Source organism: Camelus ferus, chromosome 13 (genome assembly GCF_009834535.1).
Source record: "Camelus ferus isolate YT-003-E chromosome 13, BCGSAC_Cfer_1.0, whole genome shotgun sequence".
In the NCBI taxonomy this organism is placed as follows: domain Eukaryota; kingdom Metazoa; phylum Chordata; class Mammalia; order Artiodactyla; family Camelidae; genus Camelus; species Camelus ferus.
Genome location: NC_045708.1, coordinates 37,040,288 through 37,112,376, shown reverse-complemented (window position 1 = coordinate 37,112,376; position 72,089 = coordinate 37,040,288). Strand labels below are relative to the sequence as shown.

Genomic DNA, 72,089 nt, shown 5'->3' with positions numbered 1-72,089 from the left:
TGAGCTTAGAAGTGGATTCTCTCTTGGATTCTTCCTCAGAGCCTCCACATAAAAGCCCACCCTCGTCAATATCTTGATTTCAACCTTAAGGAGAGAAACTTTCTGAGATGTCTGATCTATAGAACTGTAAGATAATAAATAGTGGAGCTTTTAAAATTGTAGCAAAATACACATAACATAAAATTTACTGTTTAAACATTTTTACGCATTCAGTTTAGTACCATTAAGTACATTCACATTGATCTGCAACCATTATAACCATACATCTCCAGAATTTTTTCATCTTTCCAAATTGAAACTCTGTACTCAAAAACAAGAAATCCCCAATCCCCCTTTCCTCGGCTCCTGAAAACCACCATTCTACTTTCTATTTCCATGAATTTGACTATTCTAGGTAACTCATATACCTCATATAAGTAGAATCAAACAGTATCTGTCTTTTTGTCACTGGTTTATTTTACTCAGCATAATGTCCTTAAAGTTCATCCATGTCATAGCATGGGTCAAAATTTCCTTCCTTTTTAAAACTAAATAGTATTCCATTGTATGTGTATACCACATTTTGTTTATTCATTCATCCATTAAATGGACGCTAGGCTACTTCCACCTCTAGGCTATTGTGAATAATGCTTCTATGAACATGGGTATACAAATATCTGTTCAAGTCTCTGCTTTCAATTCTTTTGGAGATATATATATAAAAGCCCACGCTGGTCAATACCTTGATTTCAACCTTAAGGAGAGAAACTTTCTGAGATGTCCGATCTATAGAACTGTGTGTGTGTGTGTGTGTGTGTGTGTGTACGTTGTTTTGAGTCAATTCATTACCTTGAAAATTGGGTAAGTAAAAGGAAATAATCAAGTATTTATTTATCCTGTCTATTTGAACTGTACCACTGGGTAACCAAATAATAAATGAAGGGAAGTATCTCCTTATATAATTATTTCTGATAAAAATTAAAACAAAATGAGAAAATGTCATCATTTTGCAACCCCAAAATGGATCTAGATACTGAACATCAACAGCTGCTAATATCAATAAAGAGCAAAAACCAGACATTATGTGCCTCCTGATAAAAGAACACAACACTGCCTACAGTCTTGCCAAAGGGATCAAACCTACATCTGATCCAGTCTCTGGATCCAATTTGCAGGGAAAGCAGAGACAGAAGAACATGCTGAATTGTATCCATATGCAATTAGTAAAATCTGTACTATGGATAAACTCCTAGAGGTCAAAGGTCTGGATTCTTTGATAGATAAACTGCAAACAAAAGATGTCAAGTTTTTTAAAATAAGCAAGATGAAATATAGAATTTAGGACTGCAAATCCAAAAAGTGATTCCTATAAGAACGGTGGTTAATTTAGGAGACAGGGTTTAGGGTGTAATTTGAATGGGGCACATAGGCTTTTCAGGGTAACTGGCAAAACTCTATTTCTTAACCTGGATGGTAGTCATAAGGGTTAATAATTAATTAAGCTATATTTAAGAGAAAAACATACCACATTAAGTGTAACAATGAAGCAGTGGGTCAAATCCAAATTGAATTCAACTGAAGAGCTATCTCACTACAGCTCTGTCAAAGTCTCACTACTGAATCTATCTTAAGCCAAGAAAGCAGTTAATACCAGACTGAGTTGGTGACTGAGGTCAGTGACAAGTGCTTAGAAAAGTAATTAAACCAAGGAGGCAAAGAGAAACCAAAGGAGGGAAAAAAACAGTAAACACTATAATAAGCTGAATTTTCAAAAATCTTTATGCTATCACATATACACCATCTGTTCAAAACAAGCCTGTCTCACTTCCATCCTGCAAATTCGCCATACTTACTCCTTTCTTGGTGCCAACATTTTTCCATTAGAATTTGATTTCTTTCTCAGAGTTATTCCCCACTTCTAACAATTAATTACTGCTAATAAAGGCAATGATATGTTTATCAAATATATTCACATCTTCAAAAGTAAGGGTACAGAAAAAAGATGGTAGAAAGAAAGCAACAGGAGACTGAAGAAGAAAAGGCCACCAGAAGCGACTGATCTAGTTATGACAGAGATAGGCCCTTCTCTAGATACAATGGAGTACTAGAACTATATTCCCAACCTGCATTCTTTCTTGCCTTTAGCTATTTGGACAATGGTGGAAATTGAACAAGCAATTAAAAGCAGTTTAAAGCTATAGGCCTGCACTGTCCAGCTCATAACCACATGTGCCTTCTGGGCACCTGAAGCGCAGCTAGTCTGAACCAAGATGTCCCATAAATGCAAAAGATACACTAGATTTCAAAGACTTCATATGAAAAAAAGAATGTAAAAGATCTCATTAGCAATTTTTTATTAATTACATGTTGAAATAATATTCTGGATATACTGGCATAAACAAAATGTATTATTAAAATTAATTTTACCACCTTCTTTGTACTTTTTATATGTACTACAAAACTTTTAAATTATATATGTGGTTCACATTATATTACTGGACATCACTGCCACATAGGTTATTATTAAATAGTGTTGAACAGGAAGAACAAAATAGCCAAAAGTGTGGACTTTTCGGTGTTTTTCTCTACTGTCTGCTCTATCACTGACACTAGAACTCATTTAATTTCCAGTCCCTGTCCCTGGATGTAAAATAGAGGTTAAAAAAAATTAGTAGCTGTAGCAAGTCATGGATACAACATCAAATCATGGACCAAAAGAACTGAGTTCTAGTCCTGGTTCTGGAGTTACCATGGAGAAATCTTTTTTTTTTTTCCCTGAGTCTTAGTTGCCTGTCCCAACAATTAAGTAAGAAAGCTAAACCAAATTTAGATTTCCATGAATCTGTCAAAATATGTATTTCTTCTTTCTGTCAAAACTGGTTTTCATAAAAGTGAATGAACAAATACTTACTCTGAGTCTAACACATCCTCTGCGAGAGCCTCTCATCATTTTGTCCTTGGACTAAAAGAAAAACAAAAACATTCAATAAATAAAAGATTGACACACTGTTTTTAAAGTCATCTAGGGATAAAGAGACAAACTTTATAGTAACATTCCTCCCTTCTCCCAATCTCCTCCCATCTCTTAAGGATAGGAATTAGCAGGTTTAAAATGAAAATATTTTGTAGTCTATACAAATAAACCTAATCATAGAATTTTACGCATACCTTAAATGTAGCATATATTATACTATATCTTCCTTCATACTCCTTAACTCCAGCCCAATGTTTCTCATATTTAGTGAGATGGAGAATCACTTGGAAGGCTACAAATTACCTGGGGGTTTAACAATCACTCTCAGATGATTCTGACTCAAGGAGACAGAGGTCTACATTTTGAGAAACATTGCTTTAATTTCATCTCTTTGCAATTCTCCAAATGGGTCACATCTTTTGCCTCTGAAATTTCTCATCCAATGTTCCTCAGCTTGGAATATCCTTGACCTTGATTTTCTGCCTTGCTGTCACTCATCAAGTGCCCTACCTCTATGCGATCTGGATTCCCATCCCGGGACTCCTGGGTGTTCCCCTGTGGTGTCATGCACCACTTTCTGCTATAAAGCTGGTTACTTATCTGACTCACCACAAGACTGCGCATTCCATAGGGAGAAGAAATTGTATCTGACTTTTTCTTCAGAACAGTGTCTGGCACATATTAGGTGCTCAAAAAATATTTACTGATGAAACACTGCTTACCTTTATGTCTCCCCTATTAGACCGAGCCAAGCAAAGGCTATGTTCTGCACAATAAGCCCCATGTGGACATTCAGTAAATATTCCTAAAATTAAATTAGTCATGTGTAATAAAATGAAATAAAACTTTAAATAACTAAGGTTAAACATAGCCTATGTCATTGTTTTTACTGATTCTAAGTTTATCAATGTCACAATGATAAATCAAAGTAAACTTTCTTCCAAAAAAAAAAGAAACAAAAAAATAAAGTACTGAGCTATAAAAATTATGTTGATTGGGGGGGGCAGCAGTTTTGTTTTTGGGGGGGGCAGCAGTTTTTTTTTTTGTCATGTTAGATTATTGAGGTACTTTAGAGTCTTTTTTAAATTCTATTTACAAATATAAGAAGGACTCATATTTTTAAAAAAAAAAAATTCTCAACATCAAGCAGGGTTGAAAAGTTCTTCACTAACAATATAGTTGGCAAAAACACAGTTAACAAAAACATTCCCTAAGTGTTATAATAGCCCTCTTACCATACCCTATACTTACCTTCCCTTCGAAAGTGTCAAGGCAATACACTATAATAATAATTAGGTTTGAAAATACCCAACGAGAGTTTGAATACAACTCAAACAAGGTAACAACCAATAAATTCATCCTTGATCCTCTTCCACTTTTAAAAATAAGATTATAGTAAACAGAAAAAGGGCAAGACAGGTCCTAATAATGATGGGACCACTATTGAGGTTATGAATTAGAAAATACTCAGAGATAAGTGAAAGTAATTAAAACAAATCAGACAAATCCAGAATGTGGGATATCTTACAAAAATAATTGGCCTAGATTCTTTAAAAATGTCCAAAAAATAAGTCTAGCATGTAAACAACTGTAATACAGAGCAAAAATACGTTACGTGCATTTAGACACAAAGTGCTGCGAACTACAGAAGGCTCCCTGACATGGAAAAAGATTAGGAAAGGTGATAATGAAGTGACCAGGTTGCAAGCTTCAATCTGAGACTCGGGGAAAAAAAAAAAAGACTGGTAAAAGAGGGAAGGTAGGAAGAGGGCATTCCAAGCCATGGGAACAACATCAGAGTACACGGAGAGCCCCGAGCAGATAGCAGAGGAAGGTGGAGAGAGGTGAGGCTGAAGAGGAGATATGAGGACCAGGTCCTGAAGGGTCCAGGAAGAACAGTGAGAAGTCATGTGACAGAGCCTCGCAGCAGTGCCTCAGAGGCTGCCCCTGCCTTCTGAACTGTTACTGGCATGTAATAGCCTAAGTTCTGCAAATTACTTAAAGAGCGTTAATACACGCTGAACCTCAATGTATGTTTTCTATTTTTGTTTTGTTTCTCAAATACTGCCCAAAAACATTATTTCACAAAAAATAATGGAAGGAAAACATGGAGATGTGTTAAACTCCAGGTGGTTTGTGCTGTGTATTAGTGCTTCTCTCACCAAACTGTGCAGTGATGACCCATTATTATCACTCAACTTCACTTTTCTACCAAAAATTGCCCACAGATGTTTTTCTTTATTTGGAAAAGACTAAGTCAGGGCCCAAAATAATAAGATCATGAAAAGATGAATAGCACGAAGAGCACTATAAAAATTTAAAGATGGGAAAATTTGTACAACACACAAAATAATCTAGTCAGCAAGAACAATAGCCAGAACCATAGAGTTTGAACTCTTAGTCCTAATTCTAAGACTCATCCTATAGCTCCTAATTTAGAATGCAGCTATGCTCCAGAAGCTCCTTGTTCAAATTTTTGGAGTTTAGAACCCAGAACAAATTTTTGCAAAGAAACTGTTAAAAATGGTTCCCAGGTTAGCTAGGAAAAGCACTTCAAATAACAGCATGTGAATATGGAAAGACAGGGGAAAGGTTGTTGTAAATTTAAACACTGCCTAAGAATTGATTTTCTTAAAGAACTTCTCTTAGATGTTGGTGTTTAAGGGAAAGCAAAATTATGAGCAAGAATAAGGAAGTAGTTCAAGAATTCAAGATCTATGCCAAAGGGCTTAAGAAACTTTCAAGGACTTGAAAAGTTAATGATGTGCAATAAACATATTTTACTTTTACAATCGGGGGAAAAAATACTTTCTAAAAAGGCAATTTAAAAACCCTCATTCTTCATCAGGTCTAATTTTACTTCAGAATTTATGGATTTCCAAAAAAAAGAAAAAAGGCAGAAGAGTTAACATGCAAGCACAAAATGGTGGTTGGTCACACAGGATGTCACCTATCAGAAATGTACAACTTCATCCTCTTCTGGGTGACTAAAATTTCAAAGTAGAACTATCTTCAAGAATTTGCCACTACCTCTCCATGCTCACCTCTAATGAATATAAAAAACTCCTCACTCAACACACTCTTAAGACTTAGTATCTACTTCCCCTCCCCTTCTCCCTACCTAGTAAGCTTTCAGTGAATTAGAACAGGAAGAAGAATCTTTTGTTTATCCTTAGCATTTCAATAGAGATGATCTAAGTCCCTATCTTACAACTTAGAAATAAAAAGGTTCAGTACTTTTTAATGATTAATCAATGCAGTTTCCATTTAGAACAGCCTATGCAAAAGGTTTACTTCATTGTGATACTGTTGTAAATTAGTCATCACCTGTAATCAGACCAGTGGTAACTTGGGTTTACTGTCATTTTAAAATTTCACTGCTAATGTAATTCAGTCTCCACAGACAGAAAGAATTTTCTATCTGGAGTTAGAAGACTTGATCACGCACATAGAAACTACTGTATGATTTCTTAAGTCTCAATTTCTTCATGTGTAAAGGAAACAATATCAACTACTTCACTACTGTTCATTCCATAAATATTTACTGAATATTCATTAAGTGCCAGGCACTACTCTGGATGCTAAAGATAAAATGATGAAGCCTCTGTTCTCATGGAGCTTACATTCCAGAGAAGGAAAACAAACACTAACCAAGAAAAAAAAATTATAGGAGTTAACAATAAAATCCATGAAATAACAAAACAAGACCATTGTGACAGTGACTAACAGTGAGGTCTACTTGAGATGGGATGTTAAGGAAAGGCTTCTCTGAGCAGTGATGCCTTAATGAAAACCTGTATAACAAGAATGAATCAGCTGTGCTACAGACCTGGGGTACTATTAGTCCAAGAAGCCAGAAAATACATGCAAAGACCCTGAGGCAGGAACAAGTTTGAGGTGTTCTAAGAAGAGGAAAAAAAGCTAGACTGGTTAGAGTGATGAGCAAAAGGAATACTGTAGAAAGGTAAGTAAAGGCAGATTACAAAGTACCCCTAACTCATAGTAAAGAGTTTGGATTTTTTCCTAAAGTCACTAGAGAATTTAAGCAGGGGAGAAACATGATTTTTTTCCCCTTTTTTTCAAAGATCACTTGGGCTGCTGATAGAAAATAAATTTTAGAGAGTAAAAATAGAAGCAAAGAGAACACTTACAAGGTTTTTGTAACACCAAGTTAGACATGATGGTGGTTTATAACCTATAGTGGTAGCAAGGAAAAATGGGAGAGGTTGTAAGGCTTAACAATGCATTATATTTGACAATATTAGAAAATACCTAGAACAATGATTAATATAGTAGTAGCTTGTGGCAGACTGTATTTTCCAAAAATGGTCTAACAATATTTCCCATCCCACAAGCTCTTCTAGGAATATGCCACTCCTTCACTAAGTGGAGTCTTTTCTCTGTGGGTGGGTCTTTGTAAACTGCCTTAACTAAGTAGACTGAGTACTACCCCGCTAAGGAGAACTGTGAGAGATAATACAGATTACTATACCATCTCTTCCAGCATCACAAACAGCATAAGAATAGTAATCTTGCAAAGCCAGATGACTGAGATCTCACTAAGTTAAATTATATAGAAAACTTTTATTAAAATGCTATTAGGTTGTAGAATATCATGTATAAAATGACTCCACTTGTACAAAATATACATAAATGTGTATTTAAGTATAAAGAGTTGTTAGGAAAGCTTTACTCCAAAACACAGATATTAGGATTTCAGGTAAGGACTTTCCTTCCTTCTACTTTATATACTTTTCACTGTTGTTTCCATTTTTTAAAATTAAGAGCATGTTGTCGGGGGAGGGTATAGCTTATTGGTAGAGTGCATGCCTAGCATGCATGAGGTCCTGGGTTCAATCCCCAGTGCCTCCATTGAAATAAATAAATAAACCTAATTACCTCCCCCTTCAAAAAAAATTTTTTTTAAAGAGTATGTTGTCATCTCTTCAAGAATTGTTTTAAAACTTTAAAGAGTAATCAAAGTCAAATTCTGCAGAGACTATGCTATTAAAATTAAAAGTAAAAAGCATCCATTAAGTTTTGAAACAAAGCTATCATCAGAGACCTGTTCTAGGATTTTCAGTGAACTCTGGAGGTAAAAAAAGATTGCTGTAGAGGAAAAACAAGATGGATGAATAGAGACAGACAATGTACAAGACTCTTTCAATAGGTTCACCTATCTTAAAGAGAGGTTAGGATAGTATTTCCTGGGAGACACAGAATTAGCAGAGATATTTTTCACCTGGGGGAGATATAACCATGTTAATTTGTTAATGAAAAAGTCAAGAACGCAGAATGGCCAAAAAAATCCTGAAAAAGAACAAAGCTGAGGGCCTTACACTTCCCAATTTCAAAACTTACTATAAAGCTACAGTAACTGAAATAGTGTGACACTGGCATAAGGACAGACACAAAGATCAATGGAACAGAATTGAGAGTCCAGAAATAAACCCTCAGTTTATGGTCAATTGATTTTCAACAAGGGTGCCAAGACAATTCAACAAAGAAAAAATTGTGTGTTCAATATATGGTGCTAGAATAACTGGTTATGCACATGAAAAAGAATAATAAAATAAAGAATATAAAATTTTAAAAAACACTGTGACCTTTAGCTCACATCATGTACACAAATTAATTCCTAATGGATCAAAGACCTAAATGTAAGAGCTAAAACTATATAACCCTTAAAAGGAAACACAGGTATAAAACTCTGTGACCTTAGATTAAGAAATGGTTTTTCAGGTACACCACCAAAACCACAAGCAACAAAACAAAAAGATAAATTAGACATAATCAAATTAACATTTTTGTGTTTCAAAGGACACCGTCAAAGAAAGTAAAAAGACAAACCACAGAAAGGGAAAAATTTTTACAAATCATGTATTGCATAAGGGACTTGTATCTAGAATATGTTAAAAATTCCTACAACTCAACAACAAAAAAGACAAATAATTCAATTTAAAAATGGGCAAAGGATCCAAATAGATATTTCTCCAAAGATTTACAAATAGCCATTAAGGACATGAAAAGATGCTCAACATCAACAGTCACCAGGGAAACACAAATCAAAGCCATAATAAGGTACTACTTCACATCCACCAGGATGGCTATAATCAAAAGGACAGATAATAACAAATGTTGGCAAGGATATAGAGAAATTGGAGCCCCTATACCCGTTGTGGGAATGTAAAATGGTGCAGCTGCTTTGGAAAATAGTCTCGCAGTTCCTCAAAAAGTTAAATAAAGAGTTACCATATGATCCAGCAATTCTACTCCTAGATATATATCCAAGAAAATTGAAAACATATGTCCACACCAAAACTTATGTACACAAATGTTTATAGGAGCATTAGTCATAATAGCCAAAAAGTGGAAACAACTGAAATGTCCATCAACTGATGAATAAATAAAATGTGGAATATGCATACAACAAACTATGCAGCAATAAAAAGCATCGATATGTGCTACAACATCGATGAACCCTTGAAAACATTATGTTAAATGAAAGAATCTATATTAGAATTAAAGAAAACTTTTATAATATGATTCTATTTATATGAAGTGTCCAAAAGAGGCAAATCTATAGAGACTGAAAGTAGATTCGCGGTTGCCTAGGGCTAGGGGTGAAATACTAGGGAGTGATTGTTAATGGAAACAGGGTTTCTTTTAGGTGTAATGAAAATTTTCTAAAACTGATTATGGACAAGGTTACACAGTTCTGTGAATACACTAAAAAAAAAAAAACCCATTGAGTTGTATACTTCAAATAGATGGTATGCAAATTATATCTCAATAAAACCATTATACAAAAACAAAAAGCAACAGGCAACCCAAAAATTTACTAAAATTTTCCATATGAAATTATTACAACTAAGACATTTAGTTGTTATATTGCAAAATAAATATTTTTAAACAACAAATGTCTGTACATAGAAAGGAAGCAGTTGAAGACACAGGGGAAGAGAGAGAGGAAAGAAAGCAGACAAAGGAGAAAATCTGTAGACTGAGATCCTTGAAAAATTTGTGAGCAGATGGAATCCAGAACACTCAAAGATTACCTCTTCCACTATGAGGGGGAAGGATGCAGGGAAGGACAGGCAGGAAAGTAGGTATACCAACAGGTGGGGGTACAAGGAGTTGAGAGTATGCCCATCAAATAGACACTATTGTTTCGGGAAGCATGGCATCTTCTATGAGTGATGGAGGAAAGAGGAGGGTTGCGTGACTATAGAGAAAGCTGCCAGAGTAACAAAGCAAATATTCACCCAATATTTTATATACCCATCTGTACCATAACAATAATGCTAAAATAAAATAAAAGAAATTAAATAAGTGGACAATCTCAGCATGAAGGCTTAATGTGAACTAAACTCCCAGAAACAAAATATCAACTTTCACAATAATCTTAATATTATCATGTGAATGGGAAAAAATTAGTTATGAATACCTCAGAACACTTTCCTTGAATGTGATTCCACTTTTATGATTCCACGTATCATGTAAACTTAACTTTGGGGAAAAAAAGTAAAATTTTTTTTAAGGAAGTTTAAACTAGTCTAAGAAGATTATGCTTTACAATAAAGTAAACAAGAAGGTGAACAATTGGGCTGTACATTTGTTTTTCTCTATAAGAAGTAAGAGAAATTAAATCCTCAGTCTAAATCACTCGAGCATTGTTCTACCTGGTTTTTATTGGGAATATGTAACCAGTTGAATAGCTAGTCCTATGACAACTGCCACATATATGGGCATATTTAAGAACAGTTCTACTTTCTGTCCTTCTACAAATTATTACCATCAACAAAACTGCCTGCAACAGAAGCAAGAACTAACTGCTTGTCTGATATAGCACAGTAGAGAAAAAAACCCACACAGTTCTTCAGGCTCTGGATGATTAAACAAAAGCCACTGTTATTAATATAAGCTCAATCAGGTTATACATAAACCATGGAAACATACATATTTGCTTTTAGTATATTCTGCAAAACTTACAAGGCCATGTAAACAATTCCAAAACAGCCTTCTGCATCTCATCTCTAAGCCTAGTTTGAAGGACCTTGGACATTCCATTCACTATGAGACACCGTGCCACATTGTAGGACTTGAAGATTGTAATGCTCAGTACTGCCATCAAGGAGTTTACAAGCTTGCTGTACAGAAAAATAATGTACTAGAGTTATGATCAGAGTTAATTATAAGAGATGCAAAATGATTCAATGCCCAGAAGAGTTATATGAGCAAGGCTCAAGAGCACTAGAACAGGGAAAAATCAAGGCTGACTAGAGTATTCAAGGAAAGCAAAAGATAAAAAGTTTCCACATACTTCTTCCCATTGGTACTACTTAACCCTCTTAGGAGGTTTCTTTATTTTCTTTTCAGGGCATTTAGATTAGATACAAATTTTCTTCTGTTCCTTTTACAATTCTAAAGCTACTTTATTAGATTTGCACTATATGTATCATGTAAACTTAAAAAACACATTTGATAAACTCAAGAACTGTTTGTTTAGACTCACAGACAAAGAAAACAAACTTACGGTTACCAGAGGGGAAGGGGGTGGGAAGGGATAAATTGGGAGTTTGAGATTTGCAGATACTGACTGGTATATATAAAATAGATAAACAAGTTTATACGTATAGCACAGGGAACTATATTCAGTATCTTGTAGTAGCTTACAGTGAAAAAGAATATGAAAACGAATATATGTATGTTCATGTATGACTGAAGCATTGTGCTGTACACCAGAAATTGACACAACATTGTAAATTGACTATACTTCAATTAAAAAAAAAGTTAAAAAAGAAAAAAAGAACAGTTTATTTAGAAAAGTATAAATTCACTTTTAATTGTTTGATGGGCCTGGTGTTGATGTCTTTCTAGGAGTATCTGAGACTACCTCTTTTATGTCTTGGCAAAAGAAATACATAAACACTTCAAAAACCTAAAATCTAAGAATTAGGTGGCAGATTTTTAAAAGTCACCTTCTAGACTTTGCTGAGGACTGTCAGATAACAGTTAAACCTGTTTAGGCTACCAGTGGATTTGAAAGGCTATGAGTCTCCTCCAGTCAGCACATAATAGCAAAGAACACGTTATTTCTTTAATGATTCCTTTTACAAAGAATACCTTGAGTGGCCCTGATCATTTACTAGTTCACTGTTTCTTTCTCTCCAAAATATTATATTATAAAAATAATACAAATCAAGAAAGAGTGTTAAATAATTATGGGTAATGATTAAACAAATCATATTTTATAATCTCAACTAGTTCCTCATACAACCTGATTAATCTTTAACACGTCCCTAGTTATTCCTTTCTCCAGTTCCCATGGCTACTGACCTAGATCTTTACTACATCCCTTAAATCCTGACTCTACCCTCATTTTTAACATGGATCCTGCTTCCCACCCCTACAATATTTAAGCATATTCCTACCTTAGAAACCCCTTCCTCTCAAATCCATATTCCTCTCTGCCTCATTCACAATGAAACATCTTGAGTAATCTACACTCATTCTCTTTACTTCTTACCTCCTATTTACTCTTCAAACCATTCTACTCTGACTCCCACACCCACTACTCCATAGAAACTTCTGTTAGGGCACTAATGATGTCTAAATTGATCAATCCAATGGATATTTTTATGATTTCATCTATTCAGTCCTCTCACCAGTATTCAAGTCAATTCACTATTCCTGCCTTGATTTGATTGCCTCATTCTTCTGGTTCTTCTCTGATATCTCTGACTGTCCCTTTTTACTCTCTTGTACAAGCTTTTTTCTCTACCAGTCCCTTAATATGATCGTGATGGCTTAAAATCTCTCCACAAATTCCTTGACACGCCTTTCAAAAGGTAAAGCCTAATTTTCCTTCCCAGTCCTAAAATTCCCACCCCCATGAGAATGAACTGAACTTAATGATTCATTTCTAATGAACAGAATAAGGCAGAAGTTATGCTCTCAGCCTAGATCATAAAAGGCACTTGGGTTGCTCTCACTTGGATCACTCCTCCTGGATGAAGCCAGATGCCCTGTCACGATGACATTCATTAGCTCAGTGGAGAGACTAGCTGGTGAGGAACTGAGGCCACCTTCCAACAGCCAGCAAGAAGCTATGGCTTCCCGCCAACAGCTGTGAGAGTGAGTCATCTTGGAGGCAAATCCTCCAGCTTCAGTCAAGCCTTTCGGATGACTGCTACCCTAGCCAATGTCTTCATTGCAACTTCATGAGAGACCTTGAGCCCGAACCACCCAGTTAAGTCACTCCCAAAGTTCTGAGTCACAGAAACTATGTGATAATAAATTTTGTTGATAAAAAAATTTGTTGTTTTAAGTGGCTAAATCTGTGCGTAGTTTGTTACAAAGCAATAGATATCTAATCCAATGGTGTTTCTCAGTGTTCTATCCAAAGCTCTTTATTATTTCCAATCACTCTCAACTCTCCACATGTGTGAAGCTAATATTTATCTGTAACACAGATTCCTAAGTTCCAGACTATATGATACCTTTACATCAATTTCGACCAGCACTAAAACAACCTCTTTCTTCCTCCAACCTATTCTTACCTCACTTATCATCATTCATCCAGGAAAACTAAAAACCTGGATTTTATCACATTCTTCCTTTTCATTCATTGAACGTGATTTCATTCACATCCAATCACTAAAATCCTGTCAATATGACCTCATTATTTCTCTCTAACAATAGTTTCTATGAAACCGTCCCTAAGCTGAAATGGCACAAAGGAAAGAAGCAATTACCTTAGGACACATCTTGCACAAAATGAACTGATAAAGCACAGATGCTCAAAGACACAGTTCAAAGCTTTCTTGATTTGTATTATTTTTATAATATAATATTTTGGAGAGAAAGAAATAGTGAACTAGTAAATGATCAGGGCCACTCAAGGTATTCTTTGTAAAAGGAATCATTAAAGAAATCATTACGGCAACTTGATGCTGAGATGCTGTGCAGTTTCCAGGGAAGGAGCTTATCAGTGCCACCCCTGCTATTGGGGTGCACCCTGCCTTTATAACAGGTCGCTGCAAAACAAACTCTGAATGCTATTCTCACTTTTTGCCTATTTCCCATAAAAGCAAAAGTCCTCTTTGGATATCTTTCGGTTAGCAGAAACAGGTACTAATGTAGGCCTTTCCTAAAAGTGAAGTGGGGCAAAGTAAACTACCAAAAAGTGGGAGATATCTATAACATGTTTCACATATAAAGTGTTCTTGCCCAAAGGGGGAAAAAAAAGCTGAATTTGGTTAAGCTTCTAGCTCTAATTATCAGTTTATAAAAAAATGCAGAGGAACATACTTAAACATAACACAAGAATATTATCAGCAAAATCCAGAATGTGGAAAATCTACAGAACAAATGATCTACTTTCCTTAACAAATGAATGGCAAAGGAAAAAAGAGGGAAGGAAGACCTACAGAATAAAAAAGACACAGTTTTATATATGGATTGTATTTGGAATACTGACTCAAATAAACCAACTGGTGAGGGAGAGCTGTTTGAGAAAAATCAAGGAAACTGAACACTGACTGGATATTTGACAATAGTAATAAATAATAATAATGATTATTACTTAGTTGTAATAACAGTATTGTGATAACATTTTTTAAAAAGAGACACCTTAACTTTTAGTAATACATACTGAAATACTCACAAATGAAATGATAAGGGGTCTGGCATCTGCTTTAAAGTCATCCAATGGGTTAGAAAGGAGCTCATGGGAGTATTAATAAAACAAGGTTGATAATTTATACAAGGTGGATGACAGGAATTCATTTTACTATCCTCTTTTGCATATGTTTGAAAGAAATTTTCTATAATAAAAGTTTTTTCTACAACAAAAATTGCTTACAACACTTGAATAACTTTCCACTGCTCTAGGGGTAAGTTCAAATTCCTTAGCATGGTTGAAGAAAGCTTTTCATTATCTGGCCCCTGCTTCTCTCTCCAGCCCATCTCAGTATTTGTCCACCTGACAGCCCAAACTCCAGGCCTAACAAGCTCTTATTCCTATGTCCTCCAAAAATATTTATTCCCTCTCTCTCAAGCAGTTTTCTCTCTCTGCTCACATGGCCAATCTCTCTTCATCATTCAGGTATCATCAGCAAGCCTGCTTCTTCTAGGAAACTTTTTCTGACCCTCCACTTCAGAACCCACCTTTGTAACCCACCTCCCCAAATCTTATGCTTCCCCCATCACAGCTCTTACTTGATGTACACCCCTCCCCACTGCCCAGTAGATTTTAGGTATCATGTGAGCATGGACTATTTCCATCTTATTTACCATTTTAACCACCACCTTCCTACCATAGTGTCTGGCACATAGTAGGTACTCAATAAACATTTGATAACTTTACAAAAGGCATGACCTCTACCAACTTTCTAATTTTCCAACTCCTAACATATCTGTATCTCCCTCAATTTTCTTTCCTTTGTGATCATGATTCAATAAATGGTTGGCTGTTCAGTATTTCCAAATTTATATCATTAGCCTTCGCTGGTCATCTCATCTAATAAAAATTCAGCTAACAAATTCTGTGCCATAATCTAACAGATCTTCATCTCTAGGCCTGATCTATGGCTCCAAATACCTTCTGGACTCAATCTCCTGTTATCTCCCTACAAACCTTTTCACTAAAGCTGCTCAGAAATTCTCAATATCTTTTTAACGCATCTTATGTTCTCAAGTTTCCCAATTTGTGCGTATTTGCTATTGCCTGAATTGCCCTCTTCTCTTCTACCTTTAAGTCTCAGCTCAAATGTCTCTGTAGCCTTTTTGAGGCAATGTCCCTACAAACCTTTTCACTAAAGCTGCTCAGAAATTCTCAATATCTTTTTAACGCATCTTATGTTCTCAAGTTTCCCAATTTGTGCGTATTTGCTATTGCCTGAATTGCCCTCTTCTCTTCTACCTTTAAGTCTCAGCTCAAATGTCTCTGTAGCCTTTTTGAGGCAATGTTCCCTTATTTCTATTGTAGAATTTACCATCCTGTTTTGAAATTATGTTTAGGTGTCTGCTGTGCTAGATGGTGAGTTCCTAGATGGAAGAAACTCTCTCTCTCCTTCATGCTCATATCTCTAGCATATATATAGTAAAGTGCCTATTAAAAAGTTGGTCCCAAATAAACTACATTATATTGTTTCTAATAATTAAGAGGCTGAGCTTGAGCTGAAAAGGCTGCCTGAATCTACTTCTCTAAAGAAGGTAAACAGTTTCTCTGTTTTGTATTGGCCAGAATAATATACTAAACATTTTCAAAAACTGAAAATTTACATATTACGAAAATAAAAGAAATGTAAAATAAAAAGATCATCCATTCCCAGAGGACAGGTTTGGGTCTGGGCCCAGACTCAGAGGAGAAAATCCAGGCTGAGGTGGGGTACTATTCAGTTCAGAGCAATTCCAGTGATCCTATCCAACCCTGAGATATTCCAATATCAATTCCTGGCACGGGCTGACTCTAAAAGGCCAAACTAGTTTAGTTCAGAATTTTCATAGCCACCCTAGAATAGACCTCCAACCAAAGAGCCAGACCAGAGCCCAAGTCATCTTGGAAACAAGGAATAAATAGAGTGATTGTTATTTACTGCTCTGCTTAAAATGCTGTGCAACTAATGCAGATATTCTTCCTGGAAGATGTAGTTCCAAGTTATCAGCCACATGCAAACCATTAAGATGTACCTTCAAATCCTTCCAAATCCTAATGTACTCAAACAATATCCAAGTGCACGGAATTCACTGCCAACATTCAATGTGCCTCCTACTTTCTCTTTAAGTGAGTACCTACTCTTTTCCCATCTTTACTGGACCTCCTCTAATTTCGGATTGGGTATCATTTTATTTTACAATATTTCTCTGCTGTTTCTCTGCAAGCAAACACTTTAACACCAAAGAACAAGGGAAAAAAACTTCTACATATCCATTAGTGAGAAATATGATACTTCCTTCTGCTGGCAAGCATCATGTTTTATAGTCTAATCTCAGAAGGGAGGATAAGTAATGGGGAGTGGGGGAGAAGTATATTTTAAAAAACTATATTTAGCCAGTAAGACAAGGAGAGATTTGTCAAGATATTCAGAAACTAAAGGGGCAAGAAGGCAGGAAAAAGGATATGCTAAAAGAAGAAAAACAGCAAAGAAGGATGATTCTGTCTGGGCTAGAAGTTCCCAAGAACCCTAGTTTTGGGCCTCTCCAGAGTGGCCCTAGGTTCAGACCCACACAAATTTGGGGTTTGTGGAGTAATTTCATTCTGTGGTGCCACTCACTGCAGTTACTCTACTTTGACTATTATGGACCGGGTCCACAGGATTTGGGTTGGGTTTCAGTAGAAGTAATAATCAGAAATCACTTCTACTGAAACACAACATTACTCTTCATTTATCTGAACTATGGGATTTCATAATTCCAGACTTTTCAGGATATAATGTTCATTGCCTCTCTTTCATGGCTACCTAAAGATAATTTTGAACAATGTACTTAAATCTCATTCAGGTTTGGTCTTTTTTTCCCCTTTAAAAATTATGTAAAGGAAGTTGATGTTGAAAGTTATACTTTTTACTCCTGCAGGCTTGTCTTTAGTAACGCAAAGATTGCACTCTTCTCCTTCCTCTAGTGAAAATGAAGGGTAATGGAAAAAGTCAGAAAGCCAGATATTTGGAATCCTGATAAAACTGCTTACTGCTAGCTCTACAATCTTGAGCAAATTACTTAAAAGCCTGGAGCCTCAGATTCCAAAACTGTAAAATGGGGATAATGAATACCTTACTTTGCAGAGTTACTGTAAGTAAAAGGTTAAAGATTCATATCTGAAGAGAAACCAGAGTATGAGTTATTGTAAGTAAAATGAATTAAGGGAGCCACTAGACTAGAATATAAGCTCCAAAGAAAAGGAATGGTGACTATCTTGATCTCTGTTAATTCTTGCTCGCATGCACATGCACATGCACATGCACGTGCACACACACCCACACACACCTAGCCTAAAGCAATAATAACTAACATATGGTGGGCGCTCAATAAATTTTGTTTAAATGAACGAAAAAGTACTAGTGTCCCCATTCCTCTCACTAACCTTTCTTCCATAATCATAATTTTTTCCTGCGGTCCTCTATTATTTTCTAAAGCCTCCAGGACATTCTATTTTGTCCTTTTAAGAGCTTCCTCCCTCTCACTGGCTATTATTAACCATTCAGAGACAGTACCTTTGTTAAGTAATTTCTCTAATTCCACCCACCTTCCATTTTTAATGTGATGGGAGTGGAGGGAATAATCTGAACCTAAGATTCATAGCAATTCATGGACCTGCCCACGGCCACCGATTCATGTTTAATGACACTGAAGCCCTAAACTCAGCCCTCCCCAGAATATAACTTTCAGGAGACATCGCACTATCCAGTCTTGCTTCGCTAACAAGAGACTCCTGCGTAGAAATCCTCGGCTCTCAAAAGTTAAGGCGTGGGTTACGCTCGCCTCCCGCTGAGTGGAGGCGTGCGTCCCGCGAAAGAGACGCTCAACTTGGGCAGACGGGAGGGACTCCAGAATCCTTCGTGTTGCGCAATGGCCAGTCATTTCAGGACCTGGCCAAGCTCGTCTGACCACACTGCTCGAAAAAAGCCGCGCTCTTCAAGCCCTGGAGGGAAGCTAAGGGGCGCGGCCGTCTACAGGGCCTGGAAGGACAGTATCAAGTCCCTGACAACGTGAGGAAATCGCACGGACCGCGAGACCGGACCCTTTAAGCCACGATTATAACCATCCTTACCCACCTACAACCGCGCCCGAACCCCTCCACCAACAAATACCGGACCCTAAGAAAGAAACACGGCTCGCCCCCAGGCCATTAAACACAAAGCCGATGCCTGCTTATTGGCTGCGCTAGCATCTTCTTCACCCCTATTGGCTATCCGGTGCGTAAAACCCTCCCCCACAAGGGGACCCTCTCGTACGGCGGCACCCCCAGCCTAGCAACCTCAACCTAGCTACCAAAAAGCCCGGTCCCCACCTGCACCCAGGGATTACGACCCCCGAGGTGCTCGGAGCTTGGCCCCCGAGGACTTACAGTGTAGTAGGAGAGCAGCCCTGCGTTGTAGTCTAGCACGAACCAACGGTACTGCCAGCCTTTCATTACGTTAGTCCATTTACTCAGCGGCCCTTCCATAATGGACGCCATCTTGGGAGCCGCCAGTGACAACAAACGGCTTGACGTCACTCGCCTATAAGGCTTTCAGCATGGGGGCGTGGCCGCCGCGGTCAGGGGCGGGCCCGGGGCGGGGCCATCCCGACGGACTCTCCTACCCACGCCCCCAGCTCTCAAACTCAAAAACACTTTGGCAGCGGGCGGTGTATAAGACTCCGTGCCTGGGATGTGAGGAGTTCAAGCACGAATACTGCTATTAATATTATTTATTAACATAAATAATTTTACTACCCATGATAATACCTTACATGTCCAAGAGATCTCACATGATATTCATTTATACATTAGTTTCACAAATCCATTCACTTAATAACTGTTTGCTGTTTTGAGCTAGATGTATGCTCTTTTACGCTTTGGATGTTCAGCAGAGACTGCTGAACTGCTATTCAGGAGAATAGGCCATAAAATAAATAATAAATTATACAGTATATAAAAAGTTGCTAAGTGTTACGGAGAAAAAGCAGGGAATGAGGCAGAGAGTAGGGGCTGCAATTTTTAAGTACCAAATAGGGAAGGTCTGAATGAGAAGATAGCTTTTGGGCAAAGACCTAAAGAAAGTGAAGGAAGGAGTCTGGGGGAAGGAATAGCAAGTGCAAAGACCATGAGTCTGGCATACTGAAGGAACAGCAAGGAGTTCATTGTGAGCATACAGTGAGCAAGGGAGAAAGTAGCAGGAGACAAGGTCAGATAAGTAAGGGCAGATCACTTAGGGCCTGTAAGGACAATGGAAGTATTGTCCCACTATACTGAGGCGCTGTTTGAGGTCCTGGGAATGCAGCAGTGAAGGAGACAGGCTCCTTGCTTTCTAAGAGCTTAAATTCTGTGACAGAAGGCAAATACTAAACAAGTAAACAAGAAAAATATCTAAAAGTGATAAATGCCTTGCAGAGAATTTAAGTAAGTCTGTGTAACAGGACACCAAAGGGTATCTACTTTTATCAGGTGGTCAGAGTGGGGCCCCTCAGGAAATGACTTTTTTAAATTGAGGTGTGAAGGATAAGAAAGAGGTAGACATGCAAATAACAAGAGGAAGAGCGAAAAAAGGAACTAAGAAGTGAGGCATTAGCTACAAGTGGTTGTGAGGCCAAAGGAGAGTTTTTGTCTTTTAATTTTTAACTTTTTGGACTTAAAAGTATTTTGTTTATTCAGGTACTGTGCTGTGAAGCCCTCCTCTTTTGCTGATAACAGAAGCTCTAGGGAAAAGAATATCACTGAGGGAGCTAAACAGAACCGACTTCCTAGCAAGTCAAATTGGGTGAAGATCTAGAGTAAGATTAAATTGATTATACTTGATCTGCTCGATGTCTTTTTTTTTCTCAGTTCTATTGAGATAATTGACATATAACATTCTATAAGCTTAAGGTATAAAACATAATGATTTGAAATATGTGTATATTGTGAAATGATTACCATACTATGTTTAGTTAACATCAATCACCACCACCATTATTTTTTTTTCTTGTAATGAGAGCTTTTAAGACCTACTCTCTCAACAACTTGCAGATATACACGACAGTATGATTATTGTCACCATGCTTTACATTACATTCCCAGAATTTGTTTATCTTCTAACTAGAAGTTTTAATCTTTTGACCAACTTCTAGTTTAATGTAGTCCCACTTGTTTATTTTTGCTTTTGTTGCTTTGTACTTTGGTTGTCATATACAAAAAATAGTCATTGCCCAGACCAGTGTCAAGAAGGTTTTCCCCTATGTTTTCTTCTAGGAGTTTCATGATTTCAGGTCTCAAAATTAAGTCTTTAATCCATTTTGAGTTAATTGTTGTGAGTAATGTAAAAGAGGTGACTAGTTTCATTCTTTTACATATGAATATTCAATTTTCCTAGCACTATTTATTAGAAAGACTGCCTTTTTTCCAGTGAGTGAGTAGTTTTGGCTCCCATGTCAAATATCAGTTGACTGTATGTGCATGGGTTTATTTTTGGGCTTTTGATTCTGTTAATTGGTCTATGTATCTGTTTTCATGCTGGTGTCATATTGTTTTGATTACTATAGCTTTGTAATATAGTTTGAAATCAGGACACGTGATGCCATGCCTCCAGCTATGTTATTCTTTCTCAGGAGTGCTTTGGCTATTCAGAGACTTTTGTGGTGCCAAATGAATTTTAGAACTTTTTTTTTCTATTTCTGTAAAAAATGCCATAGGAATCTTGACAGGGATTGCATTGAATCTATAAGTAGCTTTGGGTAGTATAGACATTATAACACTGTTAATTCTTCCAATCTATGAACACAAAATATCTTTCCATTTATTTGTGCCTTCTTCAATTTCTTTCATTAATGTCTTATAGTTTGCAGTGTGCAGATCTTTCACTTTGTGAACAAAAAGTATTATAAGCCATATCAATAAACAAAGAATGCTGTGGCTATCAATTCATCCGCCACTACTGCCAACTCAGGATGCAGACAAGCAGGCAGCCCAGCCTCTGCAGCCACCCCAAAGGTCCCCCTGAGGAACATGAAAGAACAGGACACTGGCCCTAGATGCTAGGTGCATATCAAAGGAATGATTTCAATGAGCCCAGATGTTTGCACCTTTCCACGCACAGAAAAGCACTAAATTCTGTAACTTAAGATGTCTGATTTTCTTCAGTTACTAAATTCTTTAACTTGAGATGTCTGATTAACAGTAATCTTTTAATGTTCTGACTACATGGTCTTTGTTGTAAAAACTATATATCCTGGCCTCTCCCCTATCTCTTCAGAGCAGTCCCTCAGAGGGATCTGAGAGGCTGTTGCCGTGGGCTCTAAGGGGTTCAAGTCCTCAGAAGTGTCTGCTGAATAAAACATAGTTCTCAACTTTTAGATTGTACATTTTATTTCAGTTCACAACCTCCTAGGTTAGATTTTTTTGTAAGTATTTTACTGCTTTTGTTGCTATTGAAACCATGCCACATAGAGTTAACAGACGCTGGCACCTTAACAGAAATCCTTGAGTGGGTCTTACAGAACAGCAGATAAGAAAACAACTTGTTAGAAATTGCTCTGCTTGTAACCTGCCCTTACTGATTAAGCCTTCCTTGTTATTTTTCCCCCTTTCTCTAATTGCATACTCTTCAAGCTTCACGTAGCCTAGGTAATATATCACCAGACTTTTTAACCACCCTTCTGATATATGAGTCACTATAGAAACGGAGGCGTAAGTTGTTTTTCCAGAAATGCAGAGTCAGCTCCTGCCCAGTTCAGACTGTCTAAGACTTGTGGGGACCACCAACCCTAAAACAGGGACTGCTCAGAACATCAACTACCTCACCTTTTCCCTACCTCCAATCACCTTTCCCCACATCTAAGACTACCTTACTTCTTTATCCCATAAATATCTCAAGCCTCTCACCTTCAGGGAGGCAGATCTGAAATTTGTTCTGTCTCCTTACATGGCTGCCTCATGAATAAACCCTTTCTTGGCTGCAAACCTCGGTGTCTCAGAGTTTGACACGCTGTGAATTGGGCAAACAAAGCTGGTTCGGTAATGCTATTGTAAACAGAATTATCTTCTTTCTTTATTTTTTTTCCATGTAATTCATTGTTAGCGTACAGAAACACTACTGATTTTTGTATATTGATTGTATCCTGTAACTTTACTGAATTTGTTGATTAGATCTAACAGTTTCTTGGTGGAGTTTTCAGGATTTTCTATATATAAAAATGTCATCTGCAGGTAGAAAATTTTACTTTATTTCCAATTCAGATGACTTCTACTTCTTTTTCTTGCCTGACTTCTCTGGTTAGGACTACCAGTACTATGGTGACTAGGAGTGGTGAGAGTGAGCACCCTTGTATTGTTCCTGATCTCAGAGTAAAAACTTTTAACCTTTCACTGTTGAGTATGATGTTAACTGAAGGTTTGTCTTAGTTGACCTTTATTATGTTTAGGTATATTCTTTCTATAGCTGGTTGAGAGCTTTTAATCATGAATGAATGTTAAACCTTGTCAAATGCTTTTTTCTACATTTATTGAGATGATCATATAATTTTTATTTTTCATTCTATTAATGTGATTTGTCACATTTATTAATTTGCATGTTGAAACATCCTTGCATCCTAGGGATGAATCTCACTTGATTGTTGTATGTAATCATTTTAATATGCTGTTAAATTTTATTTCCTAGGATTTTGTTGAGAATTTTTGCATCTATATTCATGAGGGATATTGGCCTATAGTATTTTTTATTTTGTTTTGTTTTTTTTCCTTTAGGGTCTATGTCTTGCTTTGGCATCAAGATAATGCTGACCTCATAAAATGAGTCTTGAAGTGTTCCCTTCTCTTCAATTTTTTTGAGTTGAGAAGGATTTGCATTAATTTTTCTTTGAATGTTTGGTGAAATTCACCAGTGAAACCAGGAGCAGTGATACTTCATCCATAGTAACAAGAAGGAGAGCAGAGAGTACACATTCAAATGCCATGAGATGGTAGCTTGGTGACAGAGAGATGAATAAGTTTCTGTCTGCTTTTAGTTGAGAACAGGCTCAAAGCTTAGTGGTTAAGAATGTGGAATCTGGTGCTGCAGTACCTAAGGGTGACTCCTCAAGACCATTAGTCAGTAGCTGTATAATATTAGGCAAGTTTTCTAACTATTCTGTGCCTCAGTTTCTCCATCTTTAAAATGCAGATAATAAAAGTAGGTTGTCTTCAGGATTAAATGAGCTCATACATGTAAAGAGCTTAGAACAGTACCTGGTAGATACTAAGTTTTCAATAAATACTTGATCTTTGAATTTTCCCAAAGAAATTTGGCATGAAAAAAGAGTGAAAGGTTTGAAAGAGACATTCAGAGAGTGAGAAAGCAATGGAAGTGGAATAGGCTTGTTGGGCAGTGTTGCATGCCCATTGAAGATTTACGGTCATGAATTTAAAGTGAGACCAGTCAACAGGGATATCAGCTTTCCTTCAGCAATGTCACACTGTTCAGAAGTAAGCTCAGAGTATGCAGAAAGCTGGATTTATCCAAGTGAGCCAAATGAAGGGAGGGGACAATTAAGTTCATTATGCTATCCAGGGATGTGATTGTAATTACGGACTAGGAAACCTAGTTTGGGTAAGGAAGGGAGAACAGGAGGGGAAAGACTGAGGAACTGCAGATCTTACTAAGGTCAAGAAAGTGCTAAAAGTGGGAGTAGGTGACCTGGAAGAGTAAGAAGTGGTGGTCAAAAGATGGGACCCCTGAAGTCCAGATTTTGGAAGTGAAACAGTTGTTGATGAGGACAAAGACTGAGATATGACCACAGGCGTGGATGACTGAGGTCAGAGAGAGGAACAGATCTGAGGATGAAGAGGTCCAGGAACATAGAAGCAAAATGTTCTAAAGTATTGTCCTAGGAGGTACTGAGAATAATGACAGGAATACCAGTGTTAAAGATGAGAGCTAGGAGCTAAAAATCATCATTGAATGAGGGCTAATGCCCAGAGGGTTGGTAGATGACAAGGGAGGGGAAATGGCTTAGGGGCAGCAAAGGGGAGCATTTAGTCCTTACAACACCCTGTGGGATAGATAGTAATACACCGTTTAGCTGATAAGAAAACTGAACCCAAGAGATTTGCCCAAGTTCACAGAATTACTAAATAACAATGCTATCATTCAGTACAGAATTACTGAGCACTTCCTATGTATCAGGCACTGGGCTAGACACTGATATTAATCAAGAGAGTAAGATCCCTCCCTAAACAAGAGGGAATCTGATACAGAAGAACAATATATAAACAGACAATGACAAGAAAGTGTGATAAGTTTTTCTCCAATCCAAAGCTCTCTCCAATACATAAACATTCAGTTAGCACCCCTCCCTCCAAATATAAGATATTATGGAAGATGCTGGGAGGGATATATATGTATCATTTTCTCTCTCACTTCAAATGTAGTCTGCATGAGAATAGAGATTTTGTCTGTCTTGCTTACAACTGTATCCCCAGCAACCAAAGCAGGACCTGAAATATGGACCATAAATATTAACTGAAAGAATACTCTCTGTTCACTTGCAAAGAACTTCTGATCTAGTTCAATTCAGCAATTCAATGTATTAAAATTGTGTCAAGTGAAAGACAATGGTTTATGGATATGTGGATACAGTCCCTGCTCTCAGGCAGTTTCCAGTCTAGTGGCAAGGATGGGCCACATACACACAAGTCAGAGGAGAATAAACATCATCAAAGAGGTACAAAGAAAGTGCAATTGGAAGTCATTGACAGTAGAAACCTGGTCAGGGAATTGAAACTGATGGTCAAGAAACAGGGGTGCTTTTTAAGAAAAGGCCATTCTCATAATTACTGAAAGCATATTCCACAAGATTTTTCCTACACTCAAGAGTTACCCTGACCTACTGGCAATATTAGTTCTTCATATTATTCTTTGCACACTAATATTTGTCTTCTTTAAGGAATTCCACAGATCTCAGTATACACGAGGAATATTTTCTTTATCTGTTTGTTGACTTTTCTATACTTTTGCATAAAAAGTGGCAAAATGGAATAAAAAGAACTTGACCCTAGAATTAAAGACATGAGGATGAGGTATCCTGGTTCTGCTCTTTGGCTGTGGGGCCTTGGGTATGCCTTTGTAGGACTTAAATTCCTATTCTGTGATCATGAAGGTAATCATCTCTACCTAATTTTAGGAGTACATGAGAATATATCTGAAAGGGACGGCAGCCAATAAAAGTTATTTTCCAGTTTCCACCTTCCTTCTTTTACTTTGGGATTGCCTCTTTCTTATAGATTATAATTTAATAAAGTTTGTTGAGAACAAAGCTCATGTTTAGCACCTTCAAGAAAGCTAAAGGTGAAGAGACACAATTCCTAACCAGCAGCTAACCACGGGTAAGAAACGTGCGTGCAACTAATGTAATACAAAACCACTCTCTTTCCTTTTGGATAAATTTCTCATTAATTCCACCATTTATTGACTATATACAGGGATTTTTTCCATGCGCTGTGCTAGGAGTGTTACATACCTTATCACATTTAATCATCACAGTAATGCTATGAATTGTTACTCTTCATATTTTACAAATAAGGAAACTGAGGTTCACAGAGATTAACCATTTTGCCCAGGTACCTAGTAGTATTAATAGGTGAGTATCTGGGTCATGTAAACATGTTTGTCATTTTGTCATGCTACATGGCCTCCCCAAAATACAGTACACACTTCTCATAAAAACTGAATATTCCAGAAATGTTATTCAGCAGAAAACCTCATGTTGCTGATGTCTTTGGTATAAACAAAGTGCTTGGATCTTGAAACATCATGATTCAGACTGCTAAAAGATTTACAGTACACTGTAATTACTACTCCCCTATTCACTTTTTAAGATCAGAAACCAGATCATACTCATCTCTGTAGCTCTAGAAACTAGCCCGTGTCTGGCACACAGAAGTGTTTACAAATTATTATTTGATTTTATGTATTCTATTAAAACTGATCTCCTAAGTTCCAAAGACTGTGCTAAGAACCATCACCTACATTTTCTTCTTTAATTCCCTCAATAGTTCTTTAAGATTTGTAATATTATGCCCATTTTACAGATGAGGACATTAGGACACATGGTTATTGAGTGGCTTGCCCAAGATCACACTGTTCGTAAACAGCAGAACCAGAATTAGAATGTAGGGTTTTTTTTTTTTCAACCCCAGATCCATTCTACCCCATCTGCAAGCTATATTTGCATAGTCCGTGTATAAATAAAGGTCTTAGACATGACACAAGCAGCATCGTCAGCTTCTAAATCAGTTTTAACTTTTATCAGGGTCACCAGGCATCAGCAGGCTCTACTTAGCTTCAAATGTCAAAACACAGGTCATCAGGAAGAGCCAGGAGCAAGGATAGTTCTTGACTCTTAAGACCATGTTCAATTGCACAGCACTCTGTCTACATTCTACACCAAATGTCAAACTACATGCTTTAGATCATCAGCTAAAATTAAACATGGCGGAGACACATCAGCTCTCATTCTCACATTCCTCAGTGACTGGCCCCTCGCAGAATGAGGTAGCAGCTGAGGCAGAGCAAAAAAAATGAGGATTAGAGTCAGAATCAGAAGGGAGAGATGATGTTAACCATTAAACATCATAAACTCATCAAGGAGAGGAACTGGGACCAATTCATCCTGCCATGTAGAATATCTATGAACATTAAACTAAAGATGTGATTTTAGAGATAAGATTTTAAAACTCAGTAAACAATGGAATTAAATGGGAGGGGATAAAGGGAGACAGATGAGACCAAGGTTTCTAACTTGTACAACTGAGTACTTAAGTAATCAAGTATTTTTTTTAAAGGAAGAACAAAACCAGCTTGTGTTTCTCAATATGAAGTTTCCTTCCTTTACACAGATGTTTAGAAATGTGCTTTGAAAAATGTTTTTTCTTATTTTATTTTTTTAGTGGAGGTACTGGGGATTGGATCCAGGACCTCATGTGTGCTAAGCATGCATTCTACCACAGAGCTATTTCCCACCCCTCCGAAATGTGCTTTTTAAAAAAGTTTCTAGCTAAAATGATTTCTAACTTTCCCACAGCCGAGATTGTAGGTGCAAATTGCTTTAAAATGCATTCTGTTGTTGCTGGTTTGCTGCCTTCTCTTCCTAAACTTACCACCAACTGCTTTTTGTTATTGTCATTGTTGTCGTGTTTCTTAATTGGCAGTTGTTGGGCATCAAATAAAATAATATTTACAAAATGCTGCCTTCTTATGGGAAAACACAGAAACCTACAAAAACTTGATTGTCCTTTGCTGGGTATAGAGGAAACAGAAGATTGAACTTAAATATAGGAAAAGCAAAATAAGACATAGCAAACAAATCTCAATTCTTTCCCATCCTTTCCTCCAGCTAGAGAGCAAGAAAGGGAGATCTCAAGTTTAGGAAAATGCAGCTATGGTTTTGAGGGAGAAGGGAGCTGGGGAAGGGAGAGAAAGTATTTTAGGAGATCCAGTCTCTGTAGGAGTCCTGTGGAGAGAAAAGAACAATGTACTCATCTATCGCCCCCACCCTCTAATGTCCGCTTGGAGACCCACATTCCAACTACTCTGGGCTTTCAACATTTCACAAACATCCTCCCTTCCTCGGATGGGGCTGACTCTGCATCCCCTTGTGTCCTACATGTACTCTGAACAAATTTCTAACAGAGTGTCTGGGACACCTTATTGACTCTAAATGGCCCCCCTTAACAGGGGGTTCTTTGAGGACTCGGTAATATGTGCATCCGCAGACTGAGCTCAGCGCCTGATACGGTCAGCAGTGAAACAGTGGAAGGAATTTAGCAGCACCAGGCAATCTGAATAAAAGGTGAGGGGAGCCTAGGGAAGCTGGTGTGCTGGAAACAGATTTCACTTATATTTTGTATTTATTTGTGTTGGTTTAGAGGAGCTAATAGAGATAGGAGCCTTCTTCAATACATGTCAAGGAAAAAGTAGCTTCTCAAGACTCTAATCTCCTTGAGGTCAGTGACTTATTCAACTGCATAGCACCAGTGTGAGCCCCACTGCCTGGGACACAGCAGCCCACACTGAATGTTTGTGAAACTGATCTGACCTGAGCTCCTTGACTTTCTCTTGTTACAGTTGACCCTTGAACCACACAGGGGTTAGGGGCGTCCACCCTCCGCAGAGCGGAAAATCTGCATATAACTTTATATAGTTGGCACTCTGAATTCAAGGTTTCCCACCTACAGATTCAACCAACAACCAGTTTGCAATTGTACTGTAGTATTTACTGTTGAAAAAAATCTGGGTATTAGAGGACCCATGTTGTTCAAGGGTCAAGTATATTCCTTTCCCTGAGGTGACCTTTCCTGCTTTCTCTTCCTGGGGAACTTTTTACTGATCATGCAAGTCCCAATTCAAATGTCAACTCCTCTTTGAGGCCTTCTTCTGACATCCACCTTATGCCAACAGCTGGATAGGAGGTATCTTACCCTTTACCATGTCCCACAGCACATTACACACTCCTCGAATACAGACAGCAGTTCTCTCACAACATCCTTAATGAGTTCATCCACCATGTATTGTGACAGTGTATGGGACATTGCCAGGACAAGTTTTAGAAGGGCAACTCTGTGTGCTGGGACTAGGATGGATGCCATGTTGGAATCAAGAGACCATGGTCTGTAAGAAGAGTCAGAGGAGAGAGGATGGAGACTGGATGAAAGCAAGAACAGAAGGGACAAAAAGGAAGACGATGCAGAGGAGAAATGTTAAGGGATTAGGGAAAGGGAGAAATCAAGGTGGACTCCAGTTTTCCAGCTGGAGAACACAGGAACAGGTGTGGATTTGGAGGAGCACTGATAAATGTAATGTTGGACATGTTGAATTTGAAGTATGTGACACATCCTGGTAGACACAGATATTCAGGAGGCAAACAGATATGCTAATTTGGATCTCAGGAAATAAACCTGAGCTAGAATTATAAGTTTGAGAGTTTCAATTCAGAGGTGGTAGCTGAAGGCATGGGAAGTACTGAAATCACCCAGGGAATGTGGGCAGAGTGTGTGGTTCAGGAGGGAACCCTGAAGGACAACAACATTTAAAGGGGAAAAGACAAAAGACAGAGAGGAAGAAGCCAAGAAAAAAAGACTAAGAATGAACAATTCGACTAGGGAAAGAATGAGAGGTTTGGGGGAAGCCAAGACTGAGGGTGAATATTTCAAGGTCATGTACAAGAAAAGAAGAGGCCTCCTCCCCTGTGGACTCTATTTATAAGGTTATTGGCAGATAGTTTGAGGGGAATTGGCAGGATTAGAAGGTCTTTGGCAGACAGTTTTGGGGGAAATACGAGGTGGGGAGACAGGGAGTAGACTAGATAGTGAACTTTGAGAAGATGATGAAATTTGAAAGGAGAGAGGGAGGGGCCTCGTGAAATGCAAAAGGGTTTCCAAGTAGCAATGAGAGCCTAGCTGAGTTTAAGGATACAAACTATTAGTAGCACTGGTTTCTCTGTTTGTGGGATTTTTTTTTCCCCAGCAATTCTTAGCAATTTGACCATAGGAGCAGAGGAGGCACATAACTGGAGTTATCCAAGATTAAGGGGATTTAAAGGGTAGCTGTGGCAAAAGGACTGGGAAGAAAGAATTGAGAATATTGATTGAGGTGAGAGATCATGAGATCTAGGCTGATTGTGGCAGGAAGGAGGATAAATTAGGGGAAAGGAGTCAAGAGGATCTCCTCTGAGGTCTGAGAGATTTAATGGGATTAAGAGAGGCTGGAGGATAGAAGGCCATCAGCAGAGAGAGGAATTTCAGATTTCAGAGCTAGAGCAGTTGGAGGTGATGGAATATTAAGGGTATAACTGAAGAGTGCTGAGAGGTATAAACTACAGGAGACCTGGAAGTCAAGGAATTGTGAGGCCACTATGCTGGAAAATTCATTCACATGGAAGCTGAAATTACCCGTTTGATGGCGGGGCTTGACGCTGAGGGGAAAGCTTCGGGACAGGTGCTACAACCTTAATGAAGGAAGTTACTAAATGACGAGAATAATAAAAGGAGATTCCTTTGGGATTCCCAAGTTTTCCCAGGTGCCTAAGCAAAAGACTCAAGAAGCTAAGTTGAATTTTGTAAACTGTTTGAGTTTTCCAAATTATTTGTGGATATCCACTGTCTATGGTATCCCTTCACGTGACCAGTACATATATCCTCCATTTTCTGCCCCCAAATAGCATCAAGAACTTCTAGGAATTTATCGGTATAGAAATAATCAGAGATTTATGAGTACCGAAACACTGGAAAACAACCCATATGCCCAAAAAAATGGAAATGGTTAAATAAATTACAATAGATCTGTATAATGGGCTGAAGTATAGCCACTAAAAATTGTTTGAGATATAATGATAAATGAAATAATTATGATACAAAACTACACATATGTATAAAATGGTCAAAAATTATATATAATGATTCTAATTTTATTAAAAATGTACATATCTTTTCAGAAGACTGTAAGGATACAGAGAAACATCTATAGTCAGTTTGTGGGATTATGATTGATTTTATTTTTTTCTTTATACCTCTTTTGAATTTTCCAAATTGTCTACAAGTCACAGACATTGTATTTATAATGAGAAGAAAATGCCATTTTGTGAAGGAATAAAGAAGAATATTTTTTTAAAATACCACTAGGTAATTGTGTCAGCTCTGAATTTTCCAGGTTTTTGTCTTCTGTAATCATAACATGCCTGCCTTCTTAAGGGGCTGGAATAAACAAGCATCACAGTTCAAACAGTGATATCCTGTCAGATCCTGCCAGAACAGCCTTCTGCCCCAATCAGGAGCCCTGCAGAATTCCTACACCCTCCTCATTCTGTATCTGTCTAGGTCTCCATGTGAGCTGACACTGCAAAATGTCAATTTTGCACACTTAGAGACAAGTCACAGCAGCCATAAATTCGCAGTGTATTCATTAATTTTTTCAGTAAAGTAGCCCTACTAGCAACAGTTCTGTGTCAAGCCCTGAATCAGGTGCTGAGGACAAAGATCAGTCATGCACGGTTCCTGTCCTCAAGGAGCTCAGAGCTGAAAAACAAATGCATTGCCACACAAGATGATTCACTGTAAACCAGTGGTGAGGAAGGGTGTTATGGGAGCACAGGGGAGGTATCTAAGCCAGCCTAGCGACAGGGAAGTGTGTATCAGTCTTCACAGAAAACAAATAGCCTTTCCTTTCCATGTCCACTGCTATCACCTTGGCTCAAGCCTGCACCATTTCATGCTTGGATCATCACTGTACGCCTTAGAGTTATCAACTCCACTATTGCTCACTTCAGCCTGGCTTCCACACTGAGTGTGAGAGCCAGTCATATTGCTAACGAAAAGACAAAATTTAATTCCTTGCTTTCTAGTCCTACTTTTTGTGTCACTCTTCTTAAATTCATCTCAGGTTGTTGATCTATGTTACATCTTTGCTATTTCTGTCCCCTCTGTGTTGAATGCCTTTTCTCCTCTGTGTTTGTCTAAAAAATACCCACTCATCTTTCAGGGTTCTGCTAAAGTGTCTGTCATGTCTTTTATGAAGATTTTCTTGGTTTCTCCTTCAACTAATTTAGATTACCATTCCCTCATTTGAATGGCTACTATAGCACTGGTAACACTTTCTTGCATTTATTGGTTTACACATCTGTCTTTTTCATTAGATTATAAACTCTTTAAGGGCAGAAGAATAATTTTATTCATCTCAGTATCCGAAGTACCTGGCCCAGGAGATGGCAACCTTTTTTTTGGCAAACATTTTCTGTAAAGTGCTGAATAATAAATATTTTAGGCCTTCTGGGCCAGACATTTCCTATCACAACTACTTAACTCTGCCATTGTAGGGCAAAAGCATAAATGAATGGGCATGGCTGTGTTCCAATAAAACTTAATTTACAGAAATAAGTAGCAGGATAGATTTGCCTTTGAACCATAGATTGCTGATCCCTGACCTAGTGTATGATGGACTTACAATAAATACTTAATGAATTTCTTTAGACTGTAGAATGAAGCAGTAAAGTCAGGATTTGTATCCCATTACATTCTATAGCAGATGCTAATGGTTTCTTGTACATTTATTCTTGGCATTCACTTCTACACACTGAAGGCCACTTATAGGGAATACTTACAGCTCTTGCCTGAATATTTTATTTATTTATTTATTTATTTTCTGTCCAAAGAACACCCTTGGTGTGGGGGCAGAGCAAGCTAGGAGTTTCAGAGATTTAATGTCACGAGAGGCAGTTCTTAACTCAATGATGGATTGATGGATGGAGAGTTGGTGGATAGTACCCCAGCCTTCCCACCCTTCACTGGGACACCTTGAATGTGTCCTGTACTGTCTCCCCCAGTTCCCCAACATAACTGAGTTCCAGTTGGCTACCATGGTAACTAGCTTGATAATGTATACATTTTTGACTTTCTTCCCTCCCCTGTCCCACTACGTTACTCCAACCCAGGTTTCCTGACATCACATTCTAAATAAGTTACTTGAATTCCATCCCAAACCAAGACGCATACTCATTCTACTACACCACAATGTGTAGCCCTAAGACCCCGCTAAAATGTTTTTGTTGCCTGTAAAAGTAACAACTTATTAGTGTCCCATAAAATATTGGCACAGAATAATTCAATTATCATAAAAAATAAAAAGGAAGGAAAAAAGAAGAGAGCTCTTAGAGACTGGAACACAGAATAGACTCTGCTATAAATCAGCTGTGTGACTTTGGGCAAAACACTTAACCTCTCAAACAAAGAGACTTTGTTCCCTTTCTGGGTTTTGAGGAGACAAAATAAGAAAAGGTATTAGAAATGTCTAAGTCCCCCAAATGGAGCTCTAAGATGGTTTTCTCTCCAAGGCTAAAATCTTTTTCTTAGTCTTCATTCTCCTTCACCTCAGTTGATTTATTTTATTATACAACATTGTTACTCCTAATACTGTTTTGTTCATTGTCTTTTTTCACCTGTATATGGCCTTTCTCATTTATATTGCTTGCTTCCAAGGGCAGAGGCTTTATCTTACGCTTATTTATAATTAAGTGAAGTCATATATTTGAAAATGCGGACTGCAGAGTGCTTTGTTATTATTTACTTCATTCCATCAACATGTTTTGAGCAGCTACTATATGCCCATCATTGTGCCACACATTCAGGACACAGAAAGAAGTAAGATTTGGGCTCTGATTCAAGAGTTTAGTGAAGGAGACAGAGTATAATGGTATATAAATAAATGATCATACAGTGAGACATGTGTTAGGGTAGGGGAAATGATGGAAGGTTTTAAAAGCTCCAATAATGGAACTATTTGCCTGAGAGAGACGGCAGCAAAACTGGATTCCAGTGCTAACTCCACCCTTTACGAGCATGGAACTTCGGCCAAGATTCTTAATCTTTAGACCTCAGGTTCTTAACTTCGGAACTGAGAATAAGAATACCTCCCAAATTCGCCCTGAGGATTAGACAAGATGATAAACACAAAGGATCCCGTGTAGAACTTCTACACAACACCAAGCGCATTCCTTTTTCCCCCTTCTTTCTAGGAAAGGTAGGAAAGTTTTCCCAAAGGAATGGCATCTGAGCTGAGCTTACCAACATGAAAACTTTGCTTTCTTGCTCAGGGAGGAGAAACTACACTTGTAGAGTAGCTACCAGGAATAGGCTCTCTTTCTGGAGTTTTCCAGAATGAAGAGGGGAAGAATATTCTACACAAAGAAAACAGTACAGGTAAAGACATAATGTTTTGAGACTATGTATGATGCATTTGGGGAATGGCATATCCTTCTGGATGGGGTAGGGTGAGGGAGACTGGTGAACTATGGTAGAAAAGGAGGGTAGAGAGGGAGAACCTGAGCCAGACTGAATATTGTCTGCAAAGTTCTTTTCCTTCTGATACCTACTGTTTAAAGTTTAAATGTCCAACTACCTCTGCAGAACTACAGGCACAGTGTCTTTAGACAGAAAAAGTTCTCACAGATCCACAGGGTTCTAACCCTTAAGTGGAAGCATATCAATTACAAAGATCTAATCTCCTATCTAATTCCCAAGACTACACAGTGATTTCCAAAACATGGGCCTTGGTGCATAATTTATGCTTTCACTTTGTAGCTTTGTAATTAAATCCACAGAGGATTTGGAGGTACATGGCAATACTGGTACAACTCCTTGCATATATAAACATACCATATGGGAGTGGAAAATTAATGGCTTTCAACACTCTCCTTTCCTTTCTATATAGCTAATGATAGATTGTGTTATGAATGCAATTATGTGGACCCAGGGCATGTAGGCACTGACAGAAGATTAAAAAGCATGTGAACTGATGGACCCACATAATCCTTGATCTGAATTTCTGTCATAGTCAGGGTTTGTACCATACACTCCAGTTTTCTGATAGTTATTATGTCTGCTCTGAGCTGTTCTCTAGGACATCTGGTGCAAGAAATCTGATGGCTGTCAGGTGTTTGCTGTATTCTGGCCCTGTGAGGATAATTTCATATTACGGAGCACTTGCTCCAGTGCTCTAGATACACAGTGGAGAACAAATTAGACTTGGTTTCTGCCCTTATGCAGCTTCTAAGTATCTCAAGTAAGCCTCAGAACAACCTTTCAAAGCTAGAATTTTAAAGAGAAGAAAATGAGAACTAGGTGAACTCAGTAACTGGTCCCAAAGCCAACTTATCCATTAGGCACAGTAAGCGTAGTGCTTAGGGCCCAAGAAAATGTTTTAACATTGATTTCTTTTTAAATCAGAAAAAAAAAAGAATATAATAATACTAAGTATATAATAATGAATCCAGCCTGTATTATGTTCGTCTTTATGCCATGTGGCAATAAACGTATATTTAAATACTTTTTTTTCAATAGAAGAAGGAGCCCATGAAGGCAAATGTGCCTAAGGCCTACAAAAGTCAAGTATGGCCCTGACTGGCCTAAGATCACACTGTGGTAAGGAACAGAACAAGGTCTGGCAGGCCAGGGTAAACCTGACATCCCTTTTGATTAGATGCATCTAGAGGATGGAAACTGTACCTTCATTCCTCTCCTGGTACCTGGTTCATAGGGGTAGCTCAGTAAATACTGAATTAAATTTTATTGTCACCCCAAGTTGCTTTATACAGTGAACAATTAACAGTAAATTCATACAGGTTGAAGAAAACTCTATGATGCTGCAAAAATCATATGGGCCTACTCATCTGGAAAATAAACCTGTAAATGAAGTCTATGCATTTTATGAATTTGTAGAATTTTAGGATCAAAAGATTAAAACAGACATCTTTCTTTGCTTGCAAACAAAGATACTTATCTTATACTATGTATCAGATCTCTGACAAATCTCTGATGTCAGTAGGATATCCTAAAAATAAATATAGTTATGTATATAATAAAAATTTAAAATTGTCCTTTCATTTAACATTCATTCTGCTAGGAACGGAGAGTACAAAAACAAAGAAGCCACAGTGTTTTTGTGGAGCACATGGTTAACTTAATCTACTTGTTTCACAAAAAAATGAACAGACTCTGTGGGAATGTTTCCAAAGTAGTATGGGTGATTCCAATTTATTAGAATTGAAACACAGTACAAGTCCTCACATTATGAGTATAACAGTGGTAGAGGTCATTACTGTTAAGGGAGCACTCCTGGTCCTTATCATCTCACATTCCTTTCAAAACCCTGACCCCCAGCAGTACAGCGGTGATTCTCGGCTGGGGACCAGCTCTGCAGACACACTCCCCCAGAGGGAGATTTGGCAATGTCTGGAGATATTTTTAATTGTCACAACCACAGGGGGTGGAGGCGGATTGCCAGTGGCATCTAATGAGTAAAAGCCAAGGATGCTGCTAAATATCCTACAATGCAAAGCAGAGACCCTCCTACCTTCCTGCCAACAAGGAATCATCTGGCCCAAAACGTCAATAAAGTTGAGGTTGAAAAACCCTGGCAGGAAGAACCAAATCCAAAATCCTCTGGCATTCAAGGCCTGGACCTTGAATTTCGCCCTTACCACCTTTTCACTTATCTCTTTGTGCCTTGTTCTCTGGACCCTCCATTTTCCCAGGAACTTTATGCCCCAATCCTATCAGACTGTCACAAAATTTTAAAAAAGTGATTAAGCATTTAGGCTCTAAGGCGAGGCAGACTTGGCTGTGTGTCGAGGACGTACAACCTGTCAACTGTGTATCCTTGGGCAAGTTACCCACCATCTCTAAGACTCAGTTCCTTCTTCTGTAAAGTGGGGATAAAATAGTTATTGTTATTGCAAGGACCACAGGAGATGATGCCAGTAAAGACATTGGACACCATCTGGCACATCTTTCTGACCCTGTGTTCTTGCTGTTCTTGCCTTTTTTAGGGCCCCAAACTCAGGCTTCATGGTCCTATGTTAGTTGCCTACAGGTCTTTCTCTCTGGTTGGCTCAAGAATTCCTGGAGAGAAAGGAGTAGGTCCTATCTGCCTTTGTCTCACCCACAGTAAGTGATTAGGAAATATTAGTTGAATTGCAATTTTGGCTTTCCCTTTGAGAGAAGATCACACTGCCAATGGGTAAAAAAAAAACAAACCCTAGAATTCAGGAATTCTTCAGGAGCCAGTCATGGTTTCCTTTGCTATCTTCACTTTCTCTGCTTACCTCTTAGGGTTAGGGTTCTCCTGAACTGAGGTACTTGTATGATTCTTGGCCAACCCCCTTCCCTCTTAGAAATGATCTCATCTAGCTATGTGGACTAAAATACCACTTATATGCCCCCAAATTTATATTTATAGCCAGGACTTCTTCTACAAACTCCAGATTTATATATTTTAACTGTCTACTCAATAACCTTAATTGATTATAAATTGATATTATCAACTTGGCACACAGCAAGCAAAGTGATATTTTAAAAATATAAATCAAGGATTTCCCATTGCACCAGTTATAAATTCTTCCCATGGCCTACAGGCCAGGCCCATTTAAGGTCTTGATTTCTCACCTCCTGACATTGTCCTTCTTGCTCACTCTGCTCAAGCCACATTGGTTATCTTTCTAATGTTCAAATAAGACAAACTCATTCCCTTTCTCTGAGCCATTGGACTTGATGTGGCCTTTGCCTGAAACACTTGTCCCCAGATCAATATATGTCTTCTCATTGAGATCTCAACCAATATCACCTCTTGAGGAGGACTTCCGTGCCCTCCCTCCAACTCTCTAAGTCAGAGCCTTGTTTTACTTTTATGACATATTATTATCTGGTATTTGCTTCCTCAATGATTTTGTCTCTCCCACTAGAAAGTAAGCCCCAGGAGAGCAGGAGACTTGTCAGCCTTATTCTCCACGATGCCTTCAGCACCGCACCCAGTGCCCAGCACATAGTAGAACATCAATGGATAGATACTGAATAGACGAATAGTTGAATGAAGGTGTAGTGAAGGCACTGGAATGAGAAGTCTTGAGTTCTAGTCCCTGTTCCATCTCTGTGTGACCTTGGCAAGTCATTTCGTGTCTCCGAGTCTGAAACATAAGCCTCATAAGATAACACCAACCTCTCAAGATTGGTGTGAGAATCAAACGATTTAATGAATGTTAAGTGGTTGGCACAATTCTTATCACACAATATGATGATCAGCTAATGTTGGTGCTTTTTTTCCCTTTTGGGCTTCACTTGCCTCACAATATGGGAAATGACACTGATTGTATTGTACTGGGTGGTTGTAGAAGCGATATGAAGTCAGGCCATTGCACATAGTAATCCTTTTGCTCCTCTCTACCTTCCCTCCATTTCCTCACACCTGGCTAATCTCCGTGATCACCCCCTTCCAGAAGGCTTCCTTGAGATCTCACGCTGATTTAAGGCCTCTTCTGGGTCCCCTCAGGCCCTGGGTGTTTCTGTTAAAGAGGCATCACACTGTTATTGTTCTGCACGGGCCCAGTGGATAGGTGGGGAAGTGGAGAAGAGCATAGAGGGACAGAGGAAAGGAGGGCAGGAGAAAGGGAGGGGCAGAGAGAACTGATGGAAAAAGCAGGTGATCGCCCTCTGAAACCGGCTACACGAAAAATAAGCAGGCTCTCGGGACCGCAGAGGCCAGCCTCAGCCGGCCCTGCCACTCCCCTACTCCCTACGGGCCCTGCCTTGTAGCTCCCTCAACACTTAGCCCCCACCCCCACCCCCCGCCTCAGCCCCATTTTCCATCCTCCAGAACTCAGCTCGTGGTCCCCAACAATTGGCTACGGGTCGTTATTACCCCCAAGGCCGCTAATGAGAGGCAGTCAGGTGCGAGGGGCAGATGATCTCAGCGGTCACCCCGGGGCCCAGGCGCAGGCGGCGGCCGGCCGAGCACCTGGCTACGTAGGATAGCGGCTCTCGGAGGCTGGGCGTGGGGACACCGAGCTCCGCAAGATGCAGCTGCTGGCGCCGCTGCCACTGCTGCTGGCCACCTGCGTGTTGGGACGCGGGCGCAACTCCGGGTCTACTGCCCGAGGAGTTCGAAGGCAGAGGTAAGCGGTTCGGCGGTGGAGCGCGGAGGAGTCCGGGGCGAAGGTAGACTGGACTCAACCTGCTCTAGCTCAATCACCTGCGCTGGTGTCTACAGTTCAAATCCCTGCTCGGTCGGTCCTTTCTGGCTGTCTGACCCTGGGCTAGTAGTTTACCCTGTCGACATTTTAATTCCCTTGTCTGTCAAATGAGGACAGCAATATGCATCTTGCAAGAATTTATAAGACGTGTAAACATTGCTCCTAGTATATAGTAGATGTGCAATAAATGCCTGTTCCCTTCCCCTCATCCTAAAAACAAGGGAACTCTGGAGGGAAAATGTAATTGCTAATTGTCATAGTAAAATTTCCTGTGTTTCATAAAGCATCCGAGCTCAGAGGATGTTGGAGATCACCTTGCCCAGTCTGCTCTCTGAAGGCCTCAGGAACATCAGAGAAAATGGCAGAGCCTATTTACCTAAGGACAGATGTCCAGTGACACTGCTTCAGCCCACAAAATATGATACCTCTCTCTCTGTGTGTGTGTGTGTGTGTGTGTGTGTGTGTGTGTGTGTGTGTGTGTAAAACCGGATTTAATTCTTTTAGAGTGCGGTGGCTAGGGCACTAGCGTAGGTATCAGGATTATTTGGATTTGAGTCTATATTCCACCTTAAAAGCCTTGATAACTCCTTTCCCCTTTCTGAGATTCAATTCCCTAATCCGTGACACAAGAAACATGGTGTTGAGAATAAGCTGCAGAGATGGTGCAGAGGAAGGAATGAATAAGCCCAGGCAAGGGGACTGGACAGGAAAGCATCAGGGAGGAGGTAAACCCAAACAGCGTTTCAAAGGATGAGTAAGAACTTATCAGACGGGCAGGGGTGGAAAGAAGGTGTTCCAGGCAAGAAGGCATGTACAAAGGTTCCAATTATGACACAGCCAGCAGTGACATCTTCAGGAAACTGGAAAACGTGAAGGGGAAGGTGGTTAAGATGAGGCTGGAGAGCAGGCAGGGGCTGGATCAATGGGGCTAAGGAGCCTAGTCTTTTGCTGATAGCAGTGGGAGCTAGTGAAGACGGTAAGTCGGGGAGAAACAAGATCTGGCCTGGGTATTGGAAAGGGTAATTCAGCAAAAATGTGGTCATGTACTATGAAGCTGACTAAAGTGGAGATTAGAGACAAAAACATCCAAAAACCAAACAAAACATCTGAGAGGTTATGGTAATCTTGGTGAAAAGTAGAGCGGCCTGCATGGGGCGGGGGGGTGAGGCAGTCGGCAGGAGGTGTGTGGGAAGATAGGCGAGGGAGCAGGCAGGAGAGATGTTTAGGAGTATCCTGAAGAGTGGGATGCAGGAAGCCCTCAGCTTCATTGATGGGCTGTGGGGGAAACTTTCCACAAGGCAGAAGTCTATTCTAAGTGTTGGTTAGTGGTCCTCCATTTCCAGGTTGACCTCAGCTATCCTTTGCAGCAAACCCTGTGAGGCTAAGCTTCTGACTGCTAACTCCTGCTCACCCCTCACCTCCCTGCCTGCTGTGGGTGGCTTTACCCACACTGCAATTCCTCCTGTCAGAAGGCAGAGACAGGCACATCTGCTGTCACTTCCCCAAGGACTGAATTCCTCTTGGCAGAAGTGAAATGCCCAAAGGTGTTCTCAACAAATATTTCTGAAATACTCCTTGGAATCAAAGAAAGAGGGACTCCAAGTCTCCAACCCCAAGACAGTTGATCATAAACAAAATCTAGCACCTTATGAGGAGAAAAAGCTGCTCTGCATGATGTCACCTCTTCCAGGGAGCCTTGTCTAGGTTCTTCAACCTCTGTACTTCCTTGTGTCAGCCCTACTCACACTATGGTTGTCTATTTACCTGATTCTCCTCAACATTTCCAGCATCAAAGTCAGTGCATGGCTTAGACAAGTGCCCAGTAAAGGATTATTGAATGGTTGAACTGAACTTTCACCCCCCCCCCCAGAAAATCACATCCCATGAAAAGAATTGATGTTCCAAGAAATCTTCCAGCAGTAGGACTTAGCCACATGTAATCATTGATGCCAAGTGCCTACTTTAAAGGAATCAACCCAGAACGTAATTATGCTGAAAGGAGAGAGGTCAGAGAGATGTGCGGAGGGGCTAATGTTGCTCACCAACTGCGGAGGGTTGGCCAGTGAGGTCACCAGGTTTCACTTTAGAAGAACCTGTTAAAGTACTCAGACTTGGGAAGATTTAGATGCTGGCTTGTTCTACCTAATTCATATGAGGCTCTTCTATAAACCAGATGTCCATAAATTCATGAGCATCACAGACTTAACATTTCTAAAACAAACTCTTGTGTTCTCCTCCAGACTTGCTCTTCCCCTTGTCTCCTCCATGTCAGTAAGTGGCCCAAACATTCACCTGGTCATTTATGTCAAATGACTAAGAGTCATCTTTGATTCCTTTGTTTTCTTGTCCCTCACTGAATCCAGTAGCAGGTCCAATTGACTCTGTCCTCCAACCATATTCTGCATATGGTGTTTTTTCACCTCTCATATTCCTGCCCACACTAGTCCAAGGATTCAGAGTCAGTCATGTGGACTATGGCAGTAATCTGAGTGGATTCTCTGTTTCTGTTCTTGCTGCCCCACAGTCTCTTCTCATCTAAATTTCAGAATGCTCTTTTTGAAATATAAATCAAATCGTACCATTCTGGTACTTAAAAACCACCAGTGCCATCTTATTAGATTTAAAATAGCATCCAGCCTCCTTGTCACGACCTACAAGAACCTCCATGATCTGATCCCTGCCTACCTCTTCAATCTTATCTCCTGGTTCTTCCTTACATTCTAGCCACACTGGCTTTCTTGCTGTTTCTCAGACACTCCAAACTCAGTTTCATCTCAAGGCCTTTGCACTGGCTGTGATTTCTGTCTGGAATAATCTTCTCTTGGATCTTCACATGGTTTACTCCTTCTCCCCATTCAGGTTTCTGCTTAATTATCTCCTTGTTAGACGGGCTTTTCTTGTTTACCCTGTCAAAAATTATTCTCCCTTTGTATGATTTAATTTTTTAAATCAACCTTTTTGAGATATTATTTATATACATTAAATGCACTCATTTAAAGTGTGTCACTCATTGAATTTTGAAAAATGTATACACTTGCGTGACCACCACCACAATTAATATATAGAACATTTTCATTACCCCTATATGTTCCCTCATGAACCTTTGAATGCTTAATTTTTTTAGAATAGTTTTCACTGTATGATCCGTTTCTTGTTTGTATGTTTATTCATTGTCTCTCTCTCCTCATCATTAGATTAGCTTCCTGAGAAGAAGTGCTTTTCTGTTGTGTCCATTGCTGTATCTGCAGCCCCTAGAACAAGCTCATAGCAGGTGCTAAATTTTGGGGGGGAATGAATGAATGAATTTCACTGGGAAATGACCCTTCCCAGAGATCAGAATGCTCATATTAGTCAAGGCAAACCCTTTCTTGTTGCCAAGGACCCAGAAAACGAAATGCAATGAGTCAAAACTTAATCTTTGTTGAAAGCCTATTGTGTACCAGTGGATATTTTTTCTTTATACATTGTTTTATTGAATCTCTCAACAGTTCCATCAGAAAGTGCTATTCTCTTTCTTTTACTGATGTGAAAATTGAGGTTCAAAGAGGTTGAGTGACTCTCCCAAGGTTATACAGCTAGTGCCAAAAGTGGTTTGGAGGCCAAGTGAGGCAAACTCTGGAAAGTATGCATTGCATTTTGTAGTTAGGAGAGCATTTGATGACTCAGTGGAGTGGTGGGGGTGGAAAGCTGGTATGATAGGTTGAAGGGTGGATGAGGATCTAGGAAATGACTAGAACAGGTATGGGCTATATCTTGGGGAATTCTGGCTGAGAGAGGAAGTCACGTAGGGCTCACGTGGGTAATGTGGGATGCCAAGTGAAAGGGAAGGTGGAAGGTTTGGATGACAGAAGGTGGGGGGTTTGCAGAAAAGCAAGTGGGCAAGGGAGTTGAGAGGAGTGAGCAAGGTGATGGATCTACATCTCTATCAACTTTATAACCTCTGCACGTGGTACAGTGCCTGGCACATGAAAAACACTCTCAAAATTTTGTGGAAAGAAGGAAGGAAGAAGGGAGGAAGGAAGGACTGTGAGAGTTAGATAGGAAGGAGCCAGGTGACTAGAAAAAAAAATGGAGATCAAAGAACAGGTGTACCTCAAGTAACAGAGTGTGAGAATTGGAGGATAGGAGGCCACAGTCATGGAGTGGGGTTTGGGTTTAAGATTTCAGAGATGGAGCAGTTTCTGGTCATGATAAGGTCCAGGGTGCGAATGTAGGTGCAAATGGCTAAACTGGGTGGATGTGAAGGTGAGTGGAAATGGGGTGATTATTAATAATTGGAAACATTTGGAGACAAACCTAAATATCCAACAACAAGAGCATAATTAAGTGAAGTGTGATACATCCATAGTATGTGGGAAGTTTTTAATGTGGTACAGAAATGTTAATGATCTAAGCTTAGTTGTAAAAAGTACAAAATTACATAAGGTATATATTGTCACTATGCAAAATATATGTGTGCATAGAAGAAAGGAACAGATGAAAATACACCAAAAAGTAAATGGTAAATAATGGAATTTCAGATGATTTTCATTTTTTCTTTTTTTTTTTTTACTTTTACCTTCTATAACAAACTTGTGTTACTCTTTTAGTAAAAAAAAACTATTAAAAATTAAGAGAACTGTTATGTCTTTCCATTTATTTCTAGAACTGAATTTCCTCCTTGTGAACTCTCATTTTTACAGCTAAACTGTATCTGATGCTTTAAGTAACCTTTGTTAAACACAGTTACTCACTAGGCATGATGCTTTACATACACCCATTCTTAACTCTGTAGAGTAGCTATTATTTTTCCCAGTCTAGACAGTCTAACTGAAGCTCAGAAAAATCATGTAATTTGTCTGAGGTCACACCTATTAAATGGCAAAGTCAGGATTTGAACTCAGGAGTGTGCGATATTAAAACTGATTTTTCTTGCATTACTCCTGCTCCCCATCCCACTGTTTCCCATGAGTCCAGTAAGCTAAAGGCCTTCCAGCTCGGATTTTAAGTAGTACCTGGAAATCCCAAGGAAAGTAAATCTTAAAAACAAATTTCTTCTGTATAGCAGAGGGAACTATATTCAATATCTTATAATAACCTTTAATGAAAAAGAATCTGAAAATGAGTATATGTATGATATGCATGACTGGGACATCATGCTGTACACCAGAAATTGATACATTGTAGCTGACAGGACTTCAAAAAAAAAAAAAAAAAGGAAGAGGGTAAATCTTAAGATTCTTTGAATGCTCATCTAGCCCCAAATGGCCTCCTTTTCCCCATTTGAGATGAGAGAACTAAGGTCCAGAGAGAGGATGTGACATGGCAGGGCCATTTATGGGTTTGTGGCAGAGCTGTATTCAGCCTCCTTTCTTTCTGCTGTTTTCCCAGACTGTTCCAGGCCACAGAGCAGCTTGGCAACCAGATGGTGTTTAGAATTCAACCCTCTCATTGTATAGGTGAGGAACTGAGACCCAGAGAGGAGAGGTGGTTTTTCCAAAGTCACGTGGTGAGTCAGTGGCAAAGATCCCTGTGCACCTTACCTCCAAAAAAGGATGCATTGGCCACTGCTGCATGCTGCCAAGTGTCAGGTGGCCAGCAGGTAATAATAATATCAGCAGCCTCAGGGACAACATGAGCTTTTGGACTCTCAGACCTTGTATGAAAAATGCATATTAAAATATGCAGGAATTTTGGTTGATTGAATTGAAGAATCAATGAGTTAGTGATACACAAAGATGTGAGGGGAGGGCTAATGGTGACAGCAATGACCATTGTCAAAGTACAAAATCAGACAGAAACTGGAATTCAAATGAGGGGCTGAATGATGCAGAAGTCATAAGGGGTGTGTGTGTGTGAATGTTAACTCTGTCAGCTCTCAGACTTGACTGTGGAAACTTGGCTGAAGAGACATTCTGAGACAAAGGACCTCTGTGCCCAGTTGGCTCAGACTTGCTGAGGAACAGCCTGCTGCTCAGGCCTCTGACCGATAAGCGATTGGGACCATCTGTGGATCGTGGCTACTTGGACATGCTGGGCCTGAGGAAGAATCACCCTGGACGGATGCCCAAACCCAAGAGGCCTGATCCAGCTGGACGTTCCAGGTCTCAAGTACAAACTGATGGCAAGGATCTCTTCAGAGGCTGCAGGGATGTGGAGGCGAGAGCAGGGGCCATTGTTAACATACAGGAAAAAAATAAAGTCTGGAGGCAAATACATCAAAATGTTGACAATGGTCATCTCTGGGATGTAGACTGTGGATGTTCTTACTGCTTATTTGCTTCCTTTGGGCTTTCTACATTTTCTATAATAAATTATTTACTTTGAAAATTCAAGAAATATAAAATAAGAAAAGCAGACACTTTACCTGCCTGTCTCTCTGGTTAGTCTGTGAGCTCTTTGAGGGCCTGAGGGATTACATCTTGTTTGTACCCTGGTATCCAGCACTCATAGTGGCACAGTATAGGTTCTCTGTAAAAATTTAAGTGAAGGACTTGTATTCTCTTATACTTCAAACATATAGGCTCTTATTTATTGCTCACTTTCTCAACACACTTGGCTATCTGCTTCCTAGGGTATAGTTGATTAGAAATGGCAACCTACACAATGAATGGAGGACCCACTACAGGTGCCCATTCAATAACAGCAAAAATAATACTGTTTTAGTAATTATTATTAATCATAATAATGATGATATTATTTGGTAATAATTATCATTATTATCTTAATTAATTTGGTCCTCATGCTGATCTATCATTCAACATACTTTTATTGAGTACCTACTATGTGCACAGTGTTCCTTTCCCTAAAGAATTTAAATAATCCATATTTACAGATGAGAACACTGATTCAGAAAAGTGATTGACCCAAGATTCTTATCCAGTGCTATTTACCACCCCACAAGGCTTTTTACTAGTTGATAAATAACTAAGTGACTATGGTCTATGTGGCAGACATGCAGATAGACTGGCAGATAGAAAGGAAAGGAAGTGAACAGGTAAACTGGCAGGCAGGTAAGCAGGGACATAGGTCCACTGGTTTCATGAGAGCTGGGTTGATTGCCAGAGGCAAACACATTTGCCTGAGGGAGAAGTTGAGTGCTCACAGCTGAATGGGAACAGTAGAGACAGAAAACTTTCAAAACAAACCCACACTTGTGCTGCACATTACAGCCTAACACAGAGCTTGAGTTTTCAAGAAACTTTAAATTTTGTTCGGGATTCTCTGCATAAGAGATCAGGGTCTTTCATTATGTCTACAAAACTTTTCCATTGAAAATCGTAGACAAAATGTTGGCACCTGAAGAGATAAGCTTGGGTTTATCTAGCAAATTCTCTTTTGCAAAATATAATCTGGTGATGTTGAATAAAGGCAGCAAATATGTATTTTAATTATGCAAGCAATTCTTAAAAGGCCTGTTCTGTTCCAGGCTCAGGACTAGATGCTGGGGAAGGCACAACTTTTACCTTCAAGGCTAAAAATACCTTCAATATGATATATCTTTGTATACATACACACATATATACAGATTCAGCTTCAAGTAGTATTTATTGAGGACTTACAATGTGCCTGACACTGTGTTGTATGCTATTTCACTTAATTCTTCCAGAAACTATGAGTAAGGTAACTCCTTTTTATATATGAATAAACTGAGTTTCAGAGAGGTTAAATACCCTGCTGAAGCTAGCAGCAGAAATGAGTCCTTAGCCCAGTCTTTGGATTTGAACTACACTACAAGGCAGGCGTCCTGGGAGGTACAATGTGGAAGTAATTTCATTTGACAGAAGAAGGCTTCCTTGGTTCTGTATCTCTGCAGACTTGGTCATGTTTATGCGCATTTATCATTTGTGTAATCCAGCTCCCAAACACCTGTTATTTTTTGTTGGATGGATCTCAGGGGACATAGAGATATTTGTCCAATTTGAAGGAAAGATTTAGTGAGGAAAAAAATATGGTAGCATCAAACCTTGGTAAATATACTGCTCTATTCTCTCAGTTAATAAGTTCTCTCCTTGATCTGGCCCAGCCGCCCTGCAAAACTGTATAGTACTGTTTGCATTTCCCTTGAAATACCGTGCTATTTCATGACTCAGGGTATTTGCACATGCAAGTCATTCTGTTTGGACCACTGATTCCTCACCTTTTCTATCTTTTCAATTCTTCTTCAGGCATGCCTTCTCTGAAATCTACCCTGACTCTGAAGGGCAATCAGTGCTTTTCTGAATTTCATTGCTTCCCTTGATCCGTGCCCTTACCGCACTGTATTGTAATTGTTCACTTGTCTGTCTCTTCAGACTCTGAGCTCCCTGAAGCTCAGAGATCCCTAGAGGGACTTTGTCAGACTCATGTCTGTGCATCTGGTACCAGGCACAAAATGAATGCTCAAGAAATAGTTGTTGAATGAAGGAATAATGAGCCCAGGACCAGAGTGCAGAAGGACTGGGCTCTAGTCTCAGCTCTGTAACTGGCAACTGTGTCCATGAGAGAGTCACTTCCTTCTCTGGGCTTTATTTTCTCTATATACAATATGAAGAGGTCAGATTAAATGGCCACTGAGGGTCATTCTGGCTTGAACCTTTTATACTGTTAAGAGGATAAGTATAAAACATTAAAATGGGACTTTATTAACCATGTGACATTATTCTCCTAACAAGAAAGGCTCCTTATTTCAAGACATCCTGAATTGTGGCAGGTTTCATTTGTGTCAATACTGTTCACCCAGAAAAATAATTAGTGATGAGAAATTCTGAGTTTTGTTCTAATCTCTCCCATCATAAAGTTCAGGGTCAAAGTTGTAAACTGTTTCCACATGCATGTCAGGCTCAATTAACATTTGTCAAATTGAATAATAAATGAATCAATCCATTTGTAAGGTTGAGAATCTTATGACACAGGCAAAAGTCATGACCATGCATCCATCTAGACATTCAACAAATGTTTTTGGCGATTTGCTCCGTGCCAGACACAAGGATACAATGGTTAGTAGAATAGTTATGAAACTTATCAATCTGGTGGGGAAGACAGGCATTACTCAAATTATACATAAATAACCTAATTAATTACAAACTGTAAAGCGCTATGGTTGACTCTTAACGTTTGTGGCACATTCTTTAGGTTATAAAGGGCTTTTCACACACATGATCTCATGGGAAGCCATATAGTATAGAGGTTAAAACTACAGATTTTGGTGCTGCAAAGGCCTAGGTCCAGGCCTGGCCTACCCACTTAACTTGCAAACTTAGACAAGTTTCTGAGCTTCACTTTTCTTATTTTCTGAATAAGGGGAAAATAGGACATTTGTCCCAGAGGTATTATGAGACTGCAATGAGACAATGCATATGAGGCAGTCTGCACAATGCCTGACATGCGGTTGCAAAACAGTAGCTACTATCATGATTATATAACTTTTTTTCTCTTTGTAGCACTTTCCCTACATCTTCCTCTCCTTCCAGAGGCGAGGCAGTGTTTGAAATCGCAAAGATTTGGGTCTGCTTACTGGATGCAAAACGGAACTAATAATACTTATCTTATATCTCACTGTCCACGGGAGTAAATGAAGGGAAATTTTTAGGGAGCCACACAAAGGTCTAATACATAATAACAAATCTTTTGACTTTGACATCAATTCTTACCCTACATTACATCAACTGTGGTCAGAGAAGCCGGATCCACTTCACTCAAGCCATAGCCACTTGCGGCAGAAAGAACCTCCTGGGGCCCCTCCCGCAGGAGTCATGGGTGGAATGGTCACTGAGATGACCTGGCCTTACTAATACTGAGATCTTGGGAACAACAGGGGAAGACAAGAGAAAGCAAGCTCCTGGGCCTCAGGAAGAGAGGTAGTTGGCTGTTAGACTTGAGTAATAGAAGCCAACAGAGCCAGCTCAGGGTCATGTTATGGGTTGTGTGTGATGTGCAGTTTTCATGGGTAGAGCTAAGGCAATAACCCTAGATATCAGGGAGTAGAATTTAAGAAAGATTGATTCAGCTGCAGGGAGGAGATAAAATAAAATCCACCCTTGAGACCTCTTCCATCTCAAGCTGCCAAATTGCCCCAAGACTCTGGGACCACGGTGGGCCCAGGAAGTGAGAGTCAGCAACTCTGAGCTGACATAAGATCAGAAAGGCACTGAATGTTTGGACGGAGTTCCAGGTCCCAAAAAGAAGGACACTTTGTCTAGATGCCATCTATGCCAAAGCCAAACAAATTTATCAGCATCTCCTTGAAATTGCAAAGGAGTTGAAAATGTTTAAGAAATAAAAAAAGGGTCAATGGAAATTGATTGTTCAATATCATCGTTACTAACTCAAGAAGCAGGAAGTGATATTGCTAACATCTTTACTTGGTAAGCTGATTTTATTATTTTATTTTACTAAACATAAATATGTATAAGGGCTCAGTTCCTTAACCATATTTTCCAGCTACTTTTATCAGAGCATCTCATGCTTTTCAATCAAACATTCCTGTAGTGGTTTTCAGGATTTAACTTTCATAGGGGAGGGTGAGGTAGAGCATTAATGGAACACTAACCATGTGGGTTCAGGTATCAGATAGTGAGGGGGATTTCAGGAATATTGGAGTATTTTCTGATATTCCCTTACTGTTCCCATAAGACTTGATCAGCCTTAGCTGTGTTAGTGGATGGAGGGACCCTTAAATTAGGAAGCCCACCAAAGTGGGTTCTTGCCTATGGCTGTGAAAGAATTCGCACAGCAGAGGCAGAGGAACTAAGTGAACAACTGCTTTATTGCTCAGAAGGGGACATAGAAGGAAGGTACCCGAGCAGGGAGAAAGGAAGATAAGCACTAGAGTGAGGAAGAGGTGCTCTGAGTGTGGAGCCATCAGCCAAGATGGGCAGTAGGGGCAGCTCCGGCCTGGGCCGGGCCACATGGACTTCTGTGAGAGGCTTCTGCCATCATGTCCTCCCTCTGTGTGTGATGGAGCCAATCAGACCTTGTCCAAGCTTTTCAGTCTTTGTATGGGCTTTTCTGGTGGTTGTCATGGCAACTGTCATGACACTGGGGGTGTGTCACTTAGCATGCTAATATATTACAATGAGTGTAAAATGAGGCTCAAGGTCCACTGGAAATCAAATCCTCCACTGTCTTGGACTGGCTTCTAACCAGTTCTTGTTTCTTCTCTGCAATTTCCTCCTGAGACTTAGATTAGAGTAATTGGTTTCTATTTGAGAGAAGAGCAAGGGTATGATCCTGGGAGCAATAGCCTTAGTAACAAAAATTCTTAATCAGAATGCCTGCAATCTAGTGGACCCAGCATCCCCCTCAAAAAAACCCATCTCCAAAGATACTGTTCAGCCATGGAAGCTTTATAGGGAAATGAAGGAAAAATCTCAGTTAATCGTTGAGTTAAGTGGTGAGAGTCATTGCCATCCCCCAATGCCTGCAGGCTCCTAGCCTGAGGCATGGACTGCCTGAGCCTGCTCTTCTATGACTCAGGGAGGCCCGGGAGACTTCAGCTTTTCTATAAACAAGAGGCAGGGGTATGGAGGCAGGGATTGGGGGTCAGGTGGTGGGCACAGGATCCTGCTTCCTTTCAGCTGCATTGTATTATCTTAAAAAAAAACCAAACAAACCATTTCTACATGTTGCTTGTTTCTTCTTTAACCTTATAGATGGGTGGAATCTAAACATAGGCCGGATTATGGTAAATTTCAGCTCACTGCAGGAAAATTTTACAAAGAAAAGGATAAAGGTAAATACTGGAATTTAGGAATATACTAATTAGCTGGGAAAGTTCTGACTTGTATGCAACTGTTTTTATTCAAGATTACCAATTCACTTCTCTTTCTTAGAATAAAAAGAAGCAGTAAGTGGAGAAGAATGAAGTCTCCACAAAAATAATAATGTCTATTTATTGAATAACAGGTATTTAAAACTAAGTCCTTGAACACATTATCCCCATGAATCTTCTTAACAACTTCATGAGATGGATGTTGCTATTCTGTTTCCAATTTTGCAGAGGGCCTCAGAGAGGTTGACTAATTTGCCCAAGGCTATATTCACAGCTGGCAAGAGGTGGGGCTGAGACCTACTTCTAGGTCTGACTCCAGGACTGTGTTCATTACCCCTGGGCTATACTGCTTTCCCCAACCCTAGAGTTTTTTAATATAACATTCTGCACTTGAAACAGGTAAAAGCAATAATTTCTGAATACTGCTCACCCCTAGAGCTGCTTGTTACAATGGAGAGTTGAGCAGACAGACCCAGGGCTATGACTTGCTGGCTGCATAATTTGGGCAAGTCTTTACATTTCCCTGAGCCTTGATATTAGATGGAGATAATAGTCTTCATCTGCCGTGTTCATTAGACAGGGCTGTTGTAAGAGCAAAATACTGTTATGAGGGAAAGGGGAGCTCTGAGGCTAAGGCCTGTAAGCAATGGATTTTTGTCTGAGAAAGCTTTTGTCCTATAAATAGAATCCATTGATTGTCCTCTGGAGTGATTTCCCATCTTCTCTCTCCTGGCTATTGTTATGAATCTCATTTTCATGTTTATTAAAGGAGAGGATTATGAACTGGCTTGAACATTTAAAATCTTTTAAATCCACTCTGAAAAATTGTTTCCAGAAGGGAGAGAACTGGAGACTGAGTGACGCTTCTGAGGGCAGTCTGCACCGCCACCCATCTCCTCTCAGCTTGGTTTCTTGGTTGTTGCTCCCCATGTTTCATCCCACTTGGGTTCATTAGGTCCCCCCAGTTGTCTGAAAGGGTTCTGGGTACAAACGAGGCTCAGAGAGTGAGGGGGAATCACACTGGGCTACATTACAAGCCTTGGTAGAGTGGAGATTCAAGGCTTGGTCTTCTGCCTGTGGGTTCGGTGCCCTTTCCCTTGTGTCCACTCCTTTCCTCCATGAAGTCTTCTGTGGCTATGCTAGCCTCACTTGAGGGCTTTGGGGAAATAAGCATACTTTTTAAAATATAGGCAGCTCCTCGTGCAATATTAGACATCAAAGTGCTTAGCACAGAGACTGCTGGGCAACAAATGCTCAAGAGACGTCTGAATCAGGACCTGTGATCCTTCTGTGCAATTAATACAAATCTATGGAGTGTTTCCTCTATGTTAGAACTTATCCTAGATCTTTATATTAAAGATGCCTCTTCCCTTCAGGAGCTTAAAATTTATTCAAAGAGACTAAAATAAGCTTAATTGCAATATAATGTGACCCAGGAAAGTACAAAGAGCTGTGGATCATGAAGGAAGGACCCTCACCAAGCATGAATAATGATAGTCCCTTGCATTTTATACTGACAGTTCACAAAGTGCTTCTCACATCTCTCACTCATTTGACTTTGATGGGAACCCTCTGGGGTATGATTAATTACCCACATTTTGCTGATGAGGAAACTGAGACTCTGAGAGTTAAAGTGACAGAGCCATAACCAGGAAGCTGGGCAGCCACATGGAATAATGGAAAGACCACTAGCCTGGAAGTCTGGACATGTAGCTTGTATGTCTGTCATTTGTGATTATATGATCTTAGATAAGTAATTTTCCCTCTCGGGGGCTTGGTTTTCTCATCTATGAACTAATGGAGTTAGACCAGAAAGGCTCCAAGACCCCTTATAGCTCTGATGTTCTCTGGAGGAAGAGATAAAGTCTCAGGCTGGGGGCTCTGGAATTCGATAGGCTGGTTGTGTGATTCTGGACAAGTGAAATAGCCTCACTGATTTCATGATAACATGGAAATATGAGTAGGGCCCACCTCACAGAGGTTTTTATGAGGATTAAGTGCAGTAATACATATGAATGAAATACATTGCTGGGTGAGTGGGAAGTGTTCAATAGATGTTAACAACAATTATTATTTACTCTAAGAGGCTGTGCCTGGCCTCTTCCTACCACAGCAGTTGTGCATGGCAGAGCCTGATTCTGGCCACCCAGGAGGTTTCAGAAGAAACAGAGCCTTGTTTTGTAAAGCTTCAGAACAGTATTTAAGTATCTCTTGAAAATCAGAGGCAGTATGGCATAAGGGAAAAAAAGAAACAGACAAACATGGCTTAAAAATCCCAGTTTAGTTCCTTACTAGCCTTGTGGCCCTAGGCAGATGGCTTCACCTCCAGGTGACTCAGACTCCAATCTGTAGAAGTGAAGATAATACCAGTTGTGCAGGGATGTTCTTGGGCTTGAATGCAATAATGTGTGTAAAGCACCTGGCACAGCACCTGGCACACAGTAGGTGTTTAAGGATGTACCAGAGATGAAATCCTGGGTTTCTCTGGCTGCTCTTTGGGTATTTAAACCTAAAGATTCTGTACTCTGATCCCAGGTCTCTAAATCAGAGAAGATGCCAAGTTTTATGCCCTCTCAACGAGGTTTAAACCGTTCAGCAATGAGAACGAGACCTTGGTGGTTCACTTTTCTGTAAAACACGAGCAAGGCATCGATTGTGGTGGTGGGTACGTGAAACTCTTTCCTGGCACGCTGAACCAGGAGGATATGCATTCGGAATCTGAGTATTACATCATGTTTGGAAAGCTCTGATAACAGTTGCTGTCAGCCTCGTGAGGTTTTAATGAGAGCCACTGCAGTTGTAGAAAAGGCTCAGAAGGACCTAGAACAGGAAACTTCTAATGTGATAGATAGCTCCACCTCCCTCTGCAGTAAGACTCTTCAAAGACCCGAGAAAAGCAACTCTAAACCTAACTGTTAATATAAATAGAGCAAAGAGGTGGAGCGTCACAGGGTATTAACAGGCTACAGTACAGAGAGCTATTCCCCAGTTCTCAGAAAAGGAGAAAGGGACCAGAAACTGTGTTGATACCCTCAGATGTGCCCAGTACAATAAGGCTTTGTGCTGTGAAGGAGGGTCCTGTCCTCAGTGAGATAAAGGCACGGGAAATCAGGGAAATCACCTTTACCACACATCTGTAGTGCATCCAGGCTGTTGCATCTGTAACCTCAGTATGTCACTAGCCCTCCTTGGGGCAGTCCAGCTCTTACTTAGGTCCACCCTTGAACCCAATTTCAACGTGGTTGATATTAAAAAAAAAAAAAGAAAGAAACAACAGCAACAAATTCAACTCCTAAATCACTGATAAAGGTGGATTGTACTGAATGTTTTTATACAAATTCAGAGGAAAGGGTTACACCAAGCAATATACAGCAACATTTACTAAAATTCTCCCTCAATATTTTTTCTTCTCCCAGGGAGCTTCAGAGCTCTCTCTGCAAGCTCTCACCACAGTCCTCCTCAGCTGCTTTGCCCTTTCCCTGTCTGCATTCCTCCTCTCTCAACTCTCTTTTCTTGTTAACTTTCAATCCCTTCCTTATGTATTGCAATATACCACTCTGGCGGTTTTAAATATGTATCTGTCCATCTCCATTTGTTTCAGAATCCACCCTCTCATGAGGAGCTTATATGTGTATATGTACATGGTGGTTGTAATAGAAAAATTGGAAACAATTTTTCTCATGTGATTTTTTCTTTTCATGTGAACATTATTTGATCCTCAAACAACGCAACACATTTAGCCTATTATCATCTCCATTTTACAGATGAGTAAACGGAGGCAAGAAATTTGCCCAAGGTGAGTAAGTGGGAAGCCAGAATTTGAACCCAGTCTGTCTGGCTGTAAAGCCTGGGCTTTTTCTACTTCACTCTTTTTTGCCTTCTGTTTGGTGGGGACACAGCTATATGAATCATTTTTTAAAAGGCAGAATGAAAGACATACTTTAAAAAAAGTATTGGTGAGGAGCTATGAGATCACAAAAAATGGCATCACTTAGTCCAACAGGGGGTTTTGGGGAGAAGGTATTAACTATTCTTTGAAGAATGAGTTAGCTTTTAATAGGCAGAAAAGGAGAAAGAGGAAATGTTATAAGGGCAGAAGAAACTGTGTGTCCAAAAGCTCAGAGACATGAAATTCAAATGCAAGTAGAAAAACCAATGTGACCAGTATGGCTAGAGCACACTGTGTGTGTGTGTTTGTGTGTGTTTGTATGTGTGTGTGTGCGCGCACGCGTGTGTGTTTAGGATAGTCAGAGAGAAATGACATGGGAAATTAGGTTGAAAAACTAGGTTAAAACCTATTCTTGGACCTTTTGTCAGGTTAAGCTCTCTTGGCTCAGAACCACTGATCAATTTCCTCTAAACTTTTCACAAAGTAGGAAGAGCCCCAGGATCTCTTTCTAGATAGGCTTGGGTTTAAATCCCAGTAATGCTACTTATTAGCTGTTTGACCTTAGGCAAGTTGCTTAATTTTCTGGGCCACAATTTTTCCAGCTATAAGTGGATAAAGTAATACCTACCTGCTGTGAGAATTAAATGACATGGTATAGAGTGTCTGGCACATGGGGAACTTCCAGTTGGGTTTGGTCAATGCAAGCCCTGGCAGGAGATCAGAGGAAGAGAGAGTTGTGTCCCTTGACTGAAAGTCATAGCTTCTCTCCTGGCCGTCCTTTCTACAAGATTCTTTTTCTTCTGGCCTCTGGTAACCATTCCTTCAAGCCTAGGGATGGGAATAGCCCTACTTTTGCTAGCCCGGAGCATAGCATTATTCCTTGTATTTTCTCAATGTCCTGCCTTCACCTTTAAAAACAGTCCTTTTATTAAATTCTCCTCAAATAATCCTAAATTTGAGTCTGCTATCTATTTCCTGCTGGGACCCTGATAATTAGCAGGTTATGGCTGTCTTGGCCACAGAACAGCAAGGCAAATGGCCTAAAAATGATGTAAAATCATGCACTGGGATTTAATTTCCAGGCCCAGACATCTATGGCTTTGGCAACAACAAAGTACAAGTTATCCTTCGTTATCAAGGGAAATACCATGAGAACAAAAAGACCATCAAGTGCAGGGTGAGTGCGTGGGCTGGTCCTCAGCCTAGGGGGATGGATAAGCATTTTGTATATGTTACCTCATTTAATCCCTATGAATTGAGTATTACCTACACATGGCCCAGGTCCTCACTGCTAGATATTGGAAAAGATGGGAGAGGTGGGAAGTGCTGGACTTAGAAACATCAGGGTAAGAGAGATCTAGGTTGCCTGGAGGATAATAGCTGGATTTCATCATTAGTCAACAGGCAAACTCTGAATGCCAGCTCTGTGCTGGGCCTCAGGCCAGGGGCATTGAGTGAGCCAGGGATGGCCCCTGAGAACTCAGAGTCCAATGAGGATAAGAGTCAAGCAAAGGAGAATGACTACCCAGTATACTTGGAGTCTGTGAGAGCACAGAAAAGGCCCCGTACCCAGCCTGATGGCTTAAGAAATGCTTCTTAGAGAAGGTTTTCCCTGTGCTGAGTTTTGAATGATGAGCATGAATTGGTCTTATAAAGGAATGTGACCATTTTAGGGAGGACTGAGCTACTGGAAGAGGTAATCACGTGAGAAATGTCGGGGAGACTTGAGAAAGACTGGCACTGCAAGAAGTTTGGCACAACTAGACCACTGGAGAGAGGCAGAGACTGAGTCTAGAAAAGCCCCAAGGTCCTGGGTCACTGGAGAACTTATGTTCAGGGCAAAGCCTTTCCCTAGCAGGACTATATGGGGGCTCCCTGGATCCTCCTCAGGGTAAGCCTTGTGCTGGAGCCTGCAGATACAACGGATGAATCAGACATGATCCCTGCTGTTGAGAAGCTCAAGGTCTAGTGGGACAGACAGAAAACAGACAAGATCAGAGAATGACAAGAGCTGTGACGGAGGGAAGGTTGGGAGATAAGGGAGGCCAGAGGAAAGTGTACTTAGGAGAATGAATCCCAAAGTTTCTTTTGGGTTAAGCAGAGAATGGGATGAGGGAGGTGGTAAAATGTGCTTGTGAATATGTGGGAGGTGCCATTCAGGAACTTAGGTCTGTTTTAGATGCATTTAATGCATGAGGTCCAGTAGGAAACTGAAATATTCCCCATTCCCTTTCCAGATCAATAAAGACACTCACCTGTATACTCTGATTATTCGCCTCAATGCTACTTATGAGGTCAAAATTGACAACCAGCAAGTAGCATCTTGGGGTCTGGAGGATGACCGGGACTTCTTGCCTCCCAGGTGGATAAAAGACCCTTATGCCTGTAAAGCAAGGAAATGGGATGAACGTCTGCAAATAGAGGACCCTGAAGATAAGAAACCTGAGGTCAGAGAGTGTTTGGCTGGGAAGTGAGTGGGGATCTCAGCTGTGCAGATGGGAGGAGGAGGTTGGGAACAACAGAGCAGAAACTGGGGACATCAATCCTTCAAGGAAGTGTCCAGCTAAATATTGGTATCCAAAGAGGCATAGAAGGAAGAGGAAAACGCCCCACATTTGTTGAGCATCTATTGATCCTTCTGGTAGCGTCTATGAAGATAGGGAAACTGACACTTAGAAAATGAAGTGACTTGCCTAAGCACACATACATTAGGACCAACATTTGAACATGGATCTCTGACTCCAAAGTTATTGATATGGGAAGTATGTGGAGTATACTCATTGAATCATTACCATTCACTGGAAAGCTGTACTGGATATAGCTATGAACAGAACAATCCAGGGACTGAGAATCCTCCTGGGATTCAGAATCTAGTGAGAGATTCAGACATGTACACAGATGAAGGTCACACTGTGTATTAGTGGTGAGAGTCAGGGAAGCCAAATCCAGTCGGAGTCCCATCCGTACAGGCTTCTAACCCAGCCTGAGTTGGGGTGCAGGTGGTGTTCCAGGAAGGAAGAGACAAAGCTTGAGTGAGTGTATTAACCTAAGGGTTAGAAACATAGACTCTGGGGTCAGGCAGATAGGAGTTTATATCCGAGCTCCACCATTTACTAACTGTGAGACCCCAACTATAAATAGTTAGACCTTGGGCAAGGAACATAACTGCTGTGAAAGTCAATTTCACAGACAGATATTATTAGAATATCTATGTGTGAAGGTTGTTTTGAAGATTAAATGAGCTATATATATATGTATATAATTTAGTGCCTGGTACATAAATCCTTAATATCTGGCATTTATACATTAATCATGTACTGAATTTCAAACAGTGAATTTATTAGAGCAAGGGAAGCTGAGCTGGAGGGAATGAAGGCAAATGTTCAAGGTGTATCTGGACCTTCAGCACCATGAGAAAATTAGGGACTAGGTCACTTCCAGGACCAGCAAGCATATCAGAGCAACAAGACTAACCATAGACCCTCCATCCTGGTGAGGACCATGCACCTGATGTAATCAGGGTTGGCTCAAGGCCTGGGGGAGAAGGGAAAGGCTGCAGGCCTTTATACTCCCTGTTAAGTGAACCTAGAGAAGGTGGAAACTATTTAGATAGACTTGTGTCCCCATCAAGACTATAGCCCCCAGGATAGGCTATTAATGTCTCAAGAACCACAGAGCAGCTGAGACAGCCCAGAAACCAGGGGAGTTTCCCAGCTGCAATGTTGATAAATGACTGTGAGTCTAGTGGGGTTAGTCAGTCTGGGCAAATGGTCAGCACCAAGGTGAACTGCCAGGTAGACAGAGAAAAACTTTGGAGCCTCCACAGTAGAAGAAATATGAAAATTACAATAGGCTGTGACATAAGAGATCTGTCTTGGGAAATAGAAAGGACCTGGGTTACAAGGCGGGAGCCCCCCAGGGTACAAGGTAGGTCACTAGGAGAGGACTTCAGGAAGAGGGCACAGGCTAGAAGACTTGTTCTGACAATAAAGGCACATGACTAGGGAAGGGAGAGAGTCAGAGATAAGGGAAATTCTCATGTTATTTGAGTTTAAAGGACTCAAGGTCAGAAGGATAGAGAATTTGTGGAGGGACTGGAGTTGCTTAAAGCCTTGTTCTCTGCTGTATGTATCAGATTAATTTGCAGAGTCTTGAGCTGGGCTTTCATAGTGGTGAAGACAGGAGGGTGGCAGGGGTAGGGTACCCGACTGTACTCTGGCTCCCTTTCGTTCCAGCCCACCCATCTGTCCTCATGGAGGAACATTTTGTTTTAGGACCGGGAAGACTGAATATATTCCAGACCCGGATGCCAAGAAGCCAGATGACTGGAATGAGGCGATGGATGGGGAGTGGGAAGGGCTCCTAATACCAAACCTGAAGTATCAGGTGAGGGAGTCTCTCCTTCCAATCGGTGTGAGAAAAAAGACAGAAAAGATGTAAATTTTAATTTACAGAACAGACACTGAGAGCCTGTGGTCATCTTCCTCCTTTCCCACCTCCTTCCGTAAGGCTGTAGCTCCATCTGAGCCCTGCTTTCAGGGCTGTGCCCACCTGGAAGAAGGTGGGCTGGTCAAGGTTGATGCTGGGAGGCAGAGGTCTAGGGAGTTCTAGGCAAAAACTTTGTCCAGAGTGGTGGAAAGCAGCCAAAGGAACATGGTCAAAACAGAAATGGGTCTGGGGTCAGGAACCGGAAGTCTCAGAAGTGGTCCAAAAGGGGGAAGGGAAGTACAGGAAGGAGCCAAAGATGTTGGGGGAGGGTTGGGGGAACTTCTTTTTAAGGGCTAAGTCTTGACCGCATGACTGAAGTGAGAGGGAACTAAAGGAATCAACTATCTAATGGTCCAGAGATAAAAATGACTGAAGCAAGCATGATTTTATTTGGCCACAGTTTCCTGTGCTGCACAGCAGGAGGAGAAGGGCTCCAAGTTTAGAGTCTTTAGATGGTGTTCCCTGTGAAGCTTCAGTTTCTTCATGAACAAACTTATACAGGGAGCTGTGGCCAGGCTCAGAATAGGTCTCTGCCACCTTGTTCAGAGCCCTCTGAGTAGAAAGGGGAAATTGGAAGAGTCTTGGGTGTTAGCTCAAAGAAAGGGAAGGCAGCTCCAGGAATCTCGCTCTGAATCCTTATGCCTAATACACAACTGTCTTTATGAATTGATTAGTCTTTCTGATTGCATGAAAAGAGTGGAAAAATGCTAATGCCATGTTCACTTTTTGTTTCTTTGCTTAGGGACAGTGGAAACCTCGGATCATTGACAATCCCAATTACTGGGGGCATAGATTCATCCAGGAGTAGACAACCCTAAATATAAGCCCGACCCCACCATTTGTCACTATTATAACATCAGCATCCTTGGCCTGGACCTTGGCAGGTAAAGCTCTCTGGGTTCAGAGCCACTGAACAACAGTCTCTCTAAAGTTCCCACAAAGTGGAAAGAGCTCCAGGCTGGAAATTACAAGACTTAAATGAGTCTTGATCTTTCTAAATCTCAAGCTGCTCATTTAAAACAGGGATAATTATAGTCATCCTAGTAATTATAATAGCTAAAATTTATTGAGTCTCTACCATGTACCAAGCCCTATTTCAGAGACTTTGCAAATGCCGTGTAATTGTCACTATAAAATCTCTCATTTCTAAGTGTAAAAATCGACATTCAGAAAAGTTAGCTAATTTGCCTGAAGACACATCTGGTAAGCAGAAAAGCTGGGATTTGAGTACAGGCCTTTCTGAAGCTAGATTCAGGTTTCCAATAGTTTACACTACGAGGCTGGTCCCATATGAATCTTGGGGTGGTTCTGGAAATAAAATAGAATCAGAGATCTGGTAAAACTTTGAAATATTAAAATCCCCAGACAGATACTGGGGCTGACTGTCCCAGGCATGATGACAAATCCTGACCTAGCCTCCCTCTTTTCTACCAGTTATCTCTCCTGGCTCTGATTAGAAGAGAAAGAGCAGGGCTCAGATACTCAGGCCTTCACACAGTTTTGTTCCAACGAGACCGGTTTTTGAAGATAGGGAGGATTCTTCTCAAACTTGGGAGAAAGAGAGCACCTCAAGTGCCCGCTGCAGAATGAAGGCCTTAGCCCACGAGGCCTCTTAGAAACTGCAATCTACAAAGTCTTGGAATTCTCTTGGAGAGGAAGGGAAACTAAGCATTATTATCCCTTGTTCTTACCCCATGTTACAATTGAGAGAATTGAGAATCAGAAATGTCAGGTGATCTGCCCACGAGCACATAGCTGGTGCACGGTAGAGTCAGGATTCAGAGGTCTGCCATCTTCTAAAGTCCTTGCTTTATTGACTATACCCACTATACAATAGAGTCTCTAGAAAGCACAGCCACTTGTCCTTGGGTGTATCTTGGACTGTTCCACGGCCAGAGAAATCTCTGACCAGTCTCTGACCAGTGATTTCTACAGTTCAGAGCTTTTAAAGGTCTCTGGAGCAGAGGCCCCCTGTCTGAAGCTTTCTTGGTTTCTATGTTTATTTTAACTTTCTTAGTTTCCTGACTCAGTGAGGCCAGCATCAGAGTGCAAGAAGATGATGTATATAAATTACCACACGCAGAGCAGGGGTTCAGGAGGGAAGGAAGGAAGGAAGGAGAGAAGAGAGGGACATGTTTTGTCCTTCTTTCCTTCCTTTCTTCTCTGAAGAATGTGGATACAGTTTGTACAAGTTTCCATTGTTACTTCATTTTTTTTTCCAGTTGTCCCCTTTTAATAAATGATAGGAAATTTCTACATCTTGTAAAAATATGTGATCATATTAATATGCCTAATCTATTTCCTTTAAAATGCATTGGCTTTTTTTTTTCCACTGAAAACATTAAAGTACCCATTTTAAATTATACCTTTGTTCATCTACAAAATTTAAAAATTATTTGGCACTAATTGCTCTGAGTACTATCAACCTCCCCAAAGAGGCAAACCTTTCTGTTTGAGAATTTAAACCATGTTGAAGGAGTGCTTGTCAAACTTTAACAAGCACATGAATCACTCAGGATCTTAAGGAAATGCAGATTCTGATCCAGCAGGTCTGGGATGAAGCCTGAGAGACTACATTTCTGAAATGCCAGCATTATCTCTTTATCTCTTTTTTCTCTCTTGTGACACAATTTTGTATGGCGCTGGCATCACCCTTGAAGGCATCCTTTCCTTCTAAGTTCTAACTGGGTCTGGCACTCACAAGTCCTACCCCACCCTACTCACTCAGCCAACCCGCACATCCGGTTCAATCACAGGATCCTGCTCCTTGGTGGAAAAGCCTTGGGACTCAGCATGGAGACAGGAAGGAATTCCCTCACCTGCCCCACCTCAGCCTGGGTCAATCACAGGATCCTGCTCCTTGGTGGAAAAGCCTTGGGACTCAGCATGGAGACAGGAAGGAATTCCCTCACCTGCCCCACCTCAGCCTGGGTCTCCAGAGTCAGATGCTCTGTGAGCCCACTGCCCTAGGGATCAGGTCCTAGCCTAATAAACTGGTTAACCTTCCTGCTTAGTCCCTGACCCCTCCTGTTGTCTGTTCTGGCACTTCCATACACCATCCTTTTGTTTTTTTGATTTTTGTTTGTTTTTCTTCTTAGGCAGAATGATTGCATTCTTTTATCAGGACAGAGGCTGGGAGGAGATGGCAGTGAACAAAGAAAATTCTTTCTCTTACCTTTGGGACTCCCATACAATCTTTGAAGGAATAGTGACACAAAATGCAAAGAGTATAGCCTAGCCATAAGGCAAAGCACATTGATATTCCTTAGGTCATATGGTCTGTGTCACAACCCTGTGAGGCTGGAGGGCAGGACTTAACATCTCCACTGTCAAGATCCAATAGCTGATAAGTACCCAGACTTATCTCTTGCCATTTTATGATTCAAGTGGGATATCACAGGAAACCAGGTAACTTTCAGTGAATTAATTCAGTGAATTAGGGCTTTACAGTCTCACAAAGCTCTTTCTCACGTTCTTTTCTTCTGAGAACTGTATGAAGAAATGGGGGAAATTACATTTTCTTCCTTTTCCACATAAAAACATGGAAGCACAGAGAAGATGTGAGTAAACCAAGGTCACTCCACTGGTGGGTTTTAGGAAGCAGGACTGGCCTCATGTCCAGATTCTCAGTGGGAGGCAGAGCCATGAGTTTAGTGTAAGGGGGATGGAGGTGAGGGGACACTGAAGAGAACAGGGGAGATTAGAAACATTTCTTATGGGAGCAGGAAAAACAGAAGAGCCAACAATGAGGGGTTCTCTAACCAAGGCTACTGGCAACTCAAAAGAGAAAAAGAATCCCAAAGGTTAAAAAAAAATCTTTAAGTTGCATAAGGAATTATTAAAACCAAGTTTTAAAATGGCTCAGAGAAAAATAATGATCTCTATCCAAAGTGGCTATTTTGTAATTTTTTTTCTGCTGAAGGCAGAGTTGGTGGGATGATGTAAGTTTAAAAAAAAAAGTCTTTCTTATTTAAAAAATCAAAACAAAACAAAACTTTTTTCAGTTTGTGGAGGAGGGACATATAACTCATGCTGCAAACTTTCTTAGTCACACAATTTGTCCCACACAATGAACTTCCTGATTTATTTAATATAGTGCTAAATTTTAAAAAATCCATAATGACCCTCCTTTTGCTTCTTTTGAAACATATCCAGATACTAAAAAATTGTGATAATAGCTATTACCATTTATTGAATGACTGTTATCTGCTAGGCACTGTGCTTTACCTATATTACTTCTAATTCTCATGACAACATTGTGGGAGAGTAATTTTTAATACTTTACTTATGAGGGAGTAGGCTCAGAGGAGTTGAGTAACTTGCCCAAATTCACACAGCTAGTGTGTGGTTGAGCTGCCCTGTCTGACTCCATGATTTCTGCTCTTTCTATTCTGCTCCTTCATCATTAAATCAACACTGACATTATTATATACCATTGGCTTAATTCATCTTTTTCTTTAATTGTAAATATTAAACATGTTATTTTAAGAAAATAGAGAAATGTGGTAGAGAATCTAAATTGTGTTCATACTTCTTGTCAAATCTTTTCTTTTCCCTATATTCTTTTGGTTTTTCTGATTATATTGAGGAGAGAACCTTAAAAAGGGCATCTATACGTGGCAGCAGAGGTAGACGCTGTCATTCTGAGCTGGGGCAAGAGCCACCACCTGGCAGCAATTTGGAGCCTAGCAGAGTGATGAAAATTTCCTCACAACCATCTAAAATAGTGGCCAGAGGCTTGGGGAGCACAGAACCTTGGGAAACAGTAAATTAACTTCTTTCTAGAGAAGATCAACTAAGGCATGCAACATTCTGGACACTCTGTATTATTAATCATCACTGTATTCCCTCACTCCACCTCAATTATTGACTAAAATCTCTGGGAATCTGCGTATTTAGCAAGGCTTCCAGGTGATTTTTTAAAAGCCATTTGACCTAGTTCTAATAATCCCATTGTTTTCATTTCAACAAGTGAAGTCAGGCAGCATCTTTGACAATTTCCTTCTTACAACTGATGAGGAGTCTGCAGAAGAGTTTGGAAACAAGACCCAGGGAATAAGAAAAGTAAGATATTCTCCCACCCCGAATTCCAGGTGTCTGACTCCTCAGTTGTGCACTGTTCTTTACATTTTAAAAATCAGTCTCACAGTCATTGTCTCATTTGCTGGTTACATGGCCCTGAGAGGCAGGGTAAAGACCTCATATTCATTGGACATCTACAAGCTTGTCCTTGACTGTGAGCACTTTCCAAAAGTCTTCCCACTTAGCCCTTAAAACAACCCAGCAAGACAGATGTTATTATTCCCATTTTTCAGATATAAGAATTGAGATTCAGAGAGTATGTGTAAACTGTGCAAGGTCACACACAGCCTTTAACTCTCTGAGTTAGAATTCATGCTACTTCTGTGTCATGATCCCCTGCTCACAGCGTAGTGATCTAGAAGGGAGCCATTGAACCCACTTCTGATGGATGACTTGGAGAAAGAAGGAAGGTGTGAGTGCTGTTTACCAGTTTCCCTGCTCTCCTAGAACTATTTTATGGGTGGAGTGATACTTGGGATAATGGCTTCTTAATGGTGTCACCCTTCATCCAGGCTTCCTGGTTCTGCAGGAAGGGCCATTCAAGCAGGTTTGTGACCAGTGCTTGATTACCCAAAAGGCAGACTAAGCTCATACTCAGCGAACCAGCAAAACACAGAAATTAAAAAGAAATTTTTGAGAGAACTTTGATACTTAATCTTTCCAAAGATGCTTTGACATAGACATCATGGAAAACAATATAAATTTATTAAACTTTTTTTTTTACACATTTTAGCCTGGATTTGTTTTGTTTTTACTTTGCAGTTATCTAATATAATTTTGTTGAGGCAATGATATGTATTGGTTAAGAGCATGAGTTTTATTAAAGCTAGATTGCTTAGGTTCAAAAGCAGGCCCCATCACGACTAGCTGTATAACCTTGGGTGAGTTATTTAAGCTTTCTGATCTCCAGTCTCCTCACCTATAAATTGGGAATGATTATTGATAGCAATTATCTTATAAGTTCCTGGCATATAGTAAATGCTCAATACATGGTACCTATTATTACCTGTACATTCATTTGGCAAATATTTGAGTGCCTGTTCTAAGCACTGTTGTGTAGTTGTTTGGGATATGTAAGTGAAATAAAACAGAGAAGTTTCTGCCCTCATGGGGCTGACATTCAGTCAGGGGAGACCAAAGAAACACATGGAGAAATAAACATATGTTGAGTGAGATGGTGAGATAAACTGTGGAGAACAATAAAGCCAAAGAGAGGATGTGATCATGGGGGTTGTGCTTCCTGGTCAGGAGCGGCTTTGTTGAGTAAGTAACATTTATAAGACTTGGAGGAAGTAAGGAGCAAACCACACAGATGTCCAGGAAGAAAAGCCTTCTCTTGGAGAAAACAGCAAACACAAAGTCCCTGAAGTGGAAGCATAACTTGCTTGTTCAAGTAAGAGTAAGAAGGACAGTGTGACTAGAGCTGAGGGAAAAAGAAAAAGAGTAGTTGGAGATATCTCCCTGAGTAAAATGGGGAGCCACTGGAGCCATTGTTAGCAAAGGAGTGCTACGAACTGGCTCATAGTTTAAGATGTTACTCTGGCTGTTGTGTTGCAAAAGACTATAGGACTGGTTGAGGAGGTGTGGATATAACTCAGTGTTAGGGATGCTTAGCGTGCACAAGGTCCTGGTTTCAATCCCCAGTACCTCCACTAAAACAAACACACAAACAAAAAACCCTCAAAAAAAAAAAAAAAAGACTATAGAAATTTTAAAAAGATTATAGAGGAACAGAGGCAGAAGCAGGTAGTAGTGGTGGAGGTACAGAAATGCTTACATTCTAGATCCATTTTGAAGGCAAAACTCACAGGAGTGATGGATTAGATATGAAATATCAGTGAGAGTAAACAGGAATGGCTCCACGGTTTTTTTTAACTCAGTGACTAGAAGGTTGGAGTTACTGAGATAGGAAAGAACAAGGGAAGAGCATATTTGGGGTATGGATGGGAACAGAAGTAAATTACATAATTATTAAATGTTAAGTGCAATGTGATTATTAGAAAAACAAATGTAAAGGAGGTAATTGGATATGAGTCCGAATAAGAGAGAAAGTTGAAAGCCACCATCCTACAGGTAATACTTAAAGCTCCATGAAACTAGATGAAATCCCCTAATGAGTAAGTATATATAGAAAGAAGATTGAAGGATGAGCTTTTGGGCACCCCAATATTAGAGCTCAGGGAAATAAAGTGGAACCAGCAGAGAAGACAGAAAGAGTAGCTAGCAAGATAGGAAGAGAACCAAGACAGATAGTATCTTGTAGGGCAAGTGGAGAAAGTATGTTAAGGGGAAAAAGAGTGATCGGTTTTGTTGAATGGTCAGGAAAGATAAGGACTAAGAATGGACCACAAAATTCAGTAACATGGAGCTCATTGGTGACTCTGACACGAGCAGTTTCAGTAGAGAGGTATAGGGAAAATTTGGGTTAAAGAAAGAATGATCAAATTAGAAGAGAAGAGGTAAAATTGTCATTATATGCAGATGACATAAAACTATATATAGAAAACCCTAAAGGCTCCACACAAAAACTACCAGAGCTGATAAAAGAATTTGGCAAGGTAGAAAGATACATGATTAACATACATAAATCAGTTGCATTTCTTTACACTAACCAAGAAACATCAGAAAAGGAAAGAAACAATCTCTTTTAAAATCACATCAAAAAAAAAATACTTAGGAATAAATTTGACCAAGGAGGTAAAAGACTTATACACTGAGAACTACAAAACACTGATTAAGGAAATTAAAGATGATTTAAAGAAATGGAAAGATATCCCATGCTGTTGTATTGGAAGAATTAATATTGTCAAAATGGCTGTACTACCCAAAGGAACCTACAGATTTAATTCTATTCCTATCAAATTATTCAGGAATTTTTTCACAGAACTAGAACAAATAATCCTAGGATTTATATGGAATCACAAAAGACCCCGAATTGCCAAAGCAATACTGAAGAAAAAGAATGAAGCTGGAGGCACAACCCTCCCAGACTTCAGACAGTACACAGAAGGTACAGTAATCAAAACAGTGTGATATTGGCACAAAGACATATGTATCAATGGAACATAATAGAGAGCCCAGAAATAAATCCACACACTTACAGCCAATTAATCTTCAACACAGGAGGCAGAAATACACAATGGGGAAAGGACAGTCTCTTGAGCAAGTGGTGTTGGGAAAGCTGGACAGCCACATGTAAATCAATAAAATCAGAATACTCCCTTATACCATACACAAAAATAAACTCAAAATGGCTTAAAGACTTAAACAAGACAAGTCATTATAAACCTCCTAGAAGAGAACATAGGCCAAATATTTTCTGACATAAATCTTGGCAATGTTCTCCGAGGGCAGTCTACCCAGGCAATAGAAATAAAGGCAAAAATAAACAAATGGGACCTAATTAAAAGCTTTTGCACAGCAAAGGAAGCCATAAACAAAACAGAAAGACAACCTATGGAATGGGAGAAAATATTTGCAAATGATGCAACTGATAAGGGCTTAATTTCCAGAATATATAAACAGCTCATATAACTTAATAAGAAAAAAACCAAGCAACCCAATCCAAAAATAGACAGAAGAACTAAACAAGCAATTCTCCAATGAACACATACAAATGGCCAATAGGCACATGAAAAAATGCTCAGTATTGCTAATGATCAGAGAAATGCAAATCAAAACTACAATGAGGTATCACCTCACACCATTCAGAATGGCCATCATTCAAAAGTCCACAAATGATAAATGCTGGAGAGGATGTGGAGAAAAGGGAACCCTCCTACACTGTTGGTGGGAATGTAGTTTGGTGCAATCATTGTGGAAAACAGCATGAAGATTCCTCAAAAGACTAGGAATAGAATTACCATACGATCCAGCAATCCCACTCCTGGGCATATATCCAGAGGGAACTAATTCAAAGATACATGCATTCTAATGTTCATAGCAGCACTATTTACAATAGCCAAGACATGGAAACAACCTAAATGTTCATTGAAGGATGACTGGATAAAGAAGCTGTGGTGTATTTATACAGTGGAATATTACTCAGCCATAAAAAGAATAAAATAATGCCATTTGCTGCAACATGGATGGCTCTTGAGATTGTCATTCTAAGTGAAGAAAGCCAGAAAGAGAAAGAAAATATACCACATGATATTACCTATATGTGGAATAAGAAAAAGACACAAATGAACTTATTTACAAAACAGAAACAGACTCACAGACATAGAAAACAAACTTGTTAATGGTGGGGAAGGGAATGGGAAGGGATAAATTGGGAGTCTGAGATTTGCAGATACTAACTAGTATATATAAAATAGATAAACAAGTCTCTGCTGTATAGCACGGGGAGCTATATTCAATACCTTGTAGTAACCTATAATGAAAAAGAATATGAAAAGGAATATATGTATGTATACATATGATGGAAACATTTTGCTGTACACCAGAAATTGATGCAACATTGTAAACTGACTGTACTTCAATTAAAAAAAAGAAAAAATGAAAGGAGACAACTAGAGACGGCAAATATAAACTGGTCTTTTGAGGAATTTTGCTGTAAAAAATGTAGAGAGAATAGGATAGAAAGTAAAGGGAAAGGTTGGTCAAGACTTTTTTAATATATATATAGATCTTCCTGCCTGCTTATATGTTAACGGGAATGACCCAATAAAGAGAGAAACAATATAGGAGAGAAAGAGGAGAATTTCTGGAGCACTGTTCTTAAGGATGAGATCTAGTGCCCAAGAAAAGGGGTTGGCTTTCCATAGGCATATAAATATTTTATCCATAATCACAGGAATAAAAAATTACTATATAAGAATAAACCCAAGCAGGCAGGTGGGTAAATGTGGTGGGAGTATATGTCAGTTGGATTCTTTGGGAAGCAGACATCAAGATGGTGTTAGAAATGTAGGTGATTTATTGGGGATAATGCCTAGGAAAGATGAAGAGTAAAGGGTGCAGCAATGGGCAGGAGAGTCTGACATCTGTAAAAGGAAAGAGGGAAAGAAGGAGGATTGGGTAGGAATTACTGTCAGGTGCCGTGCAGCTCTGAGAAAGTCATGCTAGTCCAGCAGGGCTTCAGAGGTAAAATTAACTATAGAGGAGTACCATGTTGGAAATGGCCAGACCCCTGTACCCCTGCCATGCTCAGCCATTGGCTGGGGTTGCTTTGGAACAGCATGTCCTGGGGTCAAATGTTGCAGTGGATCCCCAGGTGCTGCAGCTACAGGCTACCAACTCACTGCTCTCCTCGCAACTGATTGACAAGTTCTTCTCCGAGGGCAATCCAAGTGGCATACCTCCAAGGCTGCTGCCACAGAGGAAATGGAAAATTTCTTCTGATTGTGAAATAGGAAGTAAGGTCAACAACTGAACATGAGATTGGGAAAGATCCATTGGAGGTTTGAGGAGAGGAAGAAGACGAGAATAGTTATTCAAGAAAGAGAGTGACTCAACCACAGAAAGCACTAAGGGCCCACATGAGTTTAGTGATAGTGAGTTTAAAATGAGAACAATCAGGTTGCTTTTATTATTTTTTTCTAGCCATTTTCTCTGTTTAGGTGCAGACATGGCATGTTGGATTTAACCAGATTTGAGGATTTTTCCAACCAAGGGAGGGAAGGGCAAGGGAGTTGAGGGTGTTTGCAAGAGAGCAATCACACAAAAATAAAGGAGGAAAGTGAGGACATGTACTGGTTGAGGACTAATGAAGAGGAGATGGTTCAATGGATTGTCATAGGTCCAGGTGGAGTTTAGTTGGTGGAGTTGGTGGTCTTTGGTTACCTTTGGCAAGAACTGTTCTGGTAAAGAATGGAAGTTGGAAACGACAGTAAGTAGAGTAGTGAGAGGGAAGTGAAAAACTAGAGGCATTAATTGTAGCCAGTGCTTTGCAGGCATAGGAAAATGAAGGCCTAACTGAAAGAGATTTCATCCCCTCATAATGTAGGAAACATAGCAAGATGTCAAGCATTTGCTCCCAGGAGGATTGTCGAAGGCCCCAGCCTACTGGACATGCAGATTCTCGATCTAGCTTTGTCCCCCACTACTGGGTAAAAGACCATTTGGCCCAGATTCTCTAGGTGCAGATTAAAGTCCTAGAGGAGTTTGGACTGTGTCCTTTCTTTAAGGCCCCTCTGAGTTATGAGGACAGCTCCAAGGATCAACTTCTAGGACCTAGGTGAACACAGAAGTCCCATTTCTGACTTAATGCAAGTTTGTTCTGGTTACAGTTCGAAAGCAAGTTCAAAGAGTTCCAGAAATGTTGTTTTCTCTGATGTAGCAGAAAGAGGACAAGACTCAGAGTCAGAAAACCTGGTTTCTAATTGTAGTTCTACCACTCACTAACCATACAGCTTGGGCAAGAAATTTAATCAGTCTGAACCTCGTATCCTTCATCTAGAAAGTGGAACTAGTAACACTTACCTCATACATTGCAATAAGGAATAGAAGTAGTATGTGTGGACTGTCTCGCACCATACTTAGCAATGCTTTAGGCATTCAGTAAATGTTTGTTGAATCTGAACCAATTTTATTTATGAACAAATTACACACACATGCACTTCTCTCCACCCCACACATACTGAAAATTTCTATGTAAATAAATCTTCAAGAGTGTGGGAAGATGCCAGACATTGCTAAAGTGAGTTAACTTTGTTTATAACCATCTGTAAATTATTTTGAAATTCCACACTCTAAACAGGATGTAGAGAAGCAATGGAGAGAACTGTGTGAAGAGATGGAAAAATGAAAACTGGAAGAAGAGGCCAAGAAGAAAAAGGAAAAGGAGGAGGAAAGGGAAGATGACATCTGGGGAATTGAAGAAGAGGGAAGTGAAGAGGATTCTGCTGAGGAACCAGTAAATGACAGGCAGCTGAAGGAAGACGATGCTGAAAGAGCATTTCTGGGTAAAAATGTAGAAGTCCGTGTTGACCAGAAGGATGAACTATAACCTGGTAAAAAGTGGTTACCATTCAGAGGCAAATGATGTTGCTTAGAAGGAGAAATGTAGAAATGTTCAAGAGGTTGGCAAAATCCAGGGAGCAAAATTACTTGCTCTCTTAGAATGAACTTTGGATTTGTATTTCTGTCCCACCTCTTTTGCTCTGTACAACCTTGGGTAAGTCCCATCACCTCTTGGGGCTTCTACTTCCTTGAATGGAAAGGGAGTGATAGTTCCTATTTCATGAAGTTGTTGTAGGGATTAAGTTAGCTATGTGTGTAAAGTGCCTGATATAAATACATAGTCAACAAATAGCAGCTATTACTACTTATCATTATCATGGTATTTATAAAATTAATTGACAGGAAAAAAAGCTTCCGTATAAACTTGAGCTTCACTTTTGGTTTATTCTAGTATATTCAGTAATTTAATTTTGTTTATATGTCTGTGCTATTTATATTTACTGAGCAGTTCTGATGGTTGTATTTGTGGGCGATAAGGTTTGATGTTTTCTTCTTGCAGGTGAATCAAGCACTTAAAAACAAAATCAGACTTCCTCTTAATATAAACAGATACTTTGTGAAACTCCTTTTGCTTCTCTGCTGTTTTGTGCCCTATCTAATTTTTGATTAATCATTACTTGTTTGCAGGTTTGCTGGTTTTACGTTTATCTTTTCTGTACCACCAGCTCACAATATTATCATATGCATTCATGTAGCTCCTTACAGATCACAAAGCACTTTCCCATAAATTTGAGGAGCTCCTGCCATGTGCTCATTTA

At 39.8% G+C, this 72,089-nt stretch overlaps 1 protein-coding gene and 1 pseudogene across 1 annotated transcript in view; one reads left to right on the top strand and one right to left on the bottom strand.

Annotated features, from left to right (window-relative positions):
• OSBPL9 (oxysterol binding protein like 9) overlaps window positions 1–19,161 on the bottom strand; it is a 101,346-nt gene extending 82,185 nt beyond the window's left edge. Inside the window, 2 exon segments of the mRNA XM_032494257.1 lie at window positions 2,891–2,941; window positions 19,023–19,161. Coding sequence (XP_032350148.1) covers window positions 2,891–2,941; window positions 19,023–19,133 — 162 coding nt within the window. The 5' untranslated portion in view covers window positions 19,134–19,161.
• Window positions 19,162–38,999: 19,838 nt separating this feature from the next.
• On the top strand, window positions 39,000–71,317 carry LOC102515154 (annotated as a pseudogene).
• Window positions 71,318–72,089: the final 772 nt, after the last annotated feature.